This window comes from Pleurodeles waltl, chromosome 10 (assembly GCF_031143425.1).
Source record: "Pleurodeles waltl isolate 20211129_DDA chromosome 10, aPleWal1.hap1.20221129, whole genome shotgun sequence".
Taxonomy (NCBI): domain Eukaryota; kingdom Metazoa; phylum Chordata; class Amphibia; order Caudata; family Salamandridae; genus Pleurodeles; species Pleurodeles waltl.
The window spans coordinates 392,530,389-392,602,477 of NC_090449.1; positions in this window are offsets into that span (position 1 = coordinate 392,530,389).

Below are 72,089 nucleotides of genomic sequence, written 5' to 3' on the forward strand. Positions count from 1 at the left end.
CAAGGGTCGGGTTGGGGGGACCTACATGGGGTTATGGGGGTAGAGGGTTCGGGGGTCGGTTTTCGGGATTCGGGGTGGGGCGCATCTAGGGGCTTGGGGGGGTGTAGGTGTAGTGGCAAGGGGGGGCTCGCGTGTCACATACAGGTGACAGGAATGATTATTCCTATCACCCGTATGCTTTCCGCCATGGATTAACTGGCGGGGTATCTCACCAGGATATCCCTGGTGGAAATGGGATCAAAATCCCAACACTGGTCTGGCCTTCACCGCCGGGTCGAATGTGCCTACAGTCGGCCTGGCGGTCGAATCTGGTGTGGTGGTGGGTCATAGTAAACTGGCTGCTTTGCATCTGGATCACTGTCACCCACAACTCTCTCAAACTGCCCCCTCACATAACCAGTCGGAGCACTTTGTGGGGTGGACTCTGCGATTGGTGCTTACAGATGTCTGGAGAGTCAAAAACCCTACACTCTAGGTCTACTCATTTTTTTCCACACACCATAATCTATATGCGCGCCTAGACCATATCCTCAGCTCCTACACTATTCTGGGATCAGTACCATATAGGGACTATCTTGGACAGGTGGTGTCTGATCATGATGCCCATATGAAAGATGTACAGTGGAACAGACCATCCCCTCTGATGCCCATATGGCGTCTCTCCACAGATTGCGTGGAGTATCGTATATTTCATTGCTCCCAAGAATCCCATATTTGACAATATTTCACAGAGGACCAAGCTTCAGCATCCAATAGAGCAATCGAATGGGGCACTTTTAAGGTGGTCACAAGAGGGTTTGTCTAAAGGAGGAGACAGGAGTGCTCAGGACCTTAAATAGAGAGATTGAAACCACTGAACGGTTGCTGCCCATGCTGGAGAGGAAGGTGGATAGCAACCCCTCTAGGAGACCTGCGCTAACTGAGGCTAAGAAACAGCATGCCAAATGATTCCAGTGCTTCAAATTCAATGCCTATGCAGGCGAGAAGCATCAAAAGGGAGACAAGTCCCGCCGCTTGCTCGCCTGGCTAATTCACGGAGACACTCACTCAAGCCTTATTCTAAAACTCACTTAACCTGCTGGAGGCAATCTCTGCATGCAAACTGACATTCTGAGCACGTTCTTCAAATACTACTCTGACATTTACAAGGTGACCCCTCCCACAGCAGAGGATGGGGTGAATGCTTTCCTGTCTGGGCTTTCCCTCCCTTGTATCACAGCAGCAGCCTGTCAAGGCTTAGATGCACTGATTTCAGTCGCAGAGGCAGAGCAACCATACATGACTTGGCTAGAAATAAAACACCGGGCCTCAATGACCTTCCCATTCAGTCCTATACCACTTTCACCACGAGCCCCGCACCCTGGTTGTCAGAGATGTACAACAAAGCCATACATACAGGGGAATTGCCTCTATCACTCTGCAAGTCCCTCCTGGTCTCTCTCCCAAAATCCAACAGAGATTCAACCAGTTTGTCCTCCTACCAGCAGATCATCATCCTAAGTATGGAGTACAAAATCTTGGGGAAGATACTGGCAGACACAGATTTGCCCTGAGATCATCCACCCTGACACAAGTGGCTTTGTTCCTGGCCGCAGCATATCACAAAATATTGGACACCTTTTTCATGTTCAGGATCAAGCCCCAAAACAAATCCTTCCATGAAGCCTGCCTGATTTTGGACCATGAAAAGCCGTTCAACATGCTTACAAGAGACTGCTTCTTTTGGGTATTAGCCTACATGGGAGTGAGCAACTGATTCCTAAAATATATCAAACTACTTTATACAAAACCCACTTCCCTTCTAGGGTGGCTCATCAAACCGTCCTTTTCAGTAGGCAAGGGAACCAGACACGGATGCCTCTTGCCCTCCCTGCTCTCTTTGAGATGGCAATGGAGCCCCTCACTATTTGACTTCACAGGAAGGGGCAAGAATGGAGATTCCACCTGTATGATGCAGCTCATGCAGTGTCCTTATATGCAGATGATCTGGTGCTCTATCTCCCTAACGCGTGCTCCAGTTTTACAGCCGTAAATGCCACACTGGTCACATTTGCCTGTTTTGCAGGCCTCCGCATCAACTGGACCAAATCCAATTGTTATCCGCTGTGCTCCAACGCTCCTCCACAGGAGGTGTTACTCGGGGCTCTACACTCAGCTGGAGAGGGACCACAAGTGTGTTCTCTCGGGGTAGATCTATTACTGCACAGCCGATCTATTTGAGGACAACCTGAGGAAAGCCTTGCCCTTACCGTAAGCGAGAGTGCAGTTCTGGAAGCAAATCCTGAACTATTTCACACATCTTCCCATTGTTCCTCCCTGATTCTTCTTTCAGGAGTTAGACACTCTTCTGAGATAGATTAACTGGAGCAGCAAACACCTCTGCATTAGCAAAGCTACAGTTGCCAGTCATGATGCGTGGACTGAGTGTTCCCTCTTTCGAGGCGTACTTCCTAGCAGCTCAGCTGCAGTGGATGTCCTGTTGGCTGGTGGGGCAGAACACAGGCAAAACATGGCAGGGGGCAGGGTCCCTGACACCAGCCATAGTTAGAGGTTTTCGACTCCCCAGAAAAACACCCTTATCCCTGTGGTCTTTACAGACGAGAGTAGCCCTGAAGTGCATGGTTAGGGTTCATTTATTCATGTGTCATGTTTCACCATATGCCTCCGTGCTCCTGCTGCAAGGCATGCCATGCCCCTTAAGGAAATACTTCACAACTGACTTGCGGCACTTGCATGAGCGCTCTTTGATCACGGTGGCGGATCTCTTCTCTGATGGATACCTACTCATCCTCGACCAGCTTGCTACTGATCCATGACATGCCACATGGCCAATTCCTCATGTAGAGACTATGCAATACATACCAAACTCTCCGATCCACCTTAGATGAGGAACCCCCATTTCATGTCATCCTGCAAGACCCGCTACTGCAAATGGGGGAAACACCTAATCACATGGATATAAAAAGCAATCAGACGGAGCACTGGGATTCCAATTTTGGAGCTACGCAAGAGATGGGAGGGTGGCATTGGAACGGTGCTCTGTAACAAGGAATTGAAGCAATCCCTGGAGTTCCCCCAAATGGTTGCATGAAATGCATGGTTTGAAACATTACATTTTCCAGCTTCCATTCGGCCTATCTCACCTGTCAGCTTAACTGCTAATTCCCCTGTGAGCACCTGCCATGTCCCCACTGCCGAGCTGCATCACATTCTTTGGTCATGCCCTTCCCTCTCCACATGTTGGCTTGCAGTACATGAGGCTCTGCAAGATGTTACAGAGCTCCCTGACATCTACTCATGGGAGGCCTGTGCCCTGGGCATATGTAAGCACAGAAACTGCCATAGAGTGTGCACACGCTTTGCTGGCATGGCCCTCTTGCTGGCAGAAAGGACCTTGACCATGCAGTGGAGGGCAGCATTGGCATCAGTGTTGGTGGAGTGGCATGGAGCAATGATCAAATGAGGGAAAGCTGTAGGGGAAGCTCCTCGATATGCATATGCTTGCTGACTACACAAAATCACCATCTACACAGTAGGGGGCATTCTACTCAATCAGTTCCAACAGGTTTCACTGCCAGCCAGCTCCTCCCCAACCACATGAAGGGGGGGAAACTGTTCCCAGCCCCGCTCTATATGCCCAAACTTGATTTCAACCCAACCTCACACCTTGCACCCCAGGGACTCCCCTCTGTCCCTACCGGTAACTAGTCCACATACCCACCACCTCACTGGACCTCCTGTAAAGGCTTGGATCTCAAACACCCCAGCCTTACTGCCAGGGCTCTGGTAAGAGCCACACGCCGGAGCTTGTCTGCTTCTGCCCTCAAAACAAATGTCCTCCAAATCATGCGCCTGGGTCATCTCTCAAACCTTCCTCTAGTTTTCTCCCAATTCAAGGTACATTCTTTCCAGATACAAGGGCAACTTCAGTTACATACAGAGACCGCACTTCCACACCTCTTTTACACTTCAGAACATACAGGTCCTGCCCGAATAATTGAAGTTGTTCCATTGCTTATGTGCTGATGCATTTCAAGCAGAAATAATTGTATAAACATGTCTTACTATCAACCCAATGAAGGAGACTGTACTGCTATGATTCTTTGTTTAAACATTTCAATAAAATCAGTGTTAAAAAAGGGGAAGGGTGGACTTTGATATAGGTTTAAATGGCAAAGCTGAGCTAGACTTTGACTTGTTCACTGAGTGCACCTCCTCACGGGAAACTCCTCACCCCCACAACTTTTGGCTTAGGCTATGCCTCTCTGTTCCATTGCACTTTCCAACTCAGATTATTTCCGAATTCACAAGCCACACTGCAACTGTGCAAGACCTGTATTACTTTGCTGTAGCATCTGGAATGGGTTCTCTATCTAAAGATTTTAGATATTAGTTTATGATTTTCATACTGCATAATCTATTCCCCCACATATTTTTTTATAATTGTGTGTTCTATGTAGATGTATATAATAATATGCTTGATTTGCCCAATGTAAACTCTTTATCAGCCTCAAAAAAATGACCAACACTTTACCACTCTGACCTGCCAGGACTGGCCTATATGGGAGGGGCCTGTTGACTTCGAAGGAAGAGAATCAAACCTCCACTTATACACCAGGACTGCATCCTTAACAAACTAGTTATTTATCCCTAGATAAGACCTCTTGAGCAGGTGTTCTTAATCTTTTAACTTCTGTGGATCTCTACTTAATCATGACAGGAATCAAGGGACTCTTGACTGAGACATAACTGAAAGCTCTGGACTCTGGCCTAAACAACTTTGATGACTCGAAACTCAAAACAATACACAATAGAGAAGAAACATGCATTCATCAAACAAATGACCAAATGGTGAAATATTTTATTTAATTCCCAAACATTATAAATTTTTTTATTTTTTTTTTATTTTAATTGGAAGAGATGAGCTTCTCTAAATTCAACTGAGGCCACCAATCATTCATATTATATTGGATTTGATGTAATTGCACTGATCCCACAAATCAATCTGAGGATAGCCGTTAATTTTAAATTCTACCATACTTCCAGAGCATTTTCAAATTGTAAATTTTACAATCTTTTTCTTTATTTATATATAATTTATAAATCTCTTAATGATATTTAGTTTTCTAAGCAGTCATGGACCCCCTGGTTAGACATTGCGGACCACAATGGGTCCACAGACCACACGTTAAGAACCATTGCTCTAGAGGGTTAGCTTTTCTATGCCTTACACTGATACCTGCGATTGCCAGTACACACCAGTAGTTTCTAAGGATGCTCCGATATTCCACAACATTTATATTGAAACTCTAGCCTATAAACCATGGCAGGGATGCTTTTCCTCACAGTTTCAACTCTGGTTTGAGCCACTAGTTTCAAATCAATTTTGAGCCATTAATATATTAATTCTTAAACTTGATGTTTCAATACAACAGATAGGCCCTCATTACAACCCTGGCGGTCGCTGTTAAAGCGGCGGTAATACCGCCAACAGGCCGGCGGAAAAAAATGGAATCACGACTGTGGCGGAAACCGGCAACATAGACAGCCACTTTAACACTCCAACCACCATGACAGTACAATCAAACAATGCGGCGGTCACTGCCAATAGAAAGGCGGAAAACAGTGTACCGCAACACTATTATGAGAGGCCAATCCGCCACTTTTTCCAGGGCGGAACCAACGTGAACAAAAACACGGGGGAAACAGGACTTGGAAGGGAAAACACTCACCACTCCACACCCCACGAGGAACCAGGACGCCATGGAGCCAGAATGTCAAATACTCCCTGCAATGGTATTCCTGCTCCTCTATCAGGAGCACCAAAGATGACGGCGGCGACCACGGTGAGTACTGCACCTACAACACAGCGGAGGGGGGAGGGAAAAGAGAGTGACACACACATGCAACTCGCAAAACCCGAAAACCCGCACCCCTACCCACAACAACATACACACAAATACATGCTGCAACATTACATTTACACCCCCTCACCCCCCCTGGAAGAATGCAAGGACAAAAGGAAATGTGTTGAACGATTGTAATCATGAAAAAAACAGTAGTAAAAACTCTATATACAGTATATACAATTATGTACACCAACTACACAAGTCCAGATAGTGAACCAATTATTGTCCGTGGACCACTGGGCCCAAAATGCATGGGTGAGGCCCACACTCGATACCAGACTTCAAATGGGAAGAACACTGCAAGGGCATCAGATCGAAATGAAACAGGTACCTCAGGGGGAAGGGAAGGGGGGGCACCTCAGCCGGATGAGTGCACGACGCCACTTCTACGAGGGGGCTCCATGCCCACTGCTGTATCCTGGGGAGTGCAAAGCCACAGTCTCTCAAGTCTTTCCAGTAGGTGGTTTGCCCACTGCTTTATCCATGAGAGTGCAAAACCACAGTATCTCAAGTCTTTCCAGTGGGTGGTTTGCCCACTGCCTTATCCTGGGGAGTGCAAAGCCACAGTCTCTCAAGTCTTTCCAGTGGGTGGTTTGCCCACTACTGTATCCTGGGGAGTGCAAAGCCACAGTCTCTCAGGTGGATGCCTTTCTCCACTGGTTCTGGAGGGGGCTTTGTACCCAGAGTGCTTCATCCTGCCAAGGACAGAGGTAGTGGATGCCTTTCTCCACTGGTTCTGGAGGGGGCTTTGTGCCCAGAGTGCTTCATCCTGCCAAGAACAGTGGTAGTGGATGCCTTTCTCCACTGGTTCTGGAGGGGGCTTTGTGCCCAGAGTGCTTCATCCTGCCAAGGACAGAGGTAGTGAATGTGATACTTCACTGGTTCTGGAGGGGGCTTTGTGCCCAGAATGCTTCATCCTGCCAAGGACAGAGGTAGTGGATGCCTTTCTCAACTGGTTCTGGAGGGGGCTTTGTGCCCAGAGTGCTTCATCCTGCCAAGAACAGAGGTAGTGGATTCCTTTCTCCACTGGTTCTAGAGGGGGCTTTGTGGCCAGAGTGCTTCATCCTGCCAAGGACAGAGGTATTCGATGCCTTTCTCCACTGGTTTTGGTGGGGGCTTTGTGCCCAGATTGCTTCATCCTGCCAAGGACAGAGGTAGAGGATGTGATACTCCACTGGTTCTGGAGGGGCCTTTGTGCCCAGAGTGCTTCATCCTGCCAAGGACAGAGGTAGTGGATGCCTTTCTCCACTGGTTCTGGAGGGGGCTTTGTGCCCAGAGTGCTTCATCCTGCCAAGGACAGAGGTAGTGGATGTGATACTCCACTGGTTCTGGAGGGGCCTTTGTGCCCAGTGTGCTTCATCCTGCCAAGGACAGAGGTAGTGGATGCCTTTCTCCACTGGTTCTGGAGTGGGCTTTGTGCCCAGAGTACTTCATCCTGCCAAGGACAGAGGTAGTAGATGCCTTTCTCCACTGGTTCTGGAGGGGGCTTTGTGCACAGAGTGCTTCATCCTGCCATGGACAGAGGTAGTGGATGTGATACTCCACTGGTTCTGGAGGGGGCTTTGTGCACAGAATGCTTCATCCTGCCTAGGACAGAGGTAGTGAATGTGATACTCCACTGGTTCTGGAGGGGGCTTTGTGCCCAGAGTGCTCCACTGGTTCTGGAGGGGGCTTTGTGCCCAGAGTGCTTCATCCTGCCAAGGACAGAGGTAGTGGATGCCTTTCTCCACTGGTTCTGGAGGGGGCTTTGTGCCCAGAGTGCTTCATCCTGCCAAGGACAGAGGTAGAGGATGCCTTTCTCCACTGGTTCTGAAGGGGGCTTTGTGGTCAGAGTGCTTCATCCTGCCAAGGACAGAGGTAGTGGATGTGATACTCTACTGAAGGTGGTGCAACATGGATGCTGCCCAGGCTCTGGAACTGACCACCAGGCTCGGACGACTGCCACTGGGGATGGCAGCCATGTCTGCGGTGGTGCCACTGGCTCAGGATGTCGCGGGCCGCTGGCGGTGCTTGCGGCGGTGTCAGTAGCGGCGGTGCTTGCGGCGGGCTCTGTGGCGGCGGTGCTGGTGGTGGGCTCTGTGGCAGTGGTGCTGGTGGCAGACTCTGTGGCATCGGTGCTGGTGGCGGTCTCTGTGGCAGCAGTGCTGGTGGCGGGCTCTGTGGCGGCGGTGCTGGTGGCGGGCTCCGTGGCAGCAGTGCTGGTGACGGGCTCAGTGGCGGCAGTGCTGGTGGTGGGCTCAGTGACTGCAGTGCTGGTGGCGGGCTCAGTGACTGCGGTGCTGGTGGCGGGGTCAGTGACTGCGGTGCTGGTGGCGGGCTCAGTGACTGCGGTGCTGGTGGCGGTGCATGTGGAGGTGCAGGTGGCGGTGCAGGTGGCAGTCTTGTCCACCATACAGGTTGGCTTTGACATGGACAGAAGGTGTGACACTGGTACCATTGTTGGTGCCACCATGCCCTCTCCTGACCTGCCCTTGATTGTCTGGCCCTTCCCCACCTTAGATGGTGGCGCAGCTGTCTTGCCAACATCCCCTTTTGTTTTGCCTGAGCCCTTGGTGGCAGGTGTTTTTGCCTTCTCCCTCCGGGATATGGGCAACTTTTGTACTTTTGCAGGTGGAGGAATGTCCTTGCCCTCGCTCTGTGGCACACTCGCAGCCCTGATGCTTGGCGCACTCCAAAAGCCCGCAGTTGCTGGCACCACTGTGCCCGGTGATGTGGTGGCTGAGGTGCTGGGTTGGGACGTGGAAAGCCTGGCCCTAGGGGACGGATGGGAAGGGAGGTGTAGGGAAGAGGTCAATATTAGCTAGGAAACGTTTTTGCGACACACTGGGATGGGTAGATGGAGGGGGTTTGGGAGTGGAGGAAGAGGTAGTGGTTGTAGGAGGTGTACGTTTGCTGAATTTGGCTGAAGGTGCATGGGCTGGAGGCTGTTGTGAGGTGGATGGCTGTTGGGTGGGTGTGTGGCTGCATTTGTGTACTTTGGGAGATGGGCTCACAGACACACTGGTAGAGGACACAGGGATGTGTGAATGGTAGTGGGGGTGGTGAGTGCAGGTGAGTGGTGTGTGGTGATGGGTGTGCTGATGATGGAGGTAGTGGCTGAAGATGTAGTGCATGCAGGTGTGAGTGGAGACGAGACAGGGAGGGAGGAGGGAGACGTGGAGGAGGGGGACACAGTGCAGGCAGTGGATGTTGGTATGTGTGCATGGGTATGATGCTTGTGTGAGTGCCTGTGGGATGTGTGGTGCTTATGTTTGCCAGAGCCACCCTTGTGTGTTGAGGTGTGTGCATGCTAGTTTGATGTTGTGCTTGGGATAGGCTGAGGTACAGGGGATTGGGTCTGGGTGGAGGAAGTTGGAGGGAGGAGGCTGGACACAGGGACAATGGCTGCCGTCAGTGCTGAGGCCAGAGCCTGAAATGCTCTCTGTTGGGCTGCCTGGCCAGAATGAATGCCCTCCAGGTATGTATTTGTTTGTTGCAAATGCCTCTCGACATCCTGGATGGCATTCACAATGGTAGATTGCACAACAGTGAGGGATCTCAGGAGGTCAACAGCCTCCTCACTGAGGGCAGCAGGACTGTCTGGGGCAGGGCCTGAGGTGCTTGGGGCGAAGGAGATGCCCACCCTCCTGGTTGAGCGGCCACGGGACACAGGCTGAGGGGCTGCTGGGAGGGTGGTGCTGGTAGGGGGGTGGCGGCTGTACCTTTTGATGCATGGGCACAGAGGGGCACGCCACCGCAAGGGAGCTCCCATCAGAGGAGGAGCCACTGTTGCTGATGTCACCTCCTGTCCCTGCCGTGGAGCTCCCATCGCCCTCCATCCCACTGCTGGCTTCAGACTCCGTTGTCTCGCCCTCCAGGGCCAAGTGGGATACAGCTCCCTCCTGCTCCGGTGCCAATGCTTCTCCTGATGATGCTATTGCACACAAGAACAGGGAGACCACAAAAAGGGAGGGGCAGAAGAAAGACATGTTCAGTGCATGCAATACCACTACCGTTGGTGGACACTACAGACACAGTAGCCCTCTGCACTACACCATGCACTTATAGTTCCTAGATTAATCACATGCCCATGGGGTACAAGGCCTATGCCCAATTGCTGCACACATGGAAGTCACAGGTGCCTGACTAGGTGTAGATGGCTCTTAATACTGGTGGGGTTGGGGTGCAACATAGCCTGCCTCACATAGGGTCCTTGCCTACAAAGCTCGCCCTGGCCTTGGGTAACCCACTGCCCACCGCCCCCACCCAGACACCTCGTAATGGACTCAGAGTCAGATGGATGTGACGGTACTCACCCACTTGTGGCTGCTGTGATGCCCTCAAGCACCCATCCAACTCCGTATACGCCACCACCAGGATCCGGAACATCAGGGGGGTCATGGTGCGATGGGCACCCCTCCCACGTTGGGAGGCCATCCCCAGCTGGGCCTCCGCCGTCTTCTTGCTCCAGCGGCTAATGTCCACCCATCTTTTCCAGCAGTGGGTGCTCCATCTGTGGTGGACCCCCAGGGTACAGACGTCCTTGGCAATGGCACACCAAATATCCTTCTTCTGGTGGGTGCTGACCTACAGGAATAGTATAGGGGAATAGGTACAATTTTAACCGTCCGGACCATCACAGTCATTGGCCCCCGTTCCCACCCTTGCCCTGACGCACATACACTCACAGTCCGCACATGCAGGCCTCAGCCCCCCCCATTTATCTTCCATCCACACCACTCCAAACAGGCATTGCCCGTGCAGCATGCTCACAGTGTACTCACCTGTTTGTCTAGAGGCCCATAGAGTAGCGTGTACTGGGGGAGGACCCCATCCACTAACTTCTCCAACTCCTCCGAAGTGAAGGCAGGGGCCCTTTCCCCAGACACATGAGCCATCGTCGCTTCCAGACTGAGGTCACAGCAGCACTTGCAGTGTAGGTCCTCTCCTGTCGAAGGTCAGGTATCAAGTGAGTGAACAGACAGAAAATGGTGGTCACGTCTGCGGCGGTGTGTACCATCACTGCCGGCGTACATCGTCAATGGCTCCTGGGACCCACAGGGACCAATGTTAACCAATGCAGGAAGACCGCCTACCGCGACGGTGTAGAACGCCAGCGCAGTTACCTCATATCCCCTTGTCCCACCTTACAGGTCAGGCAGCCGCCATTTCAGGGGGCCACATGGCATTAATAATAACTGCGTCACACCAATTTAGGCCTTTCATACACAATAACAGGCACATTACGGATTAATAACGCTTCTGCAAATAACACATTGTGATACCTCAGTGTTGGCTGACTCTTTGCTCGCTGTTCTCGTCCATAGGGCACATCCGCTGGGGCAGGTGAGGAGATGGCGGCATCCTCCGGTGTACAGACCGCTGGTGGACCTGTCGACAATGGAAGATAGACACGTAATAGTCACCTACAGATTTGATTGTGCAACAATCCATGAACTATGTGCCCAGTTGGAGCCAGACCTGATGTCAGCTATCCGCCATCCCACAGGGATCCCCCCTCTGTCTGTTCTCCATTTCCTGGCAAGTGGGTCTTTTCAAACTACAGTGGCCATTGCATCAGGGATGTCCCAGCCTATGTTCTCAAACGTGTTGTCTGCCCTGCTGAAACACATGCGCAGCTACATTGTTTTCCCTCAGGTGGAGGATTTGCCTACAGTGAAAGGTGATGTCTATGCCCTGGGACATATCCCCAACATCATAGGTGCCATTGATGGGACACATGTGGCCTTGGTACCCCCCACAGGAGTGAACAGGTATACAGAAACTGGAAGAGCTACCATTCAATGAATGTGCAGATGGTGTGTTTGGGCGACCAGTACATCTCCCATGTGAATGCCAAGTTTCCTGGCTCAGTGCATGACGCTTACATTCTGAGGAATAGCAGCATCCCTTTTGTGATGGGGCAACTCCAGAGGCACCGTGTGTGGCTAATAGGTGAGGACAAGGACCCTAAACCCTGTGAATAGTTGTCTGGATGTGGGGTTGTCACTAAGGGTTTGTGTGTGTCTAACAGTTGTCCCTCGACATTTGCAGGTGACTCTGGGCACCCCAACCTGTCATGGCTACTGACCCCAGTGAGAAATCCCAGGACAAGGGCAGAGGAACGCTACAATGAGGCACATGGGCGAACTAGGAGAGTGATTGAAAGGACCTTTGGCCTCCTGAAGGCCAGGTTCCGGTGCCTCCATATGACAGGTGGTTCTCTCTACTACTCACCAAAGAAGGTGTGCCAGATAATCGTGGCCTGCTGCATGCTGCACAACCTGGCTTTGCGATGACAGGTGCCTTTTCTGCAGGAGGATGGTCCAGAAGGATGTCTTATGGCAGCTGTGGAGCCTGTGGACTAAGAAGAAGAGGAGGCAGAAGAAGAGGTTATCGACAACAGAAACAATGTTATGCAGCAATACTTCCAGTGAGACACAGGTAAGAAGCAGTCACTTCCTCACACATTTCATTCAATTGTTAGACCTATCATATGTCTGTCACTTTCACCCAGTGTATGGACCCTGACTTGTCACTTTGCCTTTCCATTTCACAGATGTGGGTCCCACTGTGTGACCTCTGCTATATTACCTCAAGATCTAGAGCTGTGTTACATCGGTATGTTGACAGTACAATCGACACTGCTATATTCCATAGTTATTGCAAATACACATTTGTGAAGGCACAGTCTAACTCCAGATTGTTTTCTGATTCAAGGGTGTTTATTTCAGTGCAAATTAGTGGAGGGGGCTGTAAAATGGGCAGGGGTGATGGTAGAGGATTGTCCCTTGCAGAGTCCAGTCTATTTGTTTCACAGGTGCATTGTCCGAAGGGGCATGGGAAGTGGAGCTAGGGCAGTTGATGGATGGACAGGGTGACAAACTGGGACAGAAGGATGACATTCAGGGGGGTCTCATTTCCTGGCGGGGGTCTTGGCATTGTTCTCTGTCTTTGTCCTGGATCTCAGGGACCGTTTGTGGGGTAGATCTCCATCTGCAGGGGGTGGGATACTGGTGTCGTGGTCCTGTGGCGGTGCCTCCTGTCCACTAGTGCCGGCGGAGGTGGTGGGCTGTTCATCATCCAGGCTAGTGTCAGGGGCCCCTTGTTGTGCCACAGTGTCCCCCCTGGTGTTGACAAGTTCCTTCAGCACCCCTGCAATGGTGACCAGGGTGGTATTGATGGACCTGAGTTCCTCCCTGATCCCAAGATACTGTTCCTCCTGCAGCCGCTGGGTCTCCTGAAACTTGGCCAGTACCGTTACCATTGTCTCTTGGGAATGATGGTATGCTCCCATGTTGTTGGAGAGGGCCTTGTGGTGAGCGGGTTCCCTGGGCCTGTCCTCCCCCTGTCACACAGCAGTCCTCCCAGCTCCCCTGTTTTCCTGTGCCTCACTCCCCTGAACTGTGTGCCCACTGCCACTGCCCCCAGGTCCCTGATTTTTTTGGGGTGGTGGGTGTGCCTGGGTTCCCTGTAGTGGTGGACACACTGCTGCTTGATGTGTCTTGGTGTTGAAGTAAGCCTCAGCAAGGCCTACTAGTGCCCTTCTCTGCACAAAGTTCTCAGACCATATAGGAAGAAATTGGCACAGAAACTGAAATAAAAGACAAAGGGTGTCATTCAGACCCCGGCGGGCGGCGGGAACCGCCGAATGACCGCACCGCGGTCAAAAGACCGCGGCGGCCATTCTGTGTTTCCCGCTGGGCTGGCGGGCGACCGCCAGAAGGCCGCCCGCCAGCCCAGCGGGAAACCCCTTCCCACGAGGACGCCGGCTCCGAATGGAGCTGGCGTAGTGGGAAGGGTGCGACGGGTGCAGTTGCACCCGTCGCGAATTTCAATGTCTGCAATGCAGACACTGAAATTCTATGTGGGGCCCGCTTACGGGGGCCCCTGCAGTGTCCATGCCATTGGCATGGGCACTGCAGGGGCCCCCAGGGGCCCCACGACACCACTCACCGCCATCCTGTTCCTGGCGGTCGGAACCGCCAGGAACAGGATGGCGGTGAGGGGGTCGGAATCCCCCATGGCGGTGCAGCAAGCTGCGCCGCCATGGGGGATTCCTCAGGGCATCGGAAAACCGGCGGGACGCCGCCGGTTTTCCTGTTCTGACCGGGGCCAAACCGCCGCGGTCAGAATGCCCTGCGGGGCACCGCCAGCCTGTTGGTGGTGCTCCCGGGGTCGGAATGACCCCCAAAGTTTATTAACCCTCATGAGGTGGTACTACAGTTGAAACAGCACCCTTCGATAATGTTTGAAGTAGCACACTGAACTGAGAGAGCATGGTCCTTTTATACCCACGCAGGGGCTAAAAGGAGGTGGTACAATTATAGAAGCAAGACTTCTATACATATAAGGTCATGTGGAAATGCACAGTCGACAGGTAGGAGGGGCTAACAGTTTTCAAGGACTAACAGCTGCAGACCTTACTGGGCATGTGCGAAAGTGGGAGATGCTAAATATAACTTGTCACTAGACAAATTTTCAAGAGTAGTTGTAGGAAGTTGGCTCTGTATGCACTATTTCAAAGTAAGGAATAGTATGCACAGAGTCCAAGGGTTCCCCTTAGAGGTAAGATAGTGGCAAAAAGAGATAATACTAATGCTTTATTTTGTGGTAGTGTGGTCGAGCAGTAGGCTTATCAAAGGAGTAGTGTTAAGCATTTGTTGTACATACACACAGGCAATAAATGAGGAACACACACTCAGAGACAAATCCAGCCAATAGGTTTTGTTATAGAAAAATATCTTTTCTTAGTTTATTTTAAGAACCACAGGTTCAAATTCTACATGTAATATCTCATTTGAAAGGTATTGCAGGTAAGTACTTTAGGAACTTTTAATAATTACAGTAGCATTTATACTTTTCACATAAAACACAAAAAGCATTTTTTAAAGTGGACACAGTGCAATTTTCACAGTTCCTGGGGGAGGTAAAGTATTGTTATTTTTAGCAGGTAAGTAAATCACTTACAGGTCTCAGTTTTGGGTCCAAGGTAGCCCACCGTTGGGGGTTCAGAGCAACCCCAAAGTCACCACACCAGCAGCTCAGGGCCGGTCAGGTGCAGAGGTCAAAGAGGTGCCCAAAACACATAGGCTTCAATGGAGAGAAAGGGGTGCCCCGGTTCCAGTCTGCCAGCAGGTAAGTACCTGCGTCTTCGGAGGGCAGACCAGGGGGGTTTCGTAGGGCACTGGGGGGGACACGAGTCAGCACAAAAAGTACACCCTCAGCAGCGCGGGGCGGCCGGGTGCAGTGTGTAAACACGCGTCGGGTTTTCAATGGTTTCCTATGAGAGACCAAGGGGTCTCTTCAGCGATGCAGGCAGGCAAGGGGGGGGCTCCTCGGGGTAGCCACCACCTGGGCAAGGGAGAGGGCCTCCTGGGGGTCACTCCTGCATGGAAGTTCCGTTCCTCCAGGTGCTGGGGGCTGCGGGTGCAGGGTCTTTTCCAGCCGTCGGGACTTTAGGATCAGGCAGTCGCGGTCAGGGGGAGCCTCGGGATTCCCTCTGCAGGCGTCGCTGTGGGGGCTCAGGGGGGACAACTTTGGTTACTCACGGTCTTGGAGTCACCTTAGGGTCCTCCCTGAGGTGTTGGTTCTCCACCAGTCGAGTCGGGGTCGCCGGGTGCAGTGTTGCAAGTCTCACGCTTCTTGCGGGGATTTGCAGGGGTCTTTAAATCTGCTCCTCTGTAACAAAGTTGCAGTTCTTTTGGAGCAGTGCCGCTGTCCTCAGGAGTTTCTTGTCTTTAGGATCAGGCAGTCGCGGTCAGGGGGAGCCTCGGGATTCCCTCTGCAGGCGTCGCTGTGGGGGCTCAGGGGGGACAACTTTGGTTACTCACGGTCTTGGAGTCGCCGGAGGGTCCTCCCTGAGGTGTTGGTTCTCCACCAGTCGAGTCGGGGTCGCCGGGTGCAGTGTTGCAAGTCTCACGCTTCTTGCGGGGATTTGCAGGGGTCTTTAAATCTGCTCCTCTGTAACAAAGTTGCAGTTCTTTTGGAGCAGTGCCGCTGTCCTCAGGAGTTTCTTGTCTTTCTTGAAGCAGGGCAGTCCTCTGAGGATTCAGGGGTCGCTGGTCCTTGGGGAAAGCGTCGCTGGAGCAGGTTTCTTTGGAAGGCAGGAGACAGGCCGGTAGGACTGGGGCAAAAGCAGTTGGTGTCTTCTTTCTTCTTCTGCAGGGGTTTTCAGCTCAGCAGTCCTCTTCTTCTTGTAAGTTGCAGGAATCTGAGTTCCTAGGTTCTGGGGAGCCCCTAAATACTGAATTTAGGGGTGTGTTTAGGTCTGGGAGGGCTACTGTCCTTGATGGTGGCTACACCATCTTTTTGCCTCCTCCCTGAGGGGAGGGGGGCACATCCCTATTCCTATTGGGGGAATCCTCCAAAACCAAGATGGAGGATTTCTAAAAGTCAGAGTCACCTCAGCTCAGGACACCTTAGGGGCTGTCCTGACTGGCCAGTGACTCCTCCTTGTTTTTCTCATTATCTCTTCTGGACTTGCCGCCAAAAGTGGGGGCTTTGTCCAGGGGGCGGGCATCTCCACTAGCTGGAGTGCCCTGGGGCACTGTAACACGAAGCTTGAGCCTTTGAAGGTCACTGCTAGGTGTTACAGTTCCTGCAGGGGGGAGGTGTGAAGCACCTCCACCCAAAGCAGGCTTTTGTTTCTGTCCTCAGAGAGCACAAAGGCTCTCACCGCATGGGGTCAGAAACTCGTCTCTCAGCAGCAGGCTGGCACATACCAGTCAGTCCTGCACTGAACAATTGGGTAAAAATACAGGGGGTATCTCTAAGATGCCCTCTGTGTGCATTTTTTAATAAATCCAACACTGGCATCAGTGTGGGTTTATTATTCTGAGAAGTTTGATACCAAACTTCTCAGTATTCAGTGTAGCCATTATGGAGCTGTGGAGTTCGTTTTTGACAGACTCCCAGACCATATACTCTTATGGCTACCCTGCACTTACAATGTCTAAGGTTTTGCTTAGACACTGTAGGGACATAGTGCTCATGCACATATGCCCTCACCTGTGGAATAGTGCACCCTGCCTTAGGGCTGTAAGGCCTGCTAGAGGGGTGACTTACCTATGCCACAGGCAGTGTGAGGTTGGCATGGCACCCTGAGGGGAGTGCCATGTTGACTTAGTCATTTTCTCCCCACCAGCACACACAAGCTGGCAAGCAGTGTGTCTGTGCTGAGTGAGGGGTCCCTAGGGTGGCATAGGACATGCTGCAGCCCTTAGAGACCTTCCCTTCCATCAAGACCCTTGGTACCAGGGGTACCAGTTACAAGGGACTTACCTGGGTGCCAGGGTTGTGCCAATTGTGGAGACAATGGTACATTTTAGGTGAAAGAACACTGGTGCTGGGGCCTGGTTAGCAGGGTCCTAGCACACTTCTCAGTCAAGTCAGCATCAGTATCAGGTAAAAAGTGGGGGGTAACTGCAACAGGGAGCCATTTCTTTACAGTAGTTAACAGGAAGGTAGGGCAGAGCACATGGCGAGCACATGGCAGCATGTGGCAGAGAAAATGGCTGCCATGAATACAAAATGGATTCCGCGAAATGTTCATAATAGTTGCTAAATACAAGATGTCTTCTGCTAAAGCTTAATCTAATCGCTACTAAACTTCAACACTGGGGACAGAGGGATGGGCCCGCTGGGTGGGTGCTCTGCTGGTGTTTCCTGAGGGAGGGGCTCTGTGGTGGCATGTGCCAGTGTCAGGGGAACCGACTGTCCTGAGGTCCCAGATGGGCCGGGCTGGTCATTTTGATCCAGTTGGACAGAGCTGCTGTCATCACCGTGGGCCTCTTCTGTGGGGGGAGTGGACATGTCTGGAACCTCCTGTCTGGTGACGTTGGGTAGGGGTCCTGCAGGGGTGTAAAGGCATGATTATTGCATCTGTGTGTGCCATTGTGTGCAATGGGTGGGTGACCCTGTACTCCAGTGCTTGCATTCTTGTCTAGGACCTTGTGTGATAGTTGGTTTGGGGTCTGTGTGGGTATCTGTAGTGGACATGCTTTGGTAATGGGTGTCCATGCTTTGGTGCTGCATGCAGGGCTTGGTGTTGGGATGGGTTGGGTTGTGACAGTGGGACATTTGTGAGGTGTTGGAGTGATGGGGGAGGGTGAGGGTGGGGTATGTGATAGCATGCAGGTAGGGTGGGGGATGTAATAGTTAAGATTTGACTTACCAGAGTCCATTCCTCCTGCTACTCCTGGGAGGCCTTCAGGATGCAGTATAGCCAAGACTTGCTCCTCCCATGTTGTTAGTTGTGGGGGAGGAGGTGGGGGTCCGCCGCCAGTCCTCTAAACTGCAATCTGGTGTCTTGAGACCACGGAACGCACCTTCCCCCGTAGGTCGTTCCACCTCTTCCTGATGTCATCCCGTTTTCTTGGATGCTGTCCCACTGCGTTGACCCTGTCTACGAGTCTGCGCCATAGCTCCATCTTCCTAGCTATGGAGGTGTGCTGCACCTGTGATCCGAATAGTTGTGGCTCTAGCCGGATGTTTTTTCCTCCACTATGACCCTGAGCTCCTCCTCAGAGAACCTGGGGTGTCTTTGAGGTGCCATGATGTGGTGTGGGTGATGTGTGAGGTGGTGTTGGTTATGATGTGTGAGGGGATGTGTTTGTGTGTGTTGTCTGAGGTGCGTGAATGTTGAGTGAGTGATGGTGTTGTGTGCCTGTGGATGCTAGTGTTGTCTCTGGTGGTGTCTCTCTCTGGGCTTCTTTCTCAATTTTGGTCATAAGGGTTTGTGGGTGGTGTGGGTGTGTGTTTTATATTGGATTGGGTATGCTGGAGTGGGGTGTGTATGTGTATCAGGTGTGTGTCTTTCGAATTGTCCAATGTGGTTGTGTTTTGTAAATGTGTGTGTATTTTGAGGGCGGCTTCGTGGGTCGTGATAGTGTGGACGTATTCCTGTTGGCGTGACGGTGGAGGTTTTGTTATCGCCAGTTTATCACTGAGCTTTGGTGTGGCAGACTTGTGTGGGTGTCTGGATTTTGGCGGATTCCGAGCTGTGTGTCGTAATAGCTGTAGCGGAATTCCACCACCGCAGCGGTCTTCTGCACGGCGGTAAGCGGGATTTACCGCCAATGTTGTAATGAGGGCCATAATACCTTGATGATGAGTACGGTGGACAATATGACTGCCACATCCAGTGTAGAGGTCTGACTGCTGCATCACTGGCAGTTCAACTGCCTGGTTACAATGCTGGAGGTCAGACTGCCAGCCCACCGCCGTCACCACCATGATCAGAGATCCCAATGGATTGGCAGCTGTGAAAGTCATGGTTAGCAGTGGCAGTTCTGATTTAAGCACCAGCGTGCTGATCATGACTTTTCTTTCCACCAGCCTTTTCGTGTTGGGGTCTCCCCCATGAACAGGCAGGAGGAAAGGCAGAGTTGGAGCCATATGTGGGGCCCTGTCAACACACTAAGAATGCGCACTGTCTGCAATGGCAGACAGTGCACGTTGTGAGTGTGCTGTGTGTGGCGACATTGGCTTCTGCTCTCTCTGAGAGCCGAAGCCTTCGCACTGTTTCTGCCAGCCATTCCAGCGGAAACATCGTAATACGGTGGTGGGGAGACCCCCGGCTTGGGAGTTGCCGCCCCACCTTCGTAGTGGCTGTCCATCGGTCGGATAGCCAAAAACATAATCTACCCCTAAATATCTCAATACTAATATGTTTACATCCTCACACCATATATAAGCATTGTATCATACTTCATTATTATCACAGTCAGCCTCTAGGCCTATTTACATTATGAGTGGGCTCATTGTAGTTAAGATTGGCAAAGGTCTATGTTTAAGAAATATTTCACAGTGTGTTGCATGCCCAATGTGAAAAGCACATGCCAAACCCATCTGATGAGCTGGTCAGACTGGAGAGCACATGAGTGAGGTGCGGGGTCGGTGTGAGGTGTGGGGCCGGAGGACTGGCGGGGGCCTTCCCCAGCCTGCCACGAGATTCAAAGGCCCCACGGTGACAGGGGCCGCTGTTGAGCCTGGGACATGGGGTTGGTGGGCCGTGCCTTGTGGGTGGAAGTGCCATGCAGTTCCTCCGCTACCATCTGCGGAGCCAGGACTCCACTGGCACCTGCTTGAAATTGTATGATGCACCCAGGCCTTCGTGCCCTAGAGGTTCCACTATGACAGGGGCCACGGGCGAGCCTGGGACGTAGGGCGGGGGCGAGCCCGGCTGTGCGAGCTGATATTCACGCACTGCAGGGCAGACTCTTGCTGGAAGCCCACAAGACATAAATGAATAGCAGTGCTGGGAGTTCACAGGTGAGGCCTAGATGGAGTGGAGAGGGGCTCCCCTGCAAATGCTAATACGGTTGGGGCCTGAGGCATTCCCACGCATAGTGTGGAAAACAGAAAAATTGAAAACTACCGTCATCAGCAGTGCCTACACATAATCCAGACCTGATTGATCAGCGAAGCTCCTCCCAGGCGAACATGCACTTAGACAGACTGGGATAAGTGGGGAACGAAATAGCAGCTGCCTGTACTAAAATGGTGGCCAGAGATCACTGAGCTGTGGTCTGCAGACCACTACAGACTGGGGATTGGCTTTTTGAGGACCTCCTCCTGGTGAGACACTCTGCAGAGCTGTGCACAGCAGTTCATCGGGTGACAGTCATGGTCAGGGGGGACCACAAGCATAAAAAGCTTACATTCGAAAGGTCACGCTGCGCCACCTTGGTAGACAGAAACATGGCTGATGGGGGGTGGCATGGCAGAAGGCCCCTCTGTGGCACAGCCTGCGGATCTGGGTGCAGTCATGGTGGAACTGCGCTCCGGGTGCTAGCTCCCTGGTTTGACACAATTTGTGTCCCGTCTGGATAAGATGAAGGACAAAATGGACAGGCAAGACATCAGAATTCAGGGAGCCGAAGATCGTATCTCTTACTTTGATGATAGAGCTAACAAAGTAGAGAAACATCTTGAATGGCTGGAGAACAGGCTATGCATGGTCGCCATTACACATGAAGACCTGGAAGCCCGTGGACGAAGTAACAACATCTGTATCCTAGGAGCTGCAGAATCCACAAACACTCGCCACCTAGACACTTTCGTAGAGACCCTGCTAACTGAAATGCTAGGCCGTGACAACTTCATCGCCACATTTGTGGTGGAATGTTCCCTCAGGATCCTGGGTCTGCACTCGGTGCCCGGGGCACCGCTGAGACCTATCTTGGCCCGCATGCTAAATTTCAGGGACCACAATGCCTCCCTATGCCTGGCAAGAGAGAAAATCCCCTTGCAGTATCAGGGTGTGTCAGTGTCAATATTCCCAGATCTCACAATCTCTGTCCAAGAGGCACGGCAGAAGTTTATAGAAGTGAAACTACAACTGTGAAAGCTAGGGATTTGATACGGAGTGCTATATCCAGCGTGACTGCGAGTTGACATTAATGGTAAGGTGCACATCTTGGAGAGCCCATCCGACGATCTGGAGTTTTGTAAAAACATCGTCAAACACCATGACAAGGGGCTCACGAGATGAGCCCAGATGGTCCCCGCCAGACCCCACAAAACTCGGGCGATATGGGAATGTTTCCGCAAGAGTTGGTCTGCCATATGAACTGGGTGCCGGGTGTGCAGCCTCAAGTGGGCCTGGCCGATGCACAACTACAAAGTGTGAATAAGTCACTGAAAGACACAATAGATAGTGCTCTGAGCCATCGCACTGGGCTCATCTAGAAACCTATCACAGACAGATCCTGATTCAGTGAGGAGATGCCCGTCGCAGTGCTGCTTCCCCCCATGGTTGATATCACATGCATCTTTTGGGGCGACTTTCTTCCTTATTATGTTTTATGTGTTCTATCTGTTCTATTGTTGGGAATTCACCAGGCAGTTTATTGCAGAATGTGGGTGGAGGGATGGGACAGCAACATGCATAACTGTTGTCTATCAGTTACACTTTACTGTTTTCTTGCACAGACTGCTATTACTTGTAATGCATTGTACACACACATACATCCATGTGTATGGCGGGCTGTTAATCTGGAGGGCAGGCTGGCCTGGAGGCTATCTTTATATCCTGGAATATTCGAGGACTTAATAATCCCTGTAAGGGCAAACAGGTACTGCAATATCTGAACAGGCACTGGGCACAGATAGCATTTTTACAAGAACCCCACCTCCCACCACAAGAAACACACAAATTTGCAGCTAGTTGGGGTTCTCGCAGGTACTTCTCCTGTTATAACTCATACTCACAAGGGGTCTGTCTGTTGGTACATAGGAACCTGCCGTTCCATCCAATCTCCACCTCGGCGGATGACCAGGGCAGACATATATTAGTGGCAGGATTGTTGGCTGGGCATAAGATTTTGTTGGTTTATATTTATGCCCTGAACACAAACAACCCTGATTGTTTCCGGGCCCTGCAGTCCCGAATAGACCAAATAGCAGGGGACCACATTATTGTGGGCGGAGACTTTAATATGATTATGGACGCACTAAACAGCACCACAGTGGTACACTGCACCATCAAACCTCACTTTTTGCAAATCTGTGGGACATCTGTGGGGCCCACAGGTGACCTGGCGCATACAAAACATGCATACCTCGGCTTATACATTTTATTCGGCTCCACAGAACACATGGACAAGAATAGACTACTGGCTAGCCTCAAATGCAACCACACTCTGGATAGGCCACATCACACATCTCCCACTCATGCTGTTGGACCACTCCCCAGTCAAGCAATCCTGTAGGATTCCGCAGTCAGTTCCGCTAGAGCATAGATGGACATTTCCCACTTCAGCATTACCATGCATGCTCTTTCGCACTGAACTGCAAAAAGCGATTACAGATTACTTTGACCTAAATAAAGGTACAGTGACCTCTTACGCCACCTTATGGTAGGTCTTCAAAGCGTATGCGAGGGGGGTCTGTACAGCGAAGAACGCAGGAGTCCTGCGTGATATCCGCAGTAGTGTCTCTAGGGTGGAGAAAGCGCTAGCAGAGATAGATTGCACTTATGCACAGCATCACATGCAGTCTGAGAGGAGCCATAGGGCCTCCCTTGTGGAGGAGTTTCAAGACCTCACTGAGCATGAAGCACATTACTTAGGCAAGTACGCTAATGCTCAGCAATATGGGGAGGAGGAAGGAACGGGCCGTACCCTGGCAAACCTACTAAGACCACCAGAACCTCCTCGTATATACCTGAACTGTACACTGCAGACAGCACACACATAACCAACATTGCAGGGGTACACTGAGAATTTCAACTGGGTATATACTTTCAACCAGAACGTTGATAACCCTGCCCTGACACAATATCTTGATGAAGTAGCCATGGTGTGGCTCACGAACGCACAGCAACACTTTTTGAGTGAACCATTGAAATGCAAAGAAATAATTTGTTCGATAGAGGCCTTGGATGGCTCTAGGGCCCCTGGGCTCAAAGGTTTCACCGGTGCCTTCTACAAGGCATACAGGAACATACTAGCACCCCAACTAATGGAAGTGTACACCGAAGCATTGGAATCCGGTATACTACCACCAACACTGAGAGAAGTAGTACTGACACTTCTGCCCAAGTCAGACAAAGACCGAACAAGATGCAGCTCCTACCGGTCCATTTCACTGTTAAACTTTGATAACTAAGTCCTGGCTAAGCTACTAGCAACGCCACTATCCCTATTGAAAGATAGCCTTATCTCTTCAGCCAATCAGTATTTATCCCACAGCGGTCAACAGCTATCAACCTTCATACATTATTTACCACCCCTAATCGAGTTTCCTATGCAGTCCCTGCAGGAGTGGCACTTCTGGACACGGCGAAGGCATTCGATTCGCTGGAGTGGCCATTTCTGATGACGACTCTCCATAAACTGGGTGTCCCCTGTGGTTTCCTTTCCCTGAATTCTGACCCAACAACCAGACTTACGAATTAACAATACTTTGTCCCTGACCGTTCCGATTTCATGAGGCACGTGACAGGGGTGCCCGTTGTCCCCCCAGACCTTTTATTATCGCTATGGACCCATTGATGCGTCACCTCCAAGAAAAACATATGAATAGAGGACTACAATTCAGAACAGGCCCATTTCTCATATTGTTAAACTCAGATGATATACTACTGTTCTGAAGGAACCCTAGGGACAATTTAGACCCTGTCTTGCAAGAGGTGGCCCGATTTGGTACCTATTCTGGGCTATGAATTAATTCGTCCAAGGCTGAACTCTTCCCACTCACAAACACAACAACACCCGGCTGATCACTTTTCCTGCTGACATGGTGTGATGAACACGTCAAATATCTGGGAGAGTATAAACACAGGGACAAGAACCAAGTGAATCTACTTAAGTATGGGACTGCCCTAGACAGATTGTCCACCCAGGTAGAGAGATGGGTCCGCCTTCCCCTATCTATGGCGGGCGGTTTATCCATTATTAAAATGGTTGTCCTCCCCTGATTTCTATTTCTATTCACAAACATTTCTATACCACTCTATAATTCATTTTGCTTGGAACTTAGGAAACTCCTTACACAAATAATATGGGTGAATAAATGCCCCAGGATCCATTGGGATGTATTGACACTTCCCTATGAACGTGGCGGGTTGGGACTTCCACACTTCCAATTGTATTGCACAGTCTCACAAGGCCATTTTGCATCACACTGGTACCACCCAGACGGCAAGTTACAGTTTGACATACCCAAAAGGGACCACGCTTCTCAGGCCCCCCTGCACTCTCTCCTCCCAGAGGGATACCCGCTAGACCCCAATGACGTACAACAAGTTTCAACCACCTGTTGAGTGTGGCGTAAACTGACCCGACTTCTCCATGTGGACCATCTCTACTCCCCTGCATTACCCCTACCAAACGATGCATGGCTCCCTATCACGAAGGAAACACTTTTCCAACGTACACTACTGTTTGAAAATGTACATACTGTACTACATAACACACATACTATACATTAATCTGATTACCACTCCTCATTCTTTTCCTGTAAACAATATTTTGCTCTGGGTGGTTTTATTGTTTGATTTTCAAGTCCCTCTTCAATGATTTTTAATGAGTAGCTCCTTTTGTGGAAAAGATGTTTTACATCTTCATAGTTTATGTTAAATAATTTCCCACTGATGGTTCAAATGAACTTAAGACAACAAACAGCAAAATATAGCATTACTTATATCTGGGTTGGTGATGAAATGATTCACAAGGGAATCGTGAAACCACAAGGTCTGCCTATCATTGTGCTAGACCCAATGTGAAAAATGAACAAATTGGAAACCAATAATAAGGACTGCAGTTGTGATACAATTTCTTTTGGGAGGAATTAAATCACTGTGCAAATAATATTAACAACAAATATTATTAAAGGTGAATGAATTACATAGTAGTATACAAACAGAATATAGCTGCACAATGAGACTACAAGACCCAAAATTTATTGTGGTAGATGGTATGAACACAGACATACCGAAATACTGACAATATCAAAGCACAATCACAATGAACATTGACAGCACAATGCGCTATAAATTGCTCAATGTACATACACATGAAACATATAACAATACATAGCACGAACAATGTAAGGACAATTGCATTTCTTTAATACAACTATATTTCCCAGAATGCCACATTGAGGCAGCTGGGGCAACTGGGATGGTATATCTATATATATATATATATATATATATATATATAAATATATATATATATATATATACACACACACAACCTATTGTGGACAAAACCTATTGGTGTTATATTTTGTCAGCACAACAGAGATGGAGGCAACATTGCTTGAATAAAATAAACATATAGACATATAGATAGATAGATAGATAGATAGATAGATAGATAGATAGATAGATAGATAGATAGATAGATAGATAGATAGTTGCAACTGGTATTTTCTTTTTTTTAGGACTATGCTTTCTTAGGAAATACATTTTGGGGTTTCCTAATAACGTTGGTGCAGTTTGACAATCTTCACAAACCTTTCCTCAAACAAAAGTCAACGACCTCAGCTCCTTCCTTGAAAGTTTCATGATGAACCATCAAGCGGGGACCAAGAAAAAGTGAGGGGGGCAAAAACACATTTCCTCTACCGAAATTATACCAAATTAGGCAGAAAACTTGATCTTTAACCTGAAAGTGTGCTGTCTAAGATTTTGTGGAAATATGTTCAGCCACTTCAGAGGAATTAAGCTTCAAAATGTATATATCCTCCAACACTGTGTAAAACTACCAGTGTTGACTCCTACTGAGTAAAAGATAGATAAGTAGATAGATGGACAGGTAGATAGATAGATAGATAGATAGATAGATAGATAGATAGATAGATAGATAGATAGATAGATAGATAGATAGATAGATAGATAGATAGCATTTTACTTGCTGGCACAAAGTCAGGACAAAACAGACTGATGTGTTTTGCCCCTTGTTTTGGATCTTTGTCAAAATCAATGAGCAGAAATTAAACCTACTGCTTCCTACATTAGTTTTATCTAAACATAGTAAAAATACTGATACCACCACCACAAAAAATAAATTAAAACCTTCCAAAATTCTATGCTTTAGATTCCTACCCGGAGCTTGATAGCACATAATGTAAGTGATCTCCCAGCAAGCTAAACCATATTAATTTTACTGACACTGAAGAAAGGTTATTCAAGCATTTCATACAACAGTATCAAAGCAAACAGAAGCCCAAATGAGCAAGTGTTGCTCATGCAGTCACATAGTGCAACATTGCTCAAATGGTCTACACAATAAGAGATCAAATTACCTGGAATTTACATCTCAATTGATTGTCAAACATGGGTTACACAAAACTCAAAAATGCCCTAAAATGTTAACTTGTACGCAAACAATTAAATACATAGGGTCAACCCCTAGTGAACTTGTCATAAAACACGATTATCTTACAGTTTATCATCCACAAAACAACATACAAAAAGGTCAAATCAAATAATCTTGAAAACAGCAATCTGCAAGCGTAGAGGCAGATATATTTGCACAGATAATTTTCTCACAAAAACATCTATAAATAATCTTCAAAAATGAAAGTGGAGAACAAAATCAAAACAAGTGTAAAATAACAAAATCATTCGGGATTGTAAATGCACTGCCACCTCTTCATCAATTGGGGCTTTGCATGCCTAATGTGATTATGTACTTGGGCCCATATTTATACTTTTTGACGCAAAACTGTGCCAACGCAGTTTTGCGTCTAAAAAATTAGCGCCGGCTAACGCCATTCTGAAGCGCCATGCGGGCGCCGTATTTATTGAATGACGTTAGCCGGCGTTAGCCGCCGGCGCTGTCTGGTGTGTGTTAAAAAAAACAACGTACACCAGGCAGCGCCGGCGTAGGGGGAAAATGGCGTATGGGCATCCAGAAATGGTGCAAGTCAGGCTGAGGCAAAAAAATCGCCACAACCCGCTTTGCGCCATTTTTTTACGACACCCATCCCTCATTGAAATGACTCCTGTCTTAGCAAAGACAGGAGTCATGCCCCCTTGCCCAATGGCCATGCCCAGGGGACTTCTGTCCCCTGGGCATGGTCATTGGGCATAGTGGCATGTAGGGGGGCACAAATCAGGCCCCCCTATGCCACAAAAAAAAAGAAAATAAATACTTACCTGGACTTACCATAATGTCCCTGGGGTGGGTCCCTCCATCCTTGGGTGTCCTAGTGGGGTGGGCAAGGGTGGCAGGGGGTGTCCCTGGGGGCAGGGGAGGGCACCTCTGGGCTCATTCTGAGCCCACAGGTCCCTTAACGCCTGCCCTGACCCAGGCGCTAAAATCCGGCGCTAATGCGGGTTTTTTAGTCCCGCCCACTCCCGGGCGTCATTTTTGCCCGGGAGTATAAATACGACGCATATGCATCGCAGTCATTTTTTAAGACGGGAACGCCTACCTTGCATATCATTAACGCAAGGAAGGTGTTCACGCAAAAAAATGACGCTAACTCCATGAACTTTGGCGCTAGACGCGTCTAACGCCAAAGTATAAATATGGAGTTAGTTTTGCGTCGAATTTGCTCTTACCAAGGCTTGTTGACTGTTCCTCCAGGAGATCTTCAAGCTCCAAGAAGCTGCAGCCTCCACATTCTGCAACTCCAAGTTCAGCTTCCATTCTGAAAGTCCTATGATGTGGAACATCTGTTTTGTTGTGCTGCTGAGGCCTCCCTGTGACTCCCCGTGCCTGCTGCCAGTTGGTCACTTGTGGGGGCTCCAATGATTCCTTCTGGCTCTCCTGTGTGCTGAGGGCCAGCCCTGCCTCCCTTCCAAGGCTCGAGTCTCCTGGACCTTGCTGGTCCCCAAAATCCTGAAAACTTCCTGCAACTTCTTCTTGCATTTGCCAATGCTTGTGGATAGTCTTGCTGACCATTGACCCTCATGTAATCCAGAAACTGCTGTGGGTGACTGCAAGGATCTTACTGCATCCCCTGGACTTCACAGCCAGACTTCATCCTTCACCGACCTGCAGGAACTTCACCTCTAAGAGGGTGGGCACTGCCTACCTGCATGGCCTGGACATCTCCGAGTGGTCTGGACACTATCCTCTTCTTTTTCATGTTCTTCATATCTAGAACCACCTTCGGGTTCCAACGATCTGGTCCACAGTTCAAACAACAGCTAGACAACCGAGGTTCCAATTGACTCCAACAAGGGTTTCCAATGTCACTTCACTCCTATGCACCTGTGCTCCCTGGTGTAGGAACACCAATCCTCTGGGAATCCACAGGTGGGGACACTACAGAACCTTCCTTGTGCCAACTGGATTCCTCTGGGTCCTCTGGGAAGGGTCCTCAACACTGAAAATTCCAATTGTGACGGTCCTGTGTTAGCCTTTGGACACCCAGCTCGATAACTATTCTGCACCCGGGTGGCTGTGGGATTTCTAATACTTCCCTCTGATAATTCCTTACTCCCTCAGCACCTGGGATTCTAACACAATTACCATGGTTGGGCAACCCCCTTAGTAGTATATGGTTTAGCCTCCCCAGTAGGGTCCCATGTATTTCTATGATTTTTCTGCTTGTTGCTATGTGTATATTTTGTCTGTAGATATATCCGAGCAGAGATATACCAAAGTTAGCATAGTTTTAGTGTTGGTAGGTCGCTCCCCCTGCCGCTGCAGCTCCTCCAAGTTCCCGAGTTCCTGTGTTCCTGAGACCCACCTAACTGTAAGTACCCCCCTCCTCCCAGCCCCTCGCCCTGCCCCGCGCCACTCACCTTCTCTCCTGCTCCTGCTTCTTTTCCTCCTCTCTGTCTCTTCCTCCTCGCCCCCCCTCTGCAATCTTCTTCTGTGTTCTTCTGTTCTTCTCTTCTGTTCTTCTGTTCTTCCCTTCTGTTCTTCTGTGTTCTTCCGGTCTTCTGTGTTCTTCTTCTCTGTTCTTCTCGGTGCTTCTGTGCTCTTCTTCTCGGTTCTTCTGTGTTCTTCTCTGTTCTTCTCTGTTCTTCTCTGTTCTTCTGTTCTTCTGTTCTTCTGTTCTTCTGTTCTTCGGTCTTCTGCTCTTCCGGTCTTCTGTTCTTCTGTCTTCTGTTCTTCTGTTCTTCTGTTCTTCTGTTCTTCTGTCTTCTGCTCTTCCGGTCTTCTGTTCTTCTGTCTTCTGTTCTTCTGTCTTCTGTTCTCCTGTCTTCGGCTCTTCTACCTCCTCCGTCCTCTTCCCCCGAGCCTGCCCTCCTGCTCCTTCCTCATCCCCCTCCCTCACTCGCCTCCCCCTCTCTCACCCCTAGCTAACCCGTTCGCTATCTACCTCCCTCACTCCTCCTATCTTCCTATCTCTCTAGCTCCCTATCTCACTATCTAACTCCCCCACTCTCCACCTCCTCCTACCTACCTATCTGTCTATCTATCTATTTCCCTATCTATCGACTTCTCTATCTATTTTCTCTATCTATTTCTCTATCTCTCCCCCCCTCCCGCCACCCCCTCTACTACCTATCTCCCTATCCTCTCACTCTACCTCTCTCCCTCACCCACCTCTACAACCCCCCCTCCCCTATCTTCACAACCCTACTCCTATCTCTCTCCCTAATCTCCAAACCTCCTAACACTCACCCTCCTCCACCCTAAACCCCCTCCCCCAGCTCCTCTCACTCTACCTGTCCCCCCCCTCCCTCGCGCTTTCCCGCCGCGACCTCCTGCACGCCCCCACCGACCAGCTCCCATTCGCCCCCAGCTGACCCCTCCCCCCCCCTCCTACCTCTTACGGCGGCCGCTGCGCGACAGTGGTAGCGACCCTTGACCCAAGGGTAGGTCGCTCCCCCTGCCGCTGCAGCTCCTCCAAGTTCCCGAGTTCCTGTGTTCCTGAGACCCACCTAACTGTAAGTACCCCCCTCCTCCCAGCCCCTCGCCCTGCCCCGCGCCACTCACCTTCTCTCCTGCTCCTGCTTCTTTTCCTCCTCTCTGTCTCTTCCTCCTCGCCCCCCCTCTGCAATCTTCTTCTGTGTTCTTCTGTTCTTCTCTTCTGTTCTTCTGTTCTTCCCTTCTGTTCTTCTGTGTTCTTCCGGTCTTCTGTGTTCTTCTTCTCTGTTCTTCTCGGTGCTTCTGTGCTCTTCTTCTCGGTTCTTCTGTGTTCTTCTCTGTTCTTCTCTGTTCTTCTCTGTTCTTCTGTTCTTCTGTTCTTCTGTTCTTCGGTCTTCTGCTCTTCCGGTCTTCTGTTCTTCTGTCTTCTGTTCTTCTGTTCTTCTGTTCTTCTGTTCTTCTGTCTTCTGCTCTTCCGGTCTTCTGTTCTTCTGTCTTCTGTTCTTCTGTCTTCTGTTCTCCTGTCTTCGGCTCTTCTACCTCCTCCGTCCTCTTCCCCCGAGCCTGCCCTCCTGCTCCTTCCTCATCCCCCTCCCTCACTCGCCTCCCCCTCTCTCACCCCTAGCTAACCCGTTCGCTATCTACCTCCCTCACTCCTCCTATCTTCCTATCTCTCTAGCTCCCTAACTCACTATCTAACTCCCCCACTCTCCACCTCCTCCTACCTACCTATCTGTCTATCTATCTATTTCCCTATCTATCGACTTCTCTATCTATTTTCTCTATCTATTTCTCTATCTCTCCCGCCACCCCCTCTACTACCTATCTCCCTATCCTCTCACTCTACCTCTCTCCCTCACCCACCTCTACAACCCCCCCTCCCCTATCTTCACAACCCTACTCCTATCTCTCTCCCTAATCTCCAAACCTCCTAACACTCACCCTCCTCCACCCTAAACCCCCTCCCCCAGCTCCTCTCACTCTACCTGTCCCCCCCCCTCCCTCGCGCTTTCCCGCCGCGACCTCCTGCACGCCCCCGCCCCCCAGATCCCATTCGCCCCCAGCTGACCCCTCCCCCCCCTCCTACCTCTTATGGCGGCCGCTGCGCGACAGTGGTAGCGACCCTTGACCCAAGGGTAGGTCGCTCCCCCTGCCGCTGCAGCTCCTCCAAGTTCCCGAGTTCCTGTGTTCCTGAGACCAACCTAACTGTAAGTACCCCCCTCCTCCCAGCCCCTCGCCCTGCCCCGCGCCACTCACCTTCTCTCCTGCTCCTGCTTCTTTTCCTCCTCTCTGTCTCTTCCTCCTCGCCCCCCCTCTGCAATCTTCTTCTGTGTTCTTCTGTTCTTCTCTTCTGTTCTTCTGTTCTTCCCTTCTGTTCTTCTGTGTTCTTCCGGTCTTCTGTGTTCTTCTTCTCTGTTCTTCTCGGTGCTTCTGTGCTCTTCTTCTCGGTTCTTCTGTGTTCTTCTCTGTTCTTCTCTGTTCTTCTCTGTTCTTCTGTTCTTCTGTTCTTCTGTTCTTCTGTTCTTCGGTCTTCTGCTCTTCCGGTCTTCTGTTCTTCTGTTCTTCGGTCTTCTGCTCTTCCGGTCTTCTGTTCTTCTGTTCTTCTGTTCTTCTGTTCTTCTGTTCTTCTGTTCTTCTGCTCTTCCGGTCTTCTGTTCTTCTGTCTTCTGTTCTTCTGTCTTCTGTTCTCCTGTCTTCGGCTCTTCTACCTCCTCCGTCTTCTTCCCCCGAGCCTGCCCTCCTGCTCCTTCCTCATCCCCCTCCCTCACTCGCCTCCCCCTCTCTCACCCCTAGCTAACCCGTTCGCTATCTACCTCCCTCACTCCTCCTATCTTCCTATCTCTCTAGCTCCCTATCTCACTATCTAACTCCCCCACTCTCCACCTCCTCCTACCTACCTATCTGTCTATCTATCTATTTCCCTATCTATTGACTTCTCTATCTATTTTCTCTATCTATTTCTCTATCTCTCCCCCCCTCCCGCCACCCCCTCTACTACCTATCTCCCTATCCTCTCACTCTACCTCTCTCCCTCACCCACCTCTACAACCCCCCCTCCCCTATCTTCACAACCCTACTCCTATCTCTCTCCCTAATCTCCAAACCTCCTAACACTCACCCTCCTCCACCCTAAACCCCCTCCCCCAGCTCCTCTCACTCTACCTGTCCCCCCCCTCCCTCGCGCTTTCCCGCCGCGACCTCCTGCACGCCCCCGCCCCCCAGCTCCCATTCGCCCCCAGCTGACCCCTCCCCCCCCCTCCTACCTCTTATGGCGGCCGCTGCGCGACAGTGGTAGCGACCCTTGACCCAAGGGTAGGTCGCTCCCCCTGCCGCTGCAGCTCCTCCAAGTTCCCGAGTTCCTGTGTTCCTGAGACCCACCTAACTGTAAGTACCCCCCTCCTCCCAGCCCCTCGCCCTGCCCCGCGCCACTCACCTTCTCTCCTGCTCCTGCTTCTTTTCCTCCTCTCTGTCTCTTCCTCCTCGCCCCCCCTCTGCAATCTTCTTCTGTGTTCTTCTGTTCTTCTCTTCTGTTCTTCTGTTCTTCCCTTCTGTTCTTCTGTGTTCTTCCGGTCTTCTGTGTTCTTCTTCTCTGTTCTTCTCGGTGCTTCTGTGCTCTTCTTCTCGGTTCTTCTGTCTTCTTCTGTGTTCTTCTCTGTTCTTCTCTGTTCTTCTGTTCTTCTGTTCTTCTGTTCTTCGGTCTTCTGCTCTTCCGGTCTTCTGTTCTTCTGTCTTCTGTTCTTCTGTTCTTCTGTTCTTCTGTCTTCTGCTCTTCCGATCTTCTGTTCTTCTGTCTTCTGTTCTTCTGTCTTCTGTTCTCCTGTCTTCGGCTCTTCTACCTCCTCCGTCCTCTTCCCCCGAGCCTGCCCTCCTGCTCCTTCCTCATCCCCCTCCCTCACTCGCCTCCCCCTCTCTCACCCCTAGCTAACCCGTTCGCTATCTACCTCCCTCACTCCTCCTAACTTCCTATCTCTCTAGCTCCCTATCTCACTATCTAACTCCCCCACTCTCCACCTCCTCCTACCTACCTATCTGTCTATCTATCTATTTCCCTATCTATCGACATCTCTATCTATTTTCTCTATCTATTTCTCTATCTCTCCCCCCCTCCCGCCACCCCCTCTACTACCTATCTCCCTATCCTCTCACTCTACCTCTCTCCCTCACCCACCTCTACAACCCCCCCTCCACTATCTTCACAACCCTACTCCTATCTCTCTCCCTATTCTCCAAACCTCCTAACACTCACCCTCCTCCACCCTAAACCCCCTCCCCCAGCTCCTCTCACTCTACCTGTCCCCCCCCCTCCCTCGCGCTTTCCCGCCGCGACCTCCTGCACGCCCCCGCCCCCCAGCTCCCATTCGCCCCCAGCTGACCCCTCCCCCCCCCTCCTACCTCTTATGGCGGCCGCTGCGCGACAGTGGTAGCGACCCTTGACCCAAGGGTAGGTCGCTCCCCCTGCCGCTGCAGCTCCTCCAAGTTCCCGAGTTCCTGTGTTCCTGAGACCCACCTAACTGTAAGTACCCCCCTCCTCCCAGCCCCTCGCCCTGCCCCGCGCCACTCACCTTCTCTCCTGCTCCTGCTTCTTTTCCTCCTCTCTGTCTCTTCCTCCTCGCCCCCCCTCTGCAATCTTCTTCTGTGTTCTTCTGTTCTTCTCTTCTGTTCTTCTGTTCTTCCCTTCTGTTCTTCTGTGTTCTTCCGGTCTTCTGTGTTCTTCTTCTCTGTTCTTCTCGGTGCTTCTGTGCTCTTCTTCTCGGTTCTTCTGTGTTCTTCTGTGTTCTTCTCTGTTCTTCTCTGTTCTTCTGTTCTTCTGTTCTTCTGTTCTTCTGTTCTTCGGTCTTCTGCTCTTCCGGTCTTCTGTTCTTCTGTCTTCTGTTCTTCTGTTCTTCTGTTCTTCTGTTCTTCTGTTCTTCTGTCTTCTGCTCTTCCGGTCTTCTGTTCTTCTGTCTTCTGTTCTTCTGTCTTCTGTTCTCCTGTCTTCGGCTCTTCTACCTCCTCCGTCCTCTTCCCCCGAGCCTGCCCTCCTGCTCCTTCCTCATCCCCCTCCCTCACTCGCCTCCCCCTCTCTCACCCCTAGCTAACCCGTTCGCTATCTACCTCCCTCACTCCTCCTATCTTCCTATCTCTCTAGCTCCCTATCTCACTATCTAACTCCCCCACTCTCCACCTCCTCCTACCTACCTATCTGTCTATCTATCTATTTCCCTATCTATCGACTTCTCTATCTATTTTCTCTATCTATTTCTCTATCTCTCCCCCCCTCCCGCCACCCCCTCTACTACCTATCTCCCTATCCTCTCACTCTACCTCTCTCCCTCACCCACCTCTACAACCCCCCCTCCCCTATCTTCACAACCCTACTCCTATCTCTCTCCCTAATCTCCAAACCTCCTAACACTCACCCTCCTCCACCCTAAACCCCCTCCCCCAGCTCCTCTCACTCTACCTGTCCCCCCCTCCCTCGCGCTTTCCCGCCGCGACCTCCTGCACGCCCCCGCCCCCCAGCTCCCATTCGCCCCCAGCTGACCCCTCCCCCCCCTCCTACCTCTTATGGCGGCCGCTGCGCGATTGCGCAGCGGGCGCGCGCAGCGGGCACGCCGCTGTCGCGCCAGAGGCGCGCCAGAGGCAAGCCCGTCTGCGCCCGTCCGCGCCTGGCCCGCGCCCAGCGCCACGACCCCTGGTCCCCAGCTCCCCCAAGCCCCGCTGATCCGCTACGACCCCACCACCCTCCACGCCCTCAACCCAGGGCGCTCCAAAACCTGCTTCCTAGCTCACCCCAAACGCACCCATGGACCCTTCGCCTGCAACTCCTGCAAACGCATCTTCCACCACGCAACTACCACGACCACAAGCCCACGCGCCATCAACCACCTCAAGTGCATCCTGATCAACGCTCGTTCCGTCCACAAGCACGCCGTTGAACTTTGGGACCTCCTGGACTCCACAGCCCCGGACGTCGCCTTCATCACGGAGACATGGATGAACGCCTCCTCTGCTCCAGACATCGCTACCCGCCATCCCCGAAGGCTACAAGATCTCCAGAAAAGACCGCACCAACCAAGTAGGAGGAGGTGTCGCCATCATCTTCAAAGACTCCATCAGCGTCACCACCTCCACCGAAGACCCCCCCTCGCCGCTGAACACCTGCATTTTCAGATTCGCACCGACCCAAGGACCACCCTCAGAGGATCCCTCGTCTACCGTCCTCCCGGACCTCGCGCCTCTTTCAGCGACGCCATCGCCGACTTCATCTCCCCGCACGCCCTCGCCTCACCGGACTACATCCTCCTAGGCGACCTCAACTTCCATCTGGAACAAAACAACGACCCCAACACCACCACCCTGCTCGACAACCTCGCCAACCTCGGCCTCAAACAACTGGTGAACACCGCCACCCACATCGCCGGACACACGCTCGACCCTATCTTCTCCGCCAGCAAACACGTCTTCTTCAGCCACACCTCTGCCCTACACCGGACCGACCACAGCTGCGTCCACTTCACATTCCGACGCGAGACCTCCCACCTCCGCACTCAACCCATCCCTCATCGACAGTGGAACAAGATCCCTGAAGAGCAACTCTTCTCCGCTCTCGCCGCCAACCAACCCACCCTCACCACCGACCCCAACGACGCAGCTCTCAACCTCACAAACTGGATCTCCAACTGCGCTGACAACCTTGCTCCCCTCAAACGCACGCATCGACAGACCAACACCAAAAAACCTCTCTGGTTCTCTGACACCCTCAAAGAATCAAAGAAAACTTGTCGTGCCCTTGAGAAGGCCTGGCGCAAGGACCACACCGCTGACAACATGACCGCCCTCAAGAACGCTACACGCGAACACCACCACCTGATCCGCACTGCCAAAAGGAACTTTTTCACCGACAGACTAGACAAAAACAGGCACAACAGCAGAGAACTCTTCAGCATCGTCAAAGAGTTCTCCAACCCCAGCGCCAGCGCCAACGCCGTCACGCCCTCACAGGATTTGTGCGAATCCCTCGCCACTTTCTTCCATTTCAAGATCAGCGACCTCCACGACAGCTTCGGACACCAGACCCAACCATACACCACTGAACCCGCTTCCCCGGACATCACCCTCAACAACTGGACCCACATCAACACGGAAGAAACCAAATCCATCATGAACTCTATCCACTCCGGCGCCCCTTCGGACCCCTGCCCGCACTTCATCTTTAACAAAGCCGACGACATCATCGCCCCGCACCTCCAGACCGTCATCAACTCTTCTTTTTCTTCTGCTACCTTCCCCGAATGCTGGAAGCACGCTGAAGTCAACGCCCTACTAAAGAAACCTACGGCTGACCCAAGCGACCTGAAAAACTTCCGCCCCATCTCTCTTCTACCTTTCCCAGCCAAGGTAATAGAAAAGACCGTCAACAAACAGCTGACCACCTTCCTGGAAGACAACAACCTGCTCGACCCTTCACAAACCGGATTCCGAACCAACCACAGCACGGAAACCGCCCTCATCTCAGTCACAGACGACATCAGAACCCTGATGGACAACGGTGAAACAGTCGCCCTCATTCTCCTCGACCTCTCGGCTGCCTTTGACACCGTCTGTCACCGCACCCTAATCACCCGCCTACGCTCCACCGGGATCCAAGGCCAGGCCCTGGACTGGATCGCCTCCTTCCTCGCTAACCGCTCCCAAAGAGTTTACCTCCCTCCGTTTCGCTCAGAACCCACCAAGATCATCTGCGGCGTACCTCAAGGCTCATCGCTCAGCCCGACACTCTTCAATGTCTACATGAGCCCCCTCGCCGACATCGTACGCAAGCACGACATCATCATCACCTCCTACGCCGACGACACCCAACTTGTACTCTCCCTCACCAAGGACCCCGCCAGAGCCAAGACCAACCTACAAGAGGGTATGAAGGACGTCGCAGATTGGATGAGGCTCAGCCGCCTAAAGCTGAACTCTGAAAAAACGGAAGTCCTCATCCTCGGCAACACCCCGTCCGCCTGGGACGACTCCTGGTGGCCCACGGCCCTCGGCACCGCACCGACCCCCGCAGACCACGCCCGCAACCTCGGCTTCATCTTGGACCCTCTTCTCACCATGACCAAGCAAGTCAACGCCGTGTCCTCCGCCTGCTTCCTCACTCTCCGCATGCTCCGTAAGATCTTCCGCTGGATCCCCGCCGACACCAGAAAAACCGTGACCCACGCCCTCGTCACGAGCCGCCTGGACTACGGCAACACCCTCTACGCCGGGACCACAGCCAAACTCCAAAACCGCCTGCAACGCATCCAAAACGCCTCGGCCCGCCTCATCCTCGACATACCCCGCAACAGCCACATCTCCGCACACCTGAGACACCTGCATTGGCTCCCAGTCAGCAAAAGGATCACCTTCCGTCTTCTCACCGACGCACACAAAGCCCTCCACAACAAGGGACCGGAATACCTCAACAGACGCCTCAGCTTCTACGTCCCCACCCGCCCCCTCCGCTCCGCTGGCCTCGCACTTGCTGCCGTCCCTCGCACCCGCCGCTCCACGGCGGGTGGGAGATCTTTCTCCTTCCTGGCGGCCAAGACCTGGAACTCCCTCCCCACCAGCCTCAGGATCACCCAGGACCACTCCGCTTTCCGGAGACTCCTAAAGACTTGGCTGTTCGAGCAGCGATAACCCCCCCTTTCCCCCCTAGCGCCTTGAGACCCGCACGGGTGAGTAGCGCGCTTTATAAATGTTAATGATTTGATTTGATTTGTAATATAGAATACTTTATTTTTGTAAAACCTTGTGTGATTCCTTCTTGTGTGACAATCACTGACTGAGTACTGTGGTATTGTAAGTGCTCTACACTCCTCCTTGATAAGGCAGTGTTGATCTCCACAGCTGCCCCTAGAGAGCTTTGGCTATCTGGGCACCAAAACGGGATTACTAAGGGTTGACTTTTTTGCAGTGCCACATTTATTATCAAAAAGTGGAGGTCTCCTCTGTGTAACCCTCATTAATTGCCTAAATTGTTTAATCTTGATTCTTGAACATATTTATTAAGACCTGTTCGTAACTTGTTCTTTACAAGTACCTTAAAAAAATATAGATAGATAGATAGATAGATAGATAGATAGATAGATAGATAGATAGATAGATAGATAGATAGATATCCAGTTATGAATGCAAATTGTTGTTCTGGCTGCCAAACTCCTTTAAGAGATGGGTGCTTCCTTACGTGCGAGTGGCTTGCACATGTTAATTTCCAAACAAAAGGCTCCACCAGGAAACCAAAAGGAGCCCTTTCCTGATATCAAGATATCCAGCATTATGCATTGCGGTTTGAGCGCCTTTCTCAAATGCTGGTTTCAAAGCGAGAGACATTCTCATACTGCTCTTTAAATAGATCTAATTAACAGGGTGGTAGTTATCAAGGTAGGACTGCATTCTCACCACCATAGTAGTGTATGATGGCTCTTATTTCTCCGATGTTTCTTAAGTAGATCGTATAATCACCCAACATTTCCAACTCATCACCCATATATTGATTTGCTGCGCTTTTAATTCTCATCGCTAATATTTCCACCAAACACATAAGTGAATGTCACTAGTGTTTAAAAACATTCTCAAATCCTCTTGTCAAACCGCAAATTTGCCCCTCATTGCAAAATACCTGATGTTGTCAGTCTAAGTGACTCACATCAATCCATGTAGTCATGTCCTAGTTAGTTTAGCTAGTATTTGCAAATCTTTCCAGTCTGCGGCGGTTCACACAGTACCAATTTAATCCAGTTACAAATGCCACTTTTTGTTCTGACTGTTGAACTCCTTTAAGGGACTGGTTCTTCCTTACATGCAAGTTTATATATGTATAAAAACTATTGCCAGTCACCAGTGGGTAGTTATACCTAGGACCATATTTTGATAGGAAAAGCATTTTTTTTTTAAGGGGGAGGTCAAAAAAGGTGCCTTTTCCTTTCCCTTCAGTAGTTTTTGAGGATGAGGCTGGGTGTGGTGGACTGATCAGGTGTCCCCGATGGGCCAGTTAAGTCGTCAATGTCCAGACATCTTGAGCTGTAGTCTTCATTGGTGCCTTCATCCTGGGGAGTATTGGCATTCTCTGGCACCATCTCCATGGTGGCAGTGTCAGAGGTATCTGTGGTTGGAGTGGAAACGTGTTACCTGGAGCAGGTGTGATTGGTTGTCTCTTTGTCTGATGCATACAGTGGCTTGACTTGATTCCCAGTTATGGCACTGCAGGCATTGTTTGCGGATGGTGGATTGTGGGTTAGGTCCCTTTTTCCATTGGGGTGTGAGGAATGAGGATTGCATTTCTGTCACTGCCATATGTTGGTCCTCAGTTGAAGCATCCAATTGGTGTGGCAGGTGCAATAGTTAAACATGCAGGAGTTGCACTGTGCAGTGTAAATAGCAGGTTTATTTTTGGATGGGATGGTGCATTGTGGGATTTGTAGTGATTGTAGTCAGCAGTGCTATCCATGCACTTGGGAGGCACTAGGTGGGCATTGTGGCTGGGTGGTGATGTGGCATACAGGGGAAAGCAAAATGTGTTCGGTGTGGCAGTGTTGGTGGTGGGACCACCTCTATCACACTCTCAGTCGTCCTGGCAGTGTCAGATTTGAAGCTGTTTTTGACTGCCTTCATTGTGGACTCTTAATACAGTGGCGAGATACCACGGTCTTGGCAAAAGACCGCCAAACTCGTAATGAGGGCCTTTGTGTGCAGGGGGGATGCCTACCCCGCAACGCACAGCCCCTGGGACCACCACTTCCCAGGCACATATTTTAAAAGAGGTAGTGGACCCGTTGCGGACCCCTGGACCACCTACCCTGTGCTATTGACGTTGGAAGGAAGCTGCATGGCTCCCCTCGAGGAGCCATTAATGGCCCTGTAGATCGCCACCCTGAGGGCTGGCTCATGCGATGTGCCCACCACGGAACATAAATGTTTGATGTGACTTGGCTGGAGCTTTGACAGCTCCCTCCAAGTCACAAAAAGCACTCCTCTTGCAGTGAGGGAGGGCTGTCAAACAGATCTCCCTCACCATGAACAAAGGTTTCCTCTGTTTCCCTGCCTGCGAAATGCAGGCAGGGAAACAGAAGAAACATTGCTCTCTATGGTAGCAATGCCAGCTCCCACAGGAGGTGGGGAGCCATCTGGAACCACGGAGGCCTTCAGGGTTTCTTCCACAGTCCCGAACATTGAGACTGGGGCCCTTGGGGGCACCCAGGTCACATGGCTGGGCCCTGTGGGACAGGGTCCCCAGTGTGGAGATCGGCCATGGGAAGGAGGGCTGTGGGGCTCTGGGTGACGGGGTCCCCGGGGTCAAGAACGGCCAGGGCAGGGGAGCCATGTTGCCCAACTCCCCCAAAAAACTATACTTAGGCCTGGCTGCCAGACGGTCACCCTTCCCAATAAATTTGTTTTAGAAGCCCGGGCCCCGTGGATGTGTGTCCCCCGGGCCAAAATTGGCCAAAGAGGGACATGCAGATCTGCATCCATTTATTGCTGTGCATGGCTAAAGACTGTGTGCAGCATGGGGTTGGCGGGTTAGGGGTGTTGGCAGCAGGGTCTGACCACAAGTCAGGCCCTGTGGCCAATCTCTGCTGTGCACAGCCAAAGGCTGCATGCAGCACAGGGTTGGGTGGTTATATGGGTGGGCCGCAGGACCTGGCCACAAGCCAGGCCCTATGACCAAGCTCTGCTACCCATGGCCAAAGCCCACATGCAGTGCAGGGATGAGTGGTTATAGGGGTTGGCCACAGGGCCTGGTCACAAACCAGGCTGTACGGCCAACCCCCGCTGCACACGGCTGAAGGCCATGCGCAGTGCGGAGTTGGGTGGTTATAGGGGTTGGCCACATAGCCTGGCTGTAGGCCAGGCCCTGTGGCCAACCACCACCATGCACGGTCAAAGGCAGCTCGTGGTGGTTGTTGGATTAACATATGGTAATGAAAATTAGTTTACCTTTGAAAAAACGTAGAAATTCACTGAAAAAGACAAAGGTCACAGGAACATCATAGTTAGGAAATAGAAATAAAAAAAACATAGAAATTCAATTAAAGAGCCGAAGGTTCAGGCACGGCTCCTCCGCTTGGGCGGAGGAGCGTTGCCCCACCACCACCACCACCAGCTGCAAACCTTTTACCAATAAACTATGTTTATTATAAATTTTTTGATAAAAGGAATGGGGCCACAGGCTATGATGAGCACTGAGGGGGAGTGCACAGCACACCCCCTCACTGCGCATGTATGTTTGGCCTTCCGGCTGGCCAAACACACATGCGCAGTAGGCTCTCTCCAGCCCGGCACTGTGTTGCCAGGCTGGAGAGAGCAGGCAAAGGCTCCCAGTCTGCTTGGAAGTGCCCTGGCTGGGCACTTCCTGCCAATCCTAACGCTGCTCTGAACAGTGTCAGGATTGGCAGGAGGGCAGGCTAGGAGCCTGCAGCCTGTCTGTAGCCTAGGAGAGGAGCAGCGCGGTGGTGACAGCGGTGGCGGCACAGGTACGTTTTTTAAAATTGATTCCCCCCACCTGCCTGTGCGCTGTTCCTATTTACCACCACAAGTTACTCCAGCAAAGGTTATAGGGACATTATAGTTAGGCTCACTTTTTAAACGTACAAAGCCATAGAATTTCACATGTTATAATTATAGTAATTTCAAGTAACTATGACGCACGCCCTAAGCAGGGGTGGCTCCTCCATGAGGGCAGAAGAGCATTGCCCACCAGCCAGCAGCAGCCGCTGCAAACCTTTTTTTTTTTTAATAATAAACAGTGTTTATTATCGTTTTCTTGAAAAGGGACGGGTCACAGACTGTGACGAGCACTTGAGGAGAGTGTGCAGAGCACTCCCCTCAGCAAGCATGTGTGTTTGGACAGCCATCTCGGGCCAGCCAAACACACATGCGCAGTGGGCTCTCTCCAGCCCAGCAACACAGTTCCCGGATACCGGCTTCCAGTCTGCCTGGGAGTGCCCTGACTGGGCACTCCCAGCCAATCCTGACGCTGCTTTGAGCAGCATCAGGATTGGAGCAGGGTAGGCTGGGAGCCTGTGCCTGTAGAGGAGCAGATGGAATGGCAGCAGTGGGTTGCCCGGTCCTAAGGTAATTATAACTCGCACCCTCGCCATGCACTGCTAATTACATCACAAATTATAGCAATCATTACATCTTTGATTACAGTGATGTTACTGTAACATTTGCAGTAAAACTATTGAGGAGAAAATTGTGCATTGTGAGGGTGCTGAAACTCTGTGAACCGCACTAAAGTTGTGCACTGTCTGATGCCCCTAAACTCTGCCGAACCTGTCTTCTGTCGTCCTACCTGTGAGAGATTGTAGAACTCTCTGCCGAGAATATCCGTTATATAGTTAGTGCTTGAAAGGTGTGATTTAGTTAGTATTGAAATCTTAAGAAACCAAGTCAAGGGACCCCGATCCTAAATAATATTCAGGAAAATAGAAAGACAACAGAAGTCTGGGAGCTTTGTAAAACTGTTGGGGCACTGGATCATGAAGACTTTCCGTTAAACAGTATCACAGTGAAAACAATGCACAAAAATATTTGAAAAATACTTTAGAATACCTCTTAAGTAAATATTATTCTAGAATGCATTTGCAAAACAAGTGGTCCAGTTTTTTTTTTGTTTTAAATATCTCCTTTTCCTTAACATGATATGTTTTCTATATGAACATAGGTTGACAATGCTGCAAGGACAGAGAACGTTTTAGGAACCTCCTCCCCTACCAATATCCAACCCACTTCTGCAACAAAAACAGAACCCGGCCCGATTTTTGAAGAATCAAAAAACATGGAAACATTGCATGCTGTGGAATCTAAGAAAGAGCAAGTGACTGAGAGAACTTGAGGAGAAAGATAAACAGCAGGTGAGAGAGAAGAAAAAGAAAGAGCAAATGGGGGTGCAACTGGGGAGGTAAGGGATTAGTGGCGAGTATAAGAAGCGAGAGGGTAAAAGCTAGAGGCGATGGGGAAGTAAAATAAACAGGAGGAGGGAAAGAGAAAAAGAAAGGAAGGGCAAAAAAAGAGCAAAATAAAGAAAGCGGGTTGGATTTTATAATAACAAGTGCGTTAAAACAAAAGAGCTGGCACAATATTACAATATGTCGAAACATTGGGTCACCAGTTTCAGTTGCAAACTTCCATGACTATAACAGTCCTACAAAGGTTATGTAGCAAAGTTAACTTTGGGATTCCAGTGCTTTAGTACCTGCTTCCTCTCGCAGTGGCGGCTCCTCCATGAGGGCAGAGGAGCATCACCCCCGCCAGCATCAACCGCTGCAAATCATTTCACAAGGAAGGGATAATAAACTCTGTTTATTATCCCTTCCTTGTGAAAGGGGTGGGCCACAGGCTGTGACGAGCATAGGAAAGTGCTCTGTGCACTCCCCTCAGATTGCGTGTGTGTGTGGCCAGACCGAGACGGCTGGCCAAACACACATGTGCACAGGGTTCTCTCCAGCCCAGTAACACAGATGCTGGGCTGCAGAGAGCCTCCATAGGCTCCCAGTTTGCCTGGGAGCACCCAGTCTGGGCACTCCCAGCCAATCCTGATGCTGCTTTGAGCAGCATCAGGATTGGCCGCAGGGCAGGCTGGGAGCCTGCAGGCAGAGGTGAGGAGCAGCGTGGTTCTCTAGGTGGCGGCAGACCAGGTACGTTTATTTTTTATTTTTTAAACTTGATTAATATTCCCCCCCACGTGCATGCCGCCCTGCCCCCTGTAACACCGCAAGCCGTGACTGTCCTCTCTGGCCCCCACACTTCCCATCCCTGCTTCAACCAAATCCTTGGGGAACATCAGCAGACTGTTAGTATATTCATAATAAGGCAGAGACAAATGTTTCACACACGCTCATGTGCACAGACTGATTTTAATATATGTATAAATATACTTAGATGTGTACATACGGCATTCACACGTCATTGACACACATATGCACACCGACATTTAAATATATCTGGGTGCGGACATACTCCATACATTTGCAAGTGTGTGCATGTATGTTGGTTTGTGTGGGTGCATGCTTGAGTGCCCATGGACTTTGTGGGCCCCAGACACAAACAGATCGCTGGTAGCTGCACACACCTCTTAGTATATAGCAGACCTTAATGCCTCTAGACAACTTCTCATTGCTGGCAATCACTTTTGGATTTTTTGGGGAAAGGGAGTTTAATTTAATAACTTTGGCTTTAAAATTAAATAACCCTGCACAGTCTCTTTTTTATTTTGTGCAAAACACACCATTTCTCAAAGTTTGCTGTGAGTGTTCAGCTCCCCGGTACTTGTACGGCGGACGAACCAGGTTATTGAAGCTACCTTTCATGTTATAGGTGGAGCAGTAAATGTGTTTTTCTGTATGTTCTGTGTTTATTATGGGTGGTACGCACACGAACACACAAACATATATACACACATACGCGTGCAAGCGCTCAGTAGTACACACTCCAATGGCATTGCTCCTGCATAAAGGGGGCTACATTTCAAACAAGCACAGGAAGCTGTGCCTGTTTTTTTATTTAATTTTCTCTGGATTTGTGGATCGTCTGCAATTTCATGGCAACATTAAAAAAAAAATGCTTTTTTTGCCCTGAGGACCCAAGCACCAATGCTAGAAGGTCAGGGTATTCCTAATCTGCCCCCTTTTCTTTTCTTTCCCAAGGCCCTGCAGCCAACCCCCGCCACATATGGCCAAATGTTGTGCATGACATTGAGTGCATGTAGGGGTAGGCTGCAGGGCAAGGCAGCAGGCTCGGTCCCGTGGCCAATCCTCATTGTGCATAGTCGAAGGCCATTCGTGGTGCGGATTTGGGTGCTTATAGGGTGTAAGCCGTGGGGCCTGGCCACAGGCCAATCCCTGTGGTGAAGCCCTGCCGTGCACAGCCGGGTGCATATAAGGAGTAGGCAGCAGGCCATTGGAGTGTGAGTAAAATGTTAACCTAACTATAAAGTCCCTGTAACCTTTGGTTTAATTAAAGTTTATCTCATGTTGTTTCTGTAATTCTATTTCCTAGAATAAAGTCCCTATAACTATCATTTTTTCCCTGGGTTTTTATGTTTTTTTAATGTTTTTAATGGTAAGTAATTTTTATTACTTTGTATATATATATATATATATATATATATATGCCTTAAAGTAACTGTAACTCAGGCCCTCACCATGCAGAGTTTTCTCATCAATAATTTTACTGTATATGTTATAGTGATAATATCAATGATCACTGATGTCATAGAAGATATCATGAGTGATGTAATATTTGGGGTAATTAGCAATGCATCGTGAGGGAGCAAGTTATAGTTAGTGCTCGAGTTATAGTTACTTGAAATAACTATAACAGCAGGATTTCTATGGTTTTGTGCATGTAACATCTGAACCTAATTTTAACATCTCTGTAACCTTTGGTTTATTAGTGAATTTCTAAGAGTTTTTTTATTCTTTATCCTAAATATAATGTCCCTGTAACCTTTGTTTTTTAAGTGAATTTATAGATTTTTTAACATTAAGTAAGATGCCCATTGCAATGCACAGTGGGGGGAGTTAGAGGCAGGGCCTGGCCTGGCATTGTGCTGCTCCCACCCAAGCTCACTGCTCCTGAACCCCCTCCTCCTTGCCATCCATTGCCTAAGTCCAAGCTACTGCTCCCTCATTACAGCCCTGTGTGGTGTTGTTCTGCAATTGCTCTTGAAATCTGCCCTAAACAGTTAGCTTGCTGCCCCATCAACATCCTCCCTATCCTCTGTTGTCCGAGTCTATGCAACAACCAATTCCATACTGCCCTGCATAGTCTGATGTGCTGCCAATGCCCTCCATTTAGCTTAATGTCCCTGCCTTTTCCTCCTGCCCTCTGTTGCCAGCTCTATGCCCCATTATTACCCTCCTGCTTAGCCTCTGTGCTTAGCATGCTACCGCTACCCTCATTTCCTCAGCCCTCCAATGTCTTTGTGCATGCCCCTGCTCCCTACTTTTTTCCCACCATTTTCCATGGCCTTGCCACTTCCCCTTCTATTTACTCTGAGGGTTCTGTTGAGCTGCCATTGCACCTCACATCTGCCCACCATAGTCAGATGGCTGTGGCTTATCCCTGCCACTTCCACCCTGCCTGTCTGAGTTCCCTGCCCCCATTCCCTCCCTCCTGTCCTTCGTGATCCATTTTGCTGCAACTCCCTTCTGCCCTCGAGTGTCTGTTGTGCTGCATCTGCTACTCCTGCCTGCCCTGTGTGGTCTGTTCTGACATTAACCCTCCCGCTTGCCATGCATGGTCTTTTGTGCTGCCACAGCACCTCCCACCTGCCATGTGTGGTCATCTTGCTGCCGCCCCTGACCCCCTCCCACCTTCCCTCTGTTGTCTGTGCGTATGCATTATAGTTTCAATGTTGCCCTCCATATTGTGTTGAGCTTACAGGGCCCATCCCCCCTGCCTTCCATGGTCAGCTTGCTGCTCCTGCCCACTTGCCCCCTGCCCTCTGTTTTCCGATGTGCAGGCCCCAATTCCCTCCTTCCTGTCTTGTCTGGTCCATCGCCGTGCCCCTGTCCCCTACCTCCTGCCCTTCGTAGTCGGTTGTGCTGCAACTGTCCATCCTATCTGTCCGATATGGTCCACTTGCTGCCCTTACCTCTTTCCCCTCTGCTCTCTGTTACCCATGTGCCTGGTTCTGTTCCCTCCCTATTGTTTTCCATGAGCTGTTGTACTGCACTGCTGTCCCAATTGCCCTGTGTGTTGTATTGTGCTGATGCAACTCCTGACGCCTGCCCTTTTAGCTCAGTTTGGTGCCCCTGCCCATTTCCCTCTTGCCCCCTGTTATCTGAGTCCATGCCCTTCACCATTTTTACTGCCCTCCATGATCAAATGTACCAAATTTGCCAACATTTTGAACTTGGTAAGAGGGAGATTTAAAAACAAATCCTGGGGAATTGATTTTCCCCATTGACTTACATTGAAAAAGAGGAGATTTCAAGCAGGAAAAAGAGAAAATAAAGCCCTTTTGGGCTTAAAGACATTGTGAGTATCCTGCTTGAATCAGGCCTGCTAGCATTTATTGTTGTAATGCTACTGCCTCTTCCTTCTGCTCTAAGTGGTCTGTTATATTGCCACAGCCTTTCTTGCCTGTCCTGCATGATTGGTTTGTTGACCCTGCCCCACCTTCCTGTGCCCTTCATTGTACAGTGTGCTGCCACTGCCCAGCATAGTTAACTTGTTGCCCCTGCACCCTCCTCCCTGCCCTCAATTGTCCAAGTCCGTGCCCCTGACCTCTACAGCCCACAATATTCTAATGAACAACTAGATTGCTAACATTCTATACTAATTACAAGAGTGTGTGACTCCAGACTTCATCTTGATGTAATCAAAACTGTAATACCTAAAGAGCTTTCATTAGTGCAAAGTTCCAAAGGCAGAAAAACGAGTTCCCAATGAAGTTCAAAAAGTCAATCAAGGATCACCAAAGATATGGAAGTAGGGAAAAAGTCCAAAGTAGAGCAAAAACAAAAACAAAAACTATACATGGTCACGTAATGGTCTGCACTGAAGACAGTAGTCTACACTTAATCGCTGCATTTCAAGTACAAATACAAGTTCAAATCCTCACTGCTGATCACCAATGTTAGAAATGGGGTCTTTGGTTGGCAGTCAGGTGACCCCCTGTCCAAGCAAGGATCCTCACTCTAGTCAGGGTATAGGAGAATCACACTTATTTAACCCTCTCTCACCCCCTTGGTAGCTTGGCACAAGCAGGCAGGCTTAACTCAGAGATAATGAGTTAAGTAGTTGTACCAACACACACAGTAATACAGTGAACCACTTCAAAATAACACAACACAGGTTTATAAAAATAGTTATTATTTTATCTAAATAAACACAACCAAATACGACAAAAATCCACAATATACAGCGCAAAATGCAAATTTAGCACTTAAAAGCATGAAAACAGTGCCTTGAGTCACAAATACTGCAAGTTGGTATTACGTGGCGTCGTGACAGAGTAGTTTCCTACAATGCAACGCCACTGGTGCCGTTTACAGAGTCCTTCGACCCCCATGTACAGTACCTTAAGAATCAAGTAGAAAACAGGCCGGTGCTTCACTGGGTCCAATGTGGCGTCGGTTCCAGTGCCACGGGGCACAAGGACTGTGGGATTGTGCAGTGACATTGGGTTCTCACTACAGGGCAGTGGAGGTGAAGCGGCATCAGATGCGAAGTCGGTCCCTTTGTTCTGGAAGATGCAAAGTCCGGCAGAGTCACAATGCTGCGGGGCAACCTCACAGGGTCGTGATGACGTCACAGGGCGGCAGGCACTGCAATGGCATCGGATCATCATGGACGTTGGGCTTACAACACTCCGGTGTCAGGAATGTCGGGTAGGATCAACGACTGCAGCAAGGCCTACAGGGTTGTCGGACTTCTACAAGGTCCACTTTCTTCGGGCAGGCAGTGTCGCGGGTCTGGGTTAGCGGCATAAGCTCACAGGGTCATCGGATTTGTCGCACACAGCACAGTCCACGGCCTCGGGGCAAGTGGCATTGCTGTTCTGGACAGCGGCGTTCTTTGCGAAGTCTCACTGCATCGTCCGGTATCGTTAGACTGTTTTTTCTCCAGGATCAGGGGCAAGGATAAGGCCAAACATTAGACTTTCTTTAGGGAAATGGGTAGGTTGTCCAGGAGGGATCAGGAGTTGGGAAATTGAGGAAGTGGAAGTGTCAGGTGTGTGTTGATGGTGCTGTTGTCTGTGTGTCTGATGTGTGATGTTTGTGTTTTGTAGGTGCCTGTTGTGTGGGTGAGTGTGGATGTTGGAATTGGCATCCTTGGCGTGGTATCCCCTAACATTTTGCCTCTGTTTCCCAGGTTGTTGAAGGGTGCCAGACTCTGCTTCTACTGTTTTTGATTATCTGGGCACTTTACCACTTCTATTCAGTGCTAAAGTGCAAGTGCTCCTATGTAAAATGTATGTTTAATTGGCTTTCCATGATTGGTATATTTGATTTACTAGTAAGTCGCCAGTACAGTGCACTAGAGGTGTCCAGAGCCTTTAAATCAAATGCTGCTAGTGGGACTGCAGCACTGGTTGTGCCACGCACATGAGTAGCCCTGTAAACGTGGCTCAGATCTGCCACTGCAGTGTCTATGTGTGCAGTTTTAAACTACCAATCCCACTTGGCAAGTGTACCCACTTGCCAGGCCTAAACCTTCCTTTTTCTTACATGTAAGGCACCCTAAGGTAGGCCCTAGGTAGCCCCATGGGCAGGGTGCAGTGTATGTTTAAGGTATAGTGAAATACTGGCAAATTCGGTTTTCACTGTGCAAGGCTTATCCCTCTCATAGGTTAACGTGGGGGCCATCTTTAAATATTATTAAAGTTCAGCTTCCCTTTGGGGGCAGATAGAAAAATGGAGTTTAGGGTCTCTGAACTCACAATTTAAAAATACATCTTTTAGTAAAGTTTTCTTTTAGATTGTGCGTTTGAAAATGCCGCTTGTAGAAAGTAGGCATTTTCTTGCTAAAACCATTCTGTGGCTCTGCCTGTTTATGGATTCCCTGTCTAGGTCAGTTGACAGTTGGGCTGTTTGCACCTCTCCTCTAGACAGTGACAGAAAGGGAGCTGGGGTGTAGCCTGCATATCCTGATGAGCCATCTGTGCTAGAAGGGAATGGAGGAGTGGTCACTCACACCTGAAAAGGATGTGCCTGCCCTCACACAATGCAGTCTCCAACCCCCTGGTGTGTGGCTAGGGCCTGGCCTGGACAAGGAAGGATCTTGCAAACACTTGAGGCTTTACTTTGAAGTTTGCCAACTTCAACGGCAGAAAAGGGGTATAAGTGTCGGATTCAAAACCCCAGACTTTAGATTACTTCAAGGATTCAAGAGGAACCCCTGCATGGAGAAGAGATGAAGAGATGAGGAGGAGTGCTGCCCTGTGACTGTGCTGTGTTGGGCTATCATGCAGTTGCTGCTTCTGCCTTTGCAAGGGGACAGAGACTGGACTTTGTTTTGCATTCCTGCTTGAAAGGTATCTCCAAAGACTTGGAGTAGAGCTTGCCTCCTGTTTTGAAGTCCCAGGGACAGCAAAGTTTTCACCAACCAGATCTGAGTCTACTTGCTGTGGAGTCTAGCTTGCCAGAGGGTGCCATTCCAGTTCCTGGGACCCTGGAAGTGAATTCCTGGAGAACAAACAGACTAACGATGCTGGACGACGACATGTGACTTTGCAAAGGATGCCACTGATCGGAACCGCGATTCGGCTTGCCCCAGGGCTGTGGACCTTGTTGAGTGCGACGAAACCCGACAACCCTGTGAGCTGAAACCACTACCCTGGAATTGCAACGCCACCTGCCCCAAGATCGTGGACCTCGTTAATGTCAGACAGCCCTGTAGGCCTCGAGTCGCTACACCCGCTGATCCTGCTCGACTTTGCTGACACAAGAGTATAGTAAGTCCAATGTAAGTGACGATCCAACGTCATTTCAGCGCCTGCGGCCCTGTGACATCATCGCGACCCCATGAGGTTGCCCCACAGCATCGTGATTCTGTCGGACTTCGCATCTGCTGGAACCAAGGGGCCAACTTTACATTTGACGCCACTTCATCGCCCTATAGTGAGGACCTGACGCCGCAGTCGTTCTGCCCTGTGGCTCTGGAACCGATGCCGCATCGGACCCAGCGAAGCCGCTCCCCCCCTACTCCGTGCACAAGCCTGTTTTCTACTTGATTCTTAAGGTACTGTACCTGGGGGTCGAACGATTCTGTAAACAGTACCATTGGCATCGCATTGTAGGAAGCTCCATCACGACGCCGCATAATGCCAACTTGCAGTATTTGTGTCTCAAGGCACTGTTTTCATGCTTTTAAGTGCTAAATTAGTACGTTTAACCGTATATTGTGGATTTTTGTCGTATTTTGTCTTGTTTATTTAGATAAAATAATAACTATTTTCCTAAACCTGTGTAGTGGTTCACAGTATTACTGTGTGTGTTGGTACAAATAATTAACGTAATGTCTCGGAGTGAAGCCTGCCTACTCATTCCAAGCTACCAAGGAGGGAGTGGGGGTTAACTGAGTGTGATTTTCCTTTACCCTAACTAGAGTGAGGTCCTTGCTTGGACAGGTGGTCACCTGACTGCCAACCAAAGACCCCATTTCTAACAGTGGGCATTTGTGTTTCATTGTGGTGTGTGAGGTGGATGTTCTGGGTATGCTAAGAGTGAGGGATGTGTCTGTTGGTGTGGTATCTAAGAGTATTGTGGGTGTTGTGCCTGGGTCTGTTGGTGTGGGTGTGGTGTCTGGTGGGAGTGGTGGATATGTCTGTTGGTGTGGTGTTTTGTCTGGGGGAATGGTGGGGGTAGTGGGTGGATCTATGGGTGGGGCTGCACTATCTGGAGGTATTGTGGGGGTGGGGGTGGTTATCAGTGGGGTGAGCGGTTGTGAGCTTGTGTGTTTTGTTGTGTTTTTGTTTACATGTTCAGCTGTAGTGAATCCTGTCTTGTTTTAATGGCAAGTAGGAGTTAGCTTAGCCCTCTGGCCTGTAGGCTTGTGTCCCCGTCACCCAGTGACTTTCACCCTACTTAGTTCACTCTGTTTTAGCACATTTATTTAATTATATCTTTCAATATGGCTGCATTGTTTCTAGTTAGGCCAATGTTTTAGTTTCATGTTATCAGTGCCACAGCTCAAAGGTGTCACTATCAAGCGACAAAGATAAACAAGCTGAAGGTATTCACTTCATGTAGTTTCCCTCTTGTGCGCTTTCGAGGGAATAGTTTATATAAATTGCCGTCCCAAGCATAACTTGTTATATATTGTTTGGGAACAGACCTACGTCAGGGGTCCGATCTGGGCTGTATAAATACATTTTACATAGACAGATAGTCAGAGGGATTCTGACCAGATGCCATTGCTGCTGTTGATGCTACACGTCGGCTTGAAGCTGACCAGTCTTCGTGTCCCCACGGTGTCTATCTAGAGACTTCGTTCCAAGGTAACAAGGGTTGGGGCTCCTCTCATAGACACTGCTTGGCAGATTAGGTGTATCACACCTAGCTCTCTTTAGGTTAGGGGTTGGATTCATCATGTTTGGGTATTAGGACATATATCATCTCTCATGTCATTTTATGTTATTGCAAAATGGTGGGGGTCTTTGTAATAATGACTCTCATTTTCACAGTTCTTTTTCTTGCACTGTTCAGTATCATAATCATTACAGCCCATGCAATTCATCGTAGATTGCAGTATTGTTAATAAAAACCAAGGTGACAATGTAACATATTTGAATCTGTCCTGGACTCACCCCCTTGGAGCTTTCATGATTCCCTTGAATGTCAGTCAAGCTCTGGGCCACCGCCAGTATGCAGGTTACTGGGGGGATAGGTTCCGGTGTGCCACTTCCACATTGGGAGGACAGCCCCAGCTGGTCCTCTGTGATCTTCTGGGCCCATCTGCGAAAGACCCCCAGGGTCTGCACATTCGGGTGATGGCTCTCCAAAAGGGCTTGCTTCTGATGGACGTTGATCCGTATGGCTACAATAGATGAAAGAGAAGATCATAATTGCATAATTTAGGATATCTGTTTGGTTAGCACACATTTTATAGGCATCTAGCACAAGCATTTCTGATTTGTTAATACACTATGTTGTGGATTTAGGAAAAGTGGTGGTGCACTGGCGCCCCCCACCGCCACCATGCGTGCACTGTATTAAACATTCAGTTCACCATGGCGGTAGTTAGGGGGACTAGCATGAATTATTTGTTGATGCAAGTTTGGCGATTTGCTCCACTAGCGTCAATAATGTTGACACTAGTGGAGCAAAGTGCAAGGAGGCCCATTGATCACAATGGGTGCATCCTTTTATCACCTGCTTTCAGTAATGATGCCAAAAATGATGCAATGAAGTATTATAGATTTTATTGCACCATTTTTGTTGCCTCCTTGTGCAAAAATGCCCCCTCCTCATACATTATGCATGGCGCATGCATGATCCGGTGCAAAGGGTTTCAATATGTCGCAATGCATGCATTGTGCCACTTTATAAATACGGCACAGCAATTTTGCAATTTTGCAAGACTAATGCCACATTTGCATAACAAATTATGCTAATGTGGCACGAGGCCTTCTTAAATTTGGGCGTACATGTGTAAATTGCACATGCTAAGTACAGCATGCTAAGTACAGTCACCTGCTGACTATCCATAACCCTGGTCATGACCTACTGTTAGAAATGGGATTTCTGGTTGGCTAGGTCATGCACCTAAGCCAGGCAGAACCCACCCACTCTCTTCAGGGTGAGGGAGTTATACACCCAAGAGAACCCCTGCTCACCCACTTGGTAACTTGGCACGAGCAGTCAGACTTATGCCAGAGGCATTGTGTAAAGCGATTGACAACAAACACAACACACGGGTGCAATAAGTAAACCGCAAAGGAAACACAACACCAAGTTAAATAAAAATACACTGTAGTGCATAAAATATCATTACACCAAACACAACATGTATCAGTAATACCCTGCTACACAAGCAATTTTCAGAACATCACACAGGTTACTAGGACTCTGCGAAAATAAGCAGTAGTCAGGTAAACAGAAAGGTTACTGGTTATTCTGCAACACAAGCAGTATTCAGGTTGTCATTATCACCAAGACGCATGTGTCATAATGAACACATCACCAAAAATACCAGGACCTTATCATGAATGCACTATCATCACCGAGGCCAAGACACTATCATGAATGTACATAACATGAAACATTCCCACCTGTCATAGGACCTAAACCCTTACCCTTCTACTGGCTACAAGGCTGCCCCTGAAAATGTGGATGGCACCTCAGCATATCCATCAGTACATAACTCAGGTCACAAAACAGAGAGGTACAGTAGGGAAAGTCATCATCTGCAGGGAATACCAACAATACTTTTGACGCAAAGGTTACTGCAGATCTGCGCTTCCTATCAGAGGATATGTAGTGGGGGCCAAACTCATCACATCCGGTACTGCAGCTCTCATGCTCCTGCTACATACAGTGCAGCACTAAAAAAGAGGGCTGGACAGGCACAGGGACCTCTGTTGAGGTTTTCCTACCTGCCCTTCCAGCTGGGATCCTGCCCCCTGAAGGATACAGCTCCAATAAAGAGGGGGGCTCACCCTCCATGGTCCTGGTCCTTCCTAGGGGAAGAACCCACTCCTCTTGTGAGGGCTGCCTGGTTGCAGAGTGGCAGGGGAAACCCTCCTTGAGTCCCCCCTGGTAGAAATCCTGCCTGGGGTTCCCGCCCTCTAGCAGGTAATGTGGCGCAGGGTGGGGAGGGAGAGGTGGATCCTTCCGACACCATCTCCTTTAATTCTAAGGTCTGCGCGTTTCTCCTCTGTGCGAGGCCACTCAGCGGGGTGAGCCTCTTCACTCAGGTTGTGAGGATCCACCTTCCTGCCTGACTAACAGGCGCCCTTGGCCTCTTCCCTCTCCCTGCGCCTCCGGGGGAGCTGGTGACTTGTTGTATTGCTGCTCCGGCTGTGGTGATGACTGCCCAAAGTAGGTGCCTGCTTATGTTCCGGGGACACCAACCAAAGCATGCTTTGTCCGCGCCCTGAAGAGGCTGCCAACGGGCTCCTTTTCACTTCTTCAGCGCAGGGGGTGCCAGATGAGCACAAAGTGGGTTAGGCGTGCTCCACTCTTGCTGCCACCCTGTCCAAATGTAGAAAGTAGGTAGCCCTCACGCCAGCTGCACCAAGGAAGAGCAGCGATCATAACGGAAATAACAGAAACAAGAGCGCTTTCTCTGCACTAAGAAAATGAATGGCAAGGTGCCCCTCCTATGCTGTGAAGAAGGGGAAATGCAGGGAACTAAGGGGGCACACCGTCCAGCCCCTGGAGACAACAAATGGGGCACTGGGCTGCAGGGCCCAGCAAGCAGGCCAGCACAAGAGCCAAGAAGCAGTGGCAGTCACTCTCAATGACCTAGCAGGTCATATGTCAGCACAACAGCAGAAGTCCTCAGGCAGCTCCTGGTGAGTCCTTCCAGCACCATTCAGTGTCCAGTTCAGTAGTCCATTTGTCTCTAACAATGTGGGGGAAGACCCCCTGTACATATACTCATTTTGCGTAGTCTCCACAAAAGGGGGAGAAGGGGTTCCAACCAGTACTAACTGGTTCTAGCAGTGTCCCCTCTTCCCTCCAGCACAGTCTATAGACATCTGTGAGGGGTAAATGAGCCCTTTGTGTGAGGCCAGGGCACAGGCTTTTCAAATGCAGGTGTGTCCTGTTTCTTCCTCTCCCAGCCCAGGAAGACCATTTAAAATGCAAATGCACCTCTGTGACACCTCCACCTTCCCTGTGTATAGTCTGTCTGAAAGGTATGCACAAAGCCCAGCTGTCACTCTGCCCCAGACATGGATTGGAGTTAAGCTGCAAAACACCAGAGTCATAAGCCCACTTTCTAAAAGTGGCATTTCTATAATGGTTATAAAAAAATCCACCTACAGCAGTAAGCAGAATTGCTCACTACCATTAAAACTATACCAAACATTCCAAGCTATCCCTCGTAGATTAGACAATACCACCTCGACATATGTTAGGGCATTTCCAATGCAATCCAAGAGAAAAGCAGCACTCACAGTAGTGAGGAACCAGATAGGCTGTTTGTCACTACCAGGACAGGCCACCCAACCAGGCACTTGTCCTGTCTTTTACCCACACATCACCCTGCCCATTAGGCTAGCTAGGGCCTACGTTAGGGATGACTTATAAGTAGTAATACAGGAGTTCCTGGTCTGGCAAGTAAATTTAGGTACCAGGTCCCTGTGGCAGTAAACTGTGCATGCAGGCCCTGCGGTAGCAGGCCAGAGGCAGGTTTGAAAGGCTACTTCTGTGGGTGGTGTAAGTTGCACTGCAGGTCCACATTACTAGCATTTAATTTATTAGCCCTGGGTATAGGGATACCACTGAACAAGGTACTTAAAGGTAAATTAAATGTGCTAATTAAGTGTAAGCCAACCACACCAAATTTAGAAGGGAGAGCACATGCACTTTAATACTAAAAGAGCTCAGAGTCCTAGTGCCAACAAAAAGAGGTCATAAAGAATAGGAGGAAGGCAAAACATTTGAGGATGACCCCGTAAAAAGGGCCAGGTCCAACACCTACACTGACTAACCAAGCTCACTAACATCATGTAGCCAGGGCCAGCCTACATGTACTGTGATGTGAGCCACTATGAAACACAACCCACCACTGTGACCTTCTGAAGGGTAAACTACTTGTGCATGACTGTACAAACATCTTTACATCCAGGCACATTGCCTTGTTGCATATACTCAATACAGGCTACTACCATAGTAAAGACGACACCCTAAGACTTAAGTCACAATGAAAGGGCTGGCATGGGTGTCACTGAGAGCTTCCTCTCTGAGGATGTTTGGACACATGAACTATATAATGGAATCTAATGCTATATCTGGTTTTTGTTTGGTATGTGCTGTCATCACAGGACACACCTTTTACCATATGTGGCACTCTTAAAGAGATGGCATTCAACATACCAAGGTATGCTTGGTCTTATTGGTTCAATGTAACAAAGCTATTGATTCACATGTAAAGATCTCTCCAGAACTAACCAAACCAACTATCTGCACTGTATGTTTGTCACTTGTGCAAGAGGCCAGTACAGTGCAAACATGACATAGGGCAAAGTGACAACAGACCTGTGGGAGTAAGAGGCATGTCAGTACTAAATGTCACACATTGATAATGTAGGTCAATGAAAAGATGCAGCAGGTCAGGGGCCTACCTCAGTTACCATTCCAAATATAGGCAATGTAAAAGCATTCAGGCATACTATTAGTTCTGAAGACTCCTTTTGGGGACATCCAAGGATTTGCAGGCCTACAGGGAGTTTACCCACTGCATCAGATGCATTTCCACAGTAACTCTGCCACAGCCTGGGCTATGGCCCCCAATGAGAAAAGCTTTGACTGGCCTTGCTCTCTGCAGGCTGAGCATACTGAACCAACATGAACATCACATTTCCATTACTCCAATGCATAACAGTACATCTTGTGGCCATCCTATATGTGAACTCAAGGTGTGTGTCACTCTGAAGGGGTCATTGAAGTTTAGCTAGCTCTCAGACAACAGTTTGCCAAGGCCTGATCTGCGCTGAGTGACTTGTGAGACTTTATGCATTACGTTACTTTCATTTGTTATAGCGCTGAAATCACCCCAGGAAGTGTATCTCGGTGCTCCCAGAGTAACGTCGCATGTTATGATGCTGGTATACTTTTGTGAGGTAGGTGACATGGCTCAGCTGATGACATCAACCAAATCAAATGTTTGCCAATTCTACAGGGCAATCATTTTCTTCCATATTCTGGAGGCCTGCACCTGTAATTTGATCACTTACACAGTATAATTCAATCATGTTTGATTTTCTATATATCTGACATTTTGCCAGCCTATGATTTGAACACTGTAATCAATCTTCTTAGATAAGACACTTGTGTGAATGTGTTTGTGTGGCATGGTTGTGATCCAGAACTAAACATTGTGCACATGAAGCATATCCATGCTTACACAAGTAGCTTGTTTTGTCATGGTATAGTCTACATGTCTTACAAAGCTACATTGCTAAATGTGAAATTTAATACAGCAGTAAATGAGTTTGTGACATGTGAATTTATTAAAGTGTTGAAGGTAAAGACATTCTTGGTGCAACAGCAAACATAAATAAAAAGTGAAGGAGTCAATCAAAGTAAATGGAACTATAGTTGTAGATGCCAAATCATCTTAATTCCTATGTTCAAATGAGTCCTCCCATCAGGAATGGAGAAGTGTCTAAAATTATTCTACAGAGTGAATGTGTGACACACGAAGAAGGACATTAAGGTTGATGTTTCTTGCTGGCAGTGGTGGGTGTCATGCCATTTGCACCTCGCGGATATTTGCATAGAAGTCCCCACTTGCGAGGGTAGGGGGTTCAGCTGCTTTAGGGGTGTCTGACAGTGTTTATTCCTCTGACAGGGCCTCCCTTCCTGTATCTGCCATAGATGTAGAAGGCTTTGATGTTCTTGCACCACAGGACAGAGTAGATGGTGATGGAAAAGCTCTGCTACAGGTTGTATGGATGTCCATCAGCACCCCTATTAGGGTGCCATGTTGTTATAATGGGCTTCCATCTGTTGGTGCATGTCCCTCTGCAGCTGCTTGATTTTCTAGAGTTTGGTTACTACCTGCCCTTCGGGCTCCTGATACACCCCCAAGACGTAGCTGATGGTGTCCTGATCATGAGTGGCCCAAGTGGCCTCACTCTGCCGGCCCACACATCCCTCCCATGGACCCTACCCCTATGAGCCTGTGCCCTTGGCCCAGGGTGCCCTCTCCAACTGGGTCCTGGTCCCTCTGTGTCAGGGACAGTGATTTGTACTTCAGGATCTAGGACTGAGGGGCTCCAGATTGTACTGACTGTGCTAGGTAGACAGGTTGGGGGGTATGCTGCTGTCTGAGGTTGTTGTAGCAGCTGAGGTGGGAGGTGTTGATGTGAACACAGTAAGACTCACTGTTGCCGCTGACCAAGCTGACCAGATGTGCCGGGCCATAATCCACGCCCACATGTCGAGTAGTGTTGTTGTCCCTATGGACTTCATTCTAGGGTGGTTTGGGAGTCTGTTCAATGGGCAAAGTCTGCCTAGGTGCTGTGCCAGTTCGACCTGTTTTGAAATAGAATACATTATTATTGGTGAAAGCCTAGAATCTGCATCCAAATGTTTACTCTTGCAGTAAGTAGAGACCACGGAAAAATGTTCATAGGTAGAGTTTCCTATAATGATATATTTCCATTGTACTGAAGTTGTTGACAAGACATTTGTGGAGGTTGCAAAAACTACTTAGATTGAGCATCTCATTAGATGTGCTGATAGCTTGCATTTTGGATTTAGAAATGAACGTGGCATCTAACAAACAGCTAAGGCAACACAGTAGAGAATTTTCATGTGTATTGACTAGTTGTATAAGATACAGGCAAACATACAACTTGGTTGTATATCTGTAGCAGTCGACATCATGTGAGCAGTGCAGAGTCTATGGGTTACCTGTCACTTCCAATCTGCTGAAGCAGCTTAATGCCTTACAACTCCTGATGTACACAGTTGGTATGGTGTTGTTCATGGCATAAATAATGTAATTTGGGGTTACCAGGACAACATCAAGCTAGGTAAGCATACATGTCTCAGAGTTAAGCATGATATGTAGATTGCTCAGTCCATGACAAGTGACAAGTCAGTTGTGTAATGGTTAACAAGTGCCTTTGGACAAGTGCACAATGGGCTCTTGTTTTGAGTAATAGGAACAAGGGACTCATGGTAGCTGTAGTTATGTTGCTTTCAGATGTCCAACCCTGAAAAAACTGTGAACTCCATGATGAGTGAACATCAATTGTAAGATGGCTAACAAGTGTCTTTGGGCAAGTGCACAACAACCTCTTATTTTGAGTAACAGAAAGAGGACCTCATTGTAGTTGTAGTATGTATCCCCTCTCCTCAAAAAATACATTGGACCCCGGGATAGAGACTCCAAGGTTGAAAACAGCTCTGGAAGGGAGGCTGTGTGCCCCTCCCTTTAAGAAAATACTTTGGGCCCTGACAATGGGGTTCCCGGAGCCAAATACAGCTTAGGGAGGGAGCTGCACATCCCACTTCCCCTTAAAATTAACTGGAGCCCCTGTGGATGGCTCAGGGAGGGGGGCTGCATGCCCCCTTTCGTTAGATGTACCTGGTCACTGGGGATGGGATCCCTGGGGCCCTAAAAGGGCTGGAGAGGGGGGCCCTACTGATGCCCCATGACTATATACATATAATAAAATGCCAGCCGTCATTATTTTTTCCCACAATCCCAGAGGATTCCTGCAAGATTTCAAGAAAATATGCTGATTTATTTGTCTTTTGACCTAAGGGGAGCCAGTTGCGGTCACTACTGGGTACTTATATTTAGTTCTGTGTTTCCATTGTAAATGTCTTATTTTGGTATGCTAATAACTTTGAGGCTGTTTGACAAATCTTCACAAAACTTTCCAAAAAAGTTCTCTTTTTTTGCCTAGTTTTGTCATCAAACATTTCAGGGTAATCTGTCAAGTGGGGGTTGAGAAAAAGAAGGAGCCACAAAATGCAAAATTCCCCATGCTTTCTCCATAGACTTTTTTTTGGATCACAATATTGCAACAACTTCTGAATGGAATTACACACAATTTGTCAGGAAACTAGATTTTAGTCCAGAAAGCATGCATTGCCTGATTTGGTGTAAATCTGTTCAGTAGTTATTGAGAAATTCAGCATCAAAAATATTTGTATATCTGGACATTTGAATTCAAGGAACTCTCACGAGAGTCCCTCAAACCCAACTTAAAAAAAATAGAACATTCTGATTGGTCTACAAGGGTTCTGCTTGGCTGGTGTCAACGTGACAAAGTAATGTTACAGAAGCCATTATAGCATTTAGGGACTTAGAGCCTCATTACAAGTTTGGTGGTCGTAAGATCACCCAACATGTGGTGGCAGTTGGACCGTCGCACTCCTGGCGGTCAGACTACCAGGAGACCACTGCCGAGATCACGGATTCTGACAGGGTGGCGGCGGTCAGAGTCATGGTCAGACAAAGTAATAAGATGTTTCTGCTGATTAGCCTGATGGAAATATAATATGGCAGGGGTGAGAGCACCGGTATGACGTCAGGCTCACCCCCACGTGTTTGGAGGTCCGATGTTCGAACCACTAAACTCATAATGAGGCCCTGAGTCCTAAGTCCTGACTTTCTTTAAAAAAAAGATATTTTGGGCAGGGTAAGGATTCCCTAACCCATTAGTTCTTGTGAGGAGATACCAGAGGGATCCTCTTTGGTACTTGGGGCCAAAGTAAAAAAAAAAGTTGTATTATGCTGTGATCCAGCAGGGGTCTTGTGGCATGAAGGAAAATAAAAATGCCAGCTGGCATTCTTTTTTACTTTACGTATTAGACCCCTGATATGGGCCAGAGGTCTTCATTTTAAATTAATTTGGGAAGGGGCATGAGTGGGGTCCCCCCATCCCTGAGCTTCTTTTGGTCCCCAGGGACCCCATACCCTGGGCTCAAATACACATTCAAAGGAATGGGTTAATATGGTACCCCTCCTCAAGCCTCTACTGGGCCCTTGGCAGCCCATCCCCTGGGCCAGGTTTTTAAAAAAAGGGGAGGAGGGCTAGAGTAAATTGTTTCATGGCAGAGGGAAGTGGCATGGAGTAGAGTGGTGCTGGATAGAGTGCATTTGAGTAGAGTGGCATAGAGTATCAAGGCATAGAGAAAAGTGGTGTGGAGAGCAGTGGCATAGAGTGCAGTGGTGCAGAGTAGATTAGAGGAGCACAACATAGATTTGTGTAGAGTGCAGAGGAATAATGTTGATAAAAAACAAATACGACCACATCACACAAAGCATATATAGCAGTAGAATACAGGTACGAACTTTGATATGACAGATCCATTGGTGAATAGTACAATACTTTTCTTTGTGTTCCAGAAAAACATTTATTCAGATTAATAGTGGCGTATCAAAGAACACAGTCAATCAAGCACAGCCAACACATGTTTTGTCACACAGGGACTTTTTCAAAGCTGTAAGCGATAGATTGTACAGAAGTTTTAACTAGACATAGTTATATACAAACAGCGTATTTTGAAGAAAATAGCAGAACTGTGAGGTTACAGACATGGCGAAAGTGACTGATTGTGTAAACATAAAATAGCAAAATCGTATGCAACAATAGTGAGGGCTGGCAAGAGGAGAGAAAAAGTAGGAGAATAGGAAACATACCATAAAACTGTATTTACTAATCAGTGACACCCAAAGTGTTCAAAGAGATCAAGCACTACATGTGTTAAGAATGAATTATTAACGAGGACACGTGTGTTGGAAGTATCTAGGTAAGTATAGAAATAGCATAAAGTAGTGAGGATGAAAAACCTACCTAGACTGGAGACGAGTAGATAAAGTATCCAACTAGGAGAGATGAAGTAAGGAAACTGTGGCGGGGACTGAAAAAAGAAAAAAGCCCAGGAGGAAGTAAGAGATGGGGTATGTAAACCTTAATAGAAGGGTGTATGATAGCACATAGTAAATGGTTAAAGTACCTGTGTCCTTCCAGTGTCATAATATACATAGACTCCAAGAGTTTGTATATATCATATGCACAGCAGGTAGTGGAGTCCTAAGTAAGTGAAGAATCTAAGGACCCTGGTAAGCCCTGCCAAAAACACGATGATGTATTAGAGTATCAGACTATTTAACAAGGACAAGAGTAAGTAGCTGTGTGAACTATTCCCTTAAGGATAAAGTTGTGGTGTTGGAAAATTACAACTTGAATAATCTCTAAGTAGTAGTGCGATGTGACCTAGTAGGTACACCAAGTGGGTACACCAAGTGAAACGCACCTATTAAAATAATAGTCCTATGATGCCAAGTTCAAGGCAAAGTCGTAACCAAATGACCCCCAACAGAGGGAATATATTCAAAGTATAAATAATGTTGGAAAAAAGGACCTAGGCTGTAGTCCACTGAGGAAGGTGTGTAACACCACTATACTACATGTGTAGAAAACGCTAAGCATAAAGTGGAATACTACAACTTAAGGTCAATGTGATGAGGTGGCTATGAAAATTTTATTCTTGACCAGTTAATTAAAACGGTAATGCCGCGACAGAGAAAAAACAATCAGAGGTTTATAAAAAAGAGTAAAGGTGCTCTGTTTGTGCCCCGCAAAAGTAAGTAATGTATGTGCCAATGTTTAAAACTATAAGAAAAATACTTTGAAGTGTGACGACACGCCAATGCTAAGTTTATAAAATAACGTAGCTTCAAATTATTTCAACCGTAAAAGTTGGCAATACCTTACCTAAAGGTAGTACTAGGTGCGCGCTGTAACAGTTCAGAATCAGTTCTGGTAGCGTTGGGCATGCGTACAGTTTAAGTAGCAATTGGAACCCTGGACATAAAGTAAGGACTAGGACGAAGTGTGATTCGTTAAGAATAGCTCACAAGAGGAATCCGAAAAAAGTAGGTTCAAGCGGTGGCCATATTTTAAAGGAAAACTAAGCTCAAGAATATGTAGGAGTTGGGCAAGAGTATTAAGGGGAAGAAAAACACCTGTTAATGAAGTATAACAAAGGTCAAAGTAGCGCAAGAAAAAAGAGAAAAAGTAATATAGGGGAAGAAAATCGCCTGTTAGTGAACTATAACGAAGGTAAAATAGCATGAGAAAAAGAAGATCATCGTAAGTAAAAAAGCTATGAGGCTAGCTAGAAGCTCGTAGATAATAATAATAAAAAGGAATATCTCTAGCTTATAGCGACCATGAAAAACATTGCAGAAAGTGTAGTGGTAAAGGTGCATCCCATGTATTAGAAAGCCCTCATGTAAAGAGCCGCAAGTAAGATGAAGGTTACCATTCAAATGTAGTAAATGCAAAACCGGCTACTTGGAATATATATGATAGGTTAAACCCCTGAGTCAAGATAAGTTTAAGTGACAAAGTGTACCTAACCCGCAGTCTGTTAGGTGAAAAGACTATGAAGTTCATAGAAATGCAGATATAGAGTGCTGATAGAAATGAGTACATATACAGTCAAACTCAGATGTGTTCTGTTGGCAATTTTCTGTATCTAATAAGTTAATAGCAAAAGAAATTAGGCTATTGCATTGTATATACTTGGAGTACCAAAACTGAGTCAAAAGTAAACAAAAGGCATTGTATTGTAAAAAGATATAACACAAAAACGTGCTCAATTATGCCATTGTGAGTGGTTGTATTATATTATTAAATTATATTATTACATACAGTCATGCAAAAGTAGGTTAAAAATAATGTTAGCTTTTCATAATGTGTGACCAGCTACGAATAATGACATAGATGAAACCTCATGATGAGGTACAATGTGGAACGTTTCTAGGTCAGGAACACGTGAAGTTCCCTGTCGATGTTTAGACCTTTTTCCACAGCTTGTAGTTTGAGTATCCATTTTGCTTCACATTTGCGCAGTTCATTAATCCTATCCCCCAATCTGGGCGATGTTGTGACTTGAGTTATTCCATGGAATCTAATACTAGGAATGTTTGATTCATCATGTTGTAAATTGAAATGTACAGCACGAGGATAGCCAGGGTTGTAGTTCCTGATTGCTCTAATATGTTCTTGAATGCGTTCCTTCAAAGGGCGAAGAGTACTTCCCACATAAATCAGACCACAGACAAATATGATGCAGTAGAATGTGTATTTCACATTGCAGTTAATAAACTTTCTAGCATAGTGACTTTCCCCTGTGTTGTGTGAGAAGGTCAGGGTTCTATTAAGAGCAAATTGGCACGAAATGCAGCAACCACATTTGTAGAAACCAGCAGGTTTATTTGGTAACCACATTTGAGGGTGAACTTGTGTAAGAGGTGCTATGTAGCTAGGACATAGAATGTTCCTCAGAGTGTGACCCCTACTATGGGTAATGGATGGTGTCTTACCTATAACTGTCCCAAGCCTCGTATCTAGAAGTAACAAATGCCAGTGTTTCTTAAGTATACTTAACAATAAATTACTGGCAGGACTAAATCTAGTGATGAGGGAAATGTCCCTTCTCTTGTTTTTTCTGGATTTTTTGTATCCCCTAATAAGTAGGGTACTTTGTTGTTTGGAAATTATACGTTTACTGGCCATGGAAACTGTTTCTTCTGAGTGTCCTCTATTGCGGAAACGTTGAGCCAACAGTTCAATTTGCTGTGAAAAAATCTCATTATCGCTACAGTTGCGTCTGGTTCTTATCATTACACCATATGAAATGGCCTTAATCTGAGCACTAGGGTGCGCGCTAAGTGCATGTAGGATAGAGTTACATGCACTAGGTTTTCTATATATTCTAGAAGAGATCTTGTTGTTAGTAACGTATAGGAGAAGATCAAGGAACTTTATATGGTCACAATCTACCTTGTGTATGAAGGCCAGGTTATAGTTGTTAGTGTTTAAATGGTCTATAAAAATGACTCAAATCTGTTTCATTTGTGCTCCTAATTCTGATATATGCTGACATACTTACACAGTTCATTAAAATGTTTTGTGCCAGGAAAAACACTTTCTCTGAACCCCAGTATCCAGCAAGATTGTCACATAAATTCTCTCACTTTAAAATAAGAGAAGGAAAAGTAAACAAGCGCCCTTGGAAGACAGCAACTGACATTTGACCTAAATCTTTAAATGCACAGCAAATGTGACAAGATAAGAACAAGATTTACATGCCTATTTACAGAAAGGGAGTACTCGGAAGGATACTGTAAATAAGGTTTGGGCAAGGTAATTTGTGCACTAAAGCTGGACAGTCCAAAACAAATAAAGCCAGCAAATGTAAAGCAAGAAAATGTGAGCTACAAAGCCAATGTCAAGCAACAAGTAGAATGTATTCCTAGGTCAGCTTTCTGAATGTCCCCAAGATGTCTTTAGCAAATCAGACAGCTACGCTGTCTGGTATGCTGCAACCTAAAAATAATTGCTTGATGAGGTGCTGTTGCCACTTGTAGGGGCATCAACATGATTACAAAATGTCAATAGCCCTCACAGAGCAATGCATCTCATTTATTAATTTTTTCTCATGTTTTTCAAACATTACTGTGCATGTTCCGGTGCCCACCTGGGACACACTCATCTTTTATTTTATGAGGGGAACATGGGGAGAGACCCAGGGCCCCATGGCCCAAGCCAGCTATCCAGCCAGCACACACACAGTGCCTATTGGCAGGAACCAGTGCACCTTTTATTCTTGGGGTGCCCCAGTGCCCACCCAGGGCACTCACCACTCGTTTTTTTATTTTGCAGGCAGCGTGGGGAGCCCAGGGCACATTTTTGGGAGCCAGTTATTTTCGTATTTGTGGGTGGCTCATGTACTCTATGCCACTCTACTCCACTCTATGCCACATTACTCTTAACCGCTGAACTTTATGCCAATGCACTCTACACAACTGCACTCTATGTCACTGCATTCTACGCCATGGTACTCTACTCTGCATCACTGTTCTCCATGCCAATGTGTAGTGAATCCTAGTTTTTTTTAAAGGGATGCAGGAGTTAGCTTAGCCTTTGGCTTGCAGACTTGTGCCCCTGTCACCCAGTATCCTTTACTCTACCGAGCTTGCTCTGTTTTAGTGCATTTATTTAATTAAATCTTTTAAGATGACTGCCTTGTGTTTAGTTAGGCCCATGTTTTAGTTTGCATTATCAGTGCCACCGTGCTAAGGCATAAATATCAAGTGACAAAGATAAACAAACTGTTGGTGTTCACTTAAGATACTTTCCCTCTTAACGCTTTTGAGGGAATTGTTTATATTACTACCATCCCAAGCTTGCCTTGTTATCTATTGTTGGGGAACAAACCTACGTCAGGGATCCAAGTAGATCTGTATAAATATTCCTCACTTAAACAGATAGTCAGAGGGATTCCGACCAGATGCTATCACTGCTATCAATGCTGCACGTCGCTTTGACGCTGATCCAGTCTTCGTGTCCCTACGGAGTCTGAGCTAGAGACCTCATTCCAAGGTAACGAGGGTTGGGGGCTCTTCTCATGGACATGGCATTGGCAGATTAGGTTTAACATACCTAGCTCTCCTTTAGATTAGAGGTTAGGCCTTTCATGCTAGGGTATTAGGACATGTTGCACATCTCATGTCTTTTCATGTTATTGCAAGATGGTAGGGGTCTTTGTATTAATGAATCTTGTCTTTACCATTCTGTTTTTTGTACTGTTCATTTTCCTAATCATTTCAGTCCATGCAACTTATCACAGAATGCAGTTTTGCTAAATAAAACCTATTGAAACTTTACTGCATCTTCATTGCCTGTGTTTGACTGAGACATGTTGTTAATGTGAGAAAGGGGTAATCACCATTTAACCATCACACTCCCTGAGATGTCACACTCTTGAGTGCATTTGTAAAGTCTGCCACAAATCACATTTTACTGTTTGGGTTTCTGGTGAGGTGCTGCTTGTGAGCCGGAAAGGTTGGGACTACAGTTGCGACTTGTTGTAGGATTGGCATAGTCACCTACAAATACAAGTACTGTCATCCTTAAACCAGCAATCGTGCCTAGAGCAAGAGTCGAACTACAACAACTGCTCTCTATGCCACTCTACACTACAGCACTCTGGCACTCTATTCTGCAACACTGCACTTTCTGCAACTGAACTGTATGCCACTCTATTCTGCACTACTCTACTCTGTGCAACTGAACTCTATGCCACTGAACTCTGCAGCACTAACTCTACTCTGCATCACTCCATGCTACTCTACTCTGCTCACTGCACTCTATGCAGCTTAACCCTTCTCTACACACCACACCACTGTACTCTATGCCACTCTACCCTGTGCTACTGCCTCTGAATCACACAACTCTACGCCACCCCACTCTGCACCACTCTATGACACTCTACCGTACACCACTGCACTCAATGCCACTCTACTCTACTCTGCACTACTGCACTCTGCACCACTGCACTCTGCACCATTCTAATCTACTCTATTGCATTCTACGACACTGCATAGTACATTACTGAATTAAATGCCGCCACTATATGCTGCAACACTCTAGGCCAATGCACAGTACAGCAGTCCACTCTACTATATGCCACTCTAGTGTATGCCAATCTATGCAACTACACACTATGTAACTCCAATAAAAAACACTCTCTGCCACTCTGCTCTACAACACTCTACTCTACTCCTCGCCATTCTACTCTATGCAACTCACATCACTCTCCTCTAAGCCACTAACTCTTAGCAATGCTGAACAGCAGACACGCTGGGGTACAGCATGGCTAAAACACATTGGTAAAGCCAATAGCTCTGGCATAGGCGAGACCTACTAGCTTCGCCAATGCTTGTTAATGTTGTGAAGGGGTTCAAGGAGTGTAGCAGTTTTTCAGCAACGTAAAAAAAAGTAGCTCCTGCAGGCAACTCACAGGCAGCAGGCACAAGAGTCACAGGGAGGCCCACTCAGCACAACGGGAAAAGAGTCCCATGTCACTGGAGCAGCAGGCAGGAGACTACGCATTGCAGGGAAGAGAGCTGCTGGCCGGGGATACCTGGAGCTTGAAGATCCCTTGGAAGAAGAGCCAACAAGCTTCCGTAGCTGCAAGAGTCACTGTGCACATGGGTACCGTCCTGCAAGGAGAGGCAAAGGCTCACCACCTCTAAAGTTGGACAGCTGGTAGAGGGAAGCAGGGGGACACTGAAGACTACCATCTGTTTTGCAGGATCCCTGCTGAGTTGTAGGAGAGAGACAGGCGGTCAGCATTGCAGTTGGTGCCTGTGGATGCAGGGTAGTGACTCCTACACTCCAAGGGAGATTCTTTCTTGCTCCTTGGTGCAGACTGAAGACTTGTTGACCTCAGAGGATGCACAGCCAGGAAAATGTTGCAATTACTGGAAGGAGCCAGAGAAACAATTCATTGCTGGAGCTGCAGATTGTAGGTTCCTGTGAAGTCCAGTTGCAGTTCAAGTGTCCAGAAGTTGATTTAAACATTGCAAAGGATTCCTGATGAAATCTTGCATGTTGAATCTAAGGACCCACCCAAGAGTGAGCCCCTGAACAGCCCTGAAAGTGGGGTTGGTCACCCAGCAGGATGACCATCTATCAGGAGAGGGCTGTGACTTCACCTGCCTGACCTGGCCATTCAGATGCTTCCAGAGGCTTCTGCTTAGCTTGGATTCAAGATGATAGAATCAAGTGGCCACCTTGAGGAACTGGGATGTTGATGGATAGGGGGTGGTTATTTTCCTTTCCATTGTCCAGTTTCATGCCAGAGCAGGGACTGGAGGTCCCTAAAACAGTACAGACTGGTTTATGCAAGGAGGGCACCAAATGCGCTCTTCAAAGCATACCAGTGGCTTGGGGAGGCTACCCCTCCAAGTCATGTAACCTCTATTTCAAATGGAGAGGGTGTTGCATCCCTTTCCCAAAGGAAATCCTTTGTTCTGCCTTCCTGGGCTTGAGCTGTTCAAGTATCAGGAGGGCAGAAACCCATCTGTAGGATGGCAGCAGCGCGGGCTGCCCAGGAAAACCCTGCAAACTGGTAGGAGCAAAGCTGGGGGGTCCTCTAAGGAGCCCACAGAGTGCATGGAACCATACAACCAATACAGGCAACATAATTGGGGTATGATTCTGACATGTTTGATACCAAACATGCCTTGGTTCGGAGTTACCATTATGTTGTTGGATATAGGTAGTAACCTATGTCCAGTACAAGGCTAAAATGGCTTCACTGCACTCATGGAGTCCAGGAAAATGGAGCTGGAGTTCATGGCGGTACCTCTTCTCATGCAGGGGTTCCCTCATACACAGGTACTTGCACCCTGCCCTCTGGGCTAGGTGGGCCTGCCATAGGGGCGGCTTACAGTGACCTGGTGTAGTGGCCTGTTAGTAAAAGGGTGCATGCACCTTTTCACACTGGCTGTAATGGCAGTCCAGCAAACACAATTTAAATGTGTTCCCAAGGGTGGCATAATACATGCTGCAGCCCATGGGGAATCCCTGGTGCCCCAATTTCCTGGGTACCTGGGTACCAGATACTAGGGACTTACAGGGGGGCACCAGTTTGCCAAATGTGGGGTGTGTGAAGTCCCAAGCAACCAAATCTAGAGGGAGAGAGCACAGTCATTGGGGTCCAAACACTGACAGAAGGCAAAAAGTGGGGGTAACCATGCCAAAAAGAGGGTACTTTTCTATATAAAGCCACCACCCCAAATGAAAGAGAATAATGCTAACCTTGTCCAGATAAGTCTTCATTGCCTAAGTGGAAATATTGGGAGAGTCCATCTGCATTGGAGTGGCTACTCTCAGGTCTGTGTTCCACTGTATAGTCGATTCTCTGTAGGGATATGGACAACCTTAAGTGTTTGTGATTTTCACCTTTCGTTTGTTTTAGCCATAGGAGGGGCTTGTGGTCTGTTTGAACCGGGAAGTGAGGGCCAAACAAGTATGGCCTCAGCTTCTTCAAAGCCTAAACTACAGCAAAGGCCTCTCATTCTATGGCTGACTAACGCTTTTCCCTGAGGGTCAACCATCTGCTTATAAAAGCAACAGGTTTGTCATGGCCCTCTATGTTTAGTTGTAACAGTACTAACCGAGCCCCTGCTTCAGCATCTGTCTGTACTATTAACTGCTTGGAGTAGTTGTGGTTTCTTAAAATAGGTGCAGAGTACATGGCCAGTTTGAGATCTTCAAAAGCTGTTTGGCAGCTAGTTGTCCATAAAACTTTCTTGGGCATTCTTTTGGAGGTAAGGTCATTAAAAGGGACTACAATGGGGCCATAGTTCTTATTGAACCTCCTGTAGTACCCAGTGAGCCCTAAAAAAACCTCTATCCTGGGTCTGAGTAGTAGGGGAGGTCCAATCCAAAATTGGATCTTCCCCTGTAGTGGTTGAATCTGGCCTCCACCTACCAGGTGGCCCAGATATACTACCTTCCCCTGCCCAATCTGGCACTTGGAGGCCTGCTTTTTGCAGAACCTCCAAAACATTCATGAGTGGACCAGGTGATCCTCCCAGGTAGACAGCTATATCAAGATAAGCTGCACTATAGTCTTCCAGACCTTGGAGAACTGTATTCACCAGCCTCTGGAATGTGGCAGGTGCATTTTTCAAACCAAAGGGCAACACAGTTAAGTGATGTTGCCCCCAACCCCATTGATAGAAAATTGTGTTTTGGGGTTAGCATCCTTTGATAATCTGATCTGCCAGTAGCCAGCAGTCAGGTCAAAAGTGCTGAGATACTTGGCAGATGCCCGTGTATCTATAAACTCCTCTGCCCTGAGGATAGGATAAGCATTTGTCTTAGTAACTGTGTTAGGACCTCTGTAGTCTACACAAAACTTAATTTCTCTTTTGCCATCTTGGGAGTGAGGTTTTGGAACAAGCACTACATGGCTAGCCCAGGGGCTATCCGAGGGCTCAATGACTCCTAGGTCTAGCATCTTCTGAACTTCAGATATGATGTACTCCCTTGTATGATTGAGTTGCCTGTAAATTGTACTCTTGACAGGCAAGCTGTCCCCTGTATCAATGGTGTGTTCACACCATGTGGTTTGACCAGATGTTAGGAAGCACAGTTCTGAAAACTGTCCTGTGAGGTTTCTGTAGTGCTCCTTTTGGGACTCAGAGAGGCAGTCAGAAGGTACTACCCCATCCACTGAGCCATCTGCTACACTGTGGGTAAAGAGGTCAGGGAGAGGGTCACTCTCTTCTTCCTGTCTCTCATCAGTTGCCATGAGCAGGGTCATATCAAACCTGTCATAGTAAGGTTTAATTCAGTTCACATGAAGTACCTTGAGGGGGGCTTCTGGGGGTGCCGAGATCCACCTGGTAGGTGACCTACCCCCCTTTTCTCCACAATGGTGTGGGGACCAAACTACGTGTCCTGGAGTGCCCTGGGAGCCACAGGCTCCAGGACCCACATTTTCTGTCCTAGCTCGTACACAGTCAGTATAGCCTTCTGGTCATACCTTTGGTTTTGCAGATTCCTGGCTGGCCTGAAATTGTTTTGTGGCCCTCTCCATATACTCAGCCATCCTGGATCTGAGGCCAAGTACAAAATACACTATGGCCCTCATTACAACATTGGTGGTAAATGCCGCCTACCGATATGCTGACGGCCGCCAATATACCGTGATCGCGGCGGTATACCGCTATGGGTATTATGACCCACACAGAGAAATCCGCCACTATACAGACACCCGCACAAGTCCACCAGCCCAAAGGTCAGTGATAAACTGGCGGTACTAAAACCCACACCGTTACGCCAACAGAAATACGCTCACAGTATCAGGATTCACGAATCACTGCGGAGGTCTTTCAACCACGGTAAATCATTGGCAGTACACACTGGTACACACTGCAGCGCTCAAAATACACACACACCAACAAACCTACACCACATTGGACAATGCAGAATACA